This window comes from Sceloporus occidentalis, unplaced genomic scaffold, assembly GCF_023333645.1.
Source record: "Sceloporus occidentalis isolate IW3139 unplaced genomic scaffold, rSceOcc1.0.p SCAF_3, whole genome shotgun sequence".
NCBI lineage: Eukaryota > Metazoa > Chordata > Lepidosauria > Squamata > Phrynosomatidae > Sceloporus > Sceloporus occidentalis.
Genome location: NW_028316983.1, coordinates 30,654,363 through 30,726,451, shown reverse-complemented (window position 1 = coordinate 30,726,451; position 72,089 = coordinate 30,654,363). Strand labels below are relative to the sequence as shown.

At 41.7% G+C, this 72,089-nt stretch overlaps 1 protein-coding gene across 1 annotated transcript; it reads right to left on the bottom strand.

The window, feature by feature from the left end:
* Positions 1 to 12,714: 12,714 nt before the first annotated feature.
* RBPJL (recombination signal binding protein for immunoglobulin kappa J region like) lies at positions 12,715 to 44,058 on the bottom strand. Its single transcript, XM_089513333.1, has 11 exons — positions 44,030 to 44,058; positions 41,753 to 41,878; positions 38,028 to 38,098; positions 33,832 to 33,947; positions 23,275 to 23,449; positions 20,679 to 20,816; positions 18,748 to 18,860; positions 17,099 to 17,239; positions 15,811 to 15,966; positions 14,158 to 14,261; positions 12,715 to 12,988 (listed from the first exon to the last, which is right to left on the bottom strand). The coding sequence occupies exons 1-11, from the start codon at positions 44,056 to 44,058 to the stop codon at positions 12,715 to 12,717; spliced, it is 1,443 nt and encodes a 480-aa protein (XP_089369459.1).
* Positions 44,059 to 72,089: the final 28,031 nt, after the last annotated feature.

Below are 72,089 nucleotides of genomic sequence, written 5' to 3'. Positions count from 1 at the left end.
TTACCACAGAAACATCCCCAGGTGCAAGGAATGGAAGTAATATGGCTCTGGACAGTTGGTCATCCTTGCCCTCTTTTCAACTCTTGAATATGGGTCCAGATCCTGATTATCTGAAGGATTAAATTCTCCTTTACAAACATGCTCATGCTTTGAGTTTACTGGGAATACCCTTCTATCTATCCCATTACCTTTGCAGAAGCATCTGGTGGGAACATGGGAGAGGGTCTTCTCAATGGCTGTCCCCAAGCTCTGGAACTCCCTTCCCAGAGAGATTAGACTGCCACCTTCCTTATTCTCTTGCCACAGAATGGGGAAGAACTTTCATTTTTGACATGCCTTTGAAGACTCTCTTCCAACTAGTTTCTTCCAACTCCATGATTCTATAATTCTATGATTGCTTGTACAAAACCAGTCCCATCTAAACACTGTGCAGGATTTCCTCTTTCCCTCTATTATTGTTGTGCATTTCCAATGGTTTATTATTTTAATTGGTTTTAAGTCTTTGATAGTGTAATAACCTTTAAACTTTTGCATTTTGCGAATTTTTAACAATGGCAGGAATCTGGCTGGTTAGTCCCAGCTTGAGTACGCTCAGTCAATAACTGATTGGTTAGTCAACATGTACTGTAGGTAAGTCTATTTGAATCAATTGGTCTGTTCTAGTTGGGACTAACAATAGGATTTAGGTCTATGTATTTTTGAAAAATCAGTTGTAAAATGCTTTAAATTCTGAATTTGGGAATAGGCAGGATATCAGCAGCAGCATCATCAGCATCATCAGCATCATCAGCATCAGCATCAGCATTATCATCAGCTCCTCAGTGGATACTTCCCAAGGCCTAATTCCAGCTCACTTCAGCTCTATTGACTTGCTAAGAATGTACTCCTATACTAATGTACTCCCACTGATTCCCTGCCAAGTTTGTATAAGAATGCAGCCTTAATAATTCATATTTCAACCTCAGGACTCAACTACACATTACAATGGAAATGCTTGCCTAAAAAGAATGCCCCTAGTTTTTCATCCCTCCCCTCAAAAACAGCAGCTGGTCTGCCCATGTTTTACCAATGTGTCAGATAGCCACTGAGGGGGGAGAATTTTCACTGAGAAAATGGCATGAGGGAAAGGTTTGGCACCTCTATGCCATTGTTCCAATCTGCCTTAGACTTCTTTGTGGTGAGTGTTTTGGGGGAAAATAAAAGGGAGCTGATTTTATGCATCTGTTTTGTGTAACATTTAGTTTGGCTCTCAGTTTCCCAAAAGCTATTTTTATGCAGAGTGATGAAGCAGACTGCATGGGGTTGTTACCTACACCAAATCTTAAGAGATACAAGGGAATGTGAATTTAAATGAACTCTTTTGTTTCCTTTAAGTCACTGACAACCTATAGGACAACCTGTAGTAGTTTGCCCTGCAAGCCAAACATCAAAGTTTTCTTTGGATTACAAAACTTTTTTTTTACAACTTGAGCCCTTGGGATGTGTGCCACAGAACACCCAGTGCTCTTTTGCCCATTCCCCACTCCTCAAACAAAAAGATGCTTGCATGTTATGGATGGGAGAAATGTACTAATTGGTGGAGCCCTCTTTGCTTATGTTCCCTGAACATGGTTTGGCTGATTTGGCATTCAACTGAAAACACAGACTTGACAATGTACAACTTGTGAGCAAGGAAGATTTCTGGCTTGAGTGAAGATGTCGGCCAGGAAATTTCTGTGTTGTAAATTAATTGTGCAAATAAACACTTTTCACTTTTCTCCTGTCCCCTTTCTTGAAAGGCCAAGCACATAATCCAGAGAGTGGCAAAGCAAAGTCAATCCCTTTGCAAGCTGACAATCTATATTTACAACCTGTTTGTAGGGGCTGGCAGAAAAATCAAATCAAATAAAGAGGCCGGATTGTACAGAGGGTATTGGCATTTCCAACTAGTTTGAAGGAAGAACAAATTCAGTCTGCTAGGAAGAAGATGGAAGGACTGGGTTACCCATGAGGTTTTTTTCCAACCCCAATGGAAGTTCAGCATGTATTTCAAATCACTGCAGATGTTTAAGTCATTAAGCTGTAAGAATGCTATACCCATTGCCTTCCTGGTTATCCTTTCCAACAGTTGTGTATTAAATAAAAGACTTTATTTCAGTCAATCAGACTGAAATAAAGGGAAACTTTGGAAGGAGAAATGTTGCCTCCCCCACATGAACTACAAAGCATGCTTAAATACGGAGTGAGGCCTTCATTCATAAAATTAGCATTGCCAGCAGTCTGGCTGGGCATTCCTTAGCAGGGAGGAGAATGGAATTGTACATTATACCCATTCACCCATGATAGATTTGGAATCATATACTGAATTATTTCTTCATGCTTTCCATGCAGTCCTAGTACCTTCCAAAGGAGAGTAAAGGGAGATAAGCTTTTAGAAGCTTTACTGAAGCTATTTCTGAAACAGGGATATAAATCATGCAGCTCCCAGAATTCCTCACCATTGGTGATGCTCGATAGATCTGTTGGGATCTGAGTTCCAGCATCTGGAGGGAGACAGCATAGTGTAATGGTTTGACTGTTGGAATATGACTCTGGAGATTGGGGTCTGAATCCCTGCTTGGCCATGGAAACCCATTAGATGTTCTTGGACAAGTTACACCCTCTCAGCCGCAGAGGAAGTCAAACGCAACCCACCCATCCCTTTTGAACAAATCTTGCCAGGAAAACCCTGTGACAGGTTTAAATTGTTTGTTTATTTATTTTTTATTTTGCCTTAGGATCAGAATAATTTGGAAATGACTTGAAGGCATACAACAACAAATCTGAAGGGCCACATGATTCACACCCCTTCTCTTAAAGGTCTATGTAAAACAAGGGCAGGCAATGTGTGAATTATGGGTCAAATATGGACCTTCAGGCATCTAGACTTTCCTCAAGCCATATCTCCATGCTGTCAGTTGCAGCTGGTTCCCTGCGCCACAATCCTTTCATGGCCCTTACTTTGAATTATTGACATTGCTTACTCCAGACTTGGGATATCTTTGACTCCTCTGTGTTTAATCTACAATTCCATCAACAGCTGTCAACTATTGGCTATGCTTGCTTTGGCTTCTTGGAACAGAAATCCAAAACACCTGCAGGGCTCGCATTTCCTCTTCCCTAAACTTACTCTAACCTGAATCCTACTTCAACACTGACATTTGGACAGTGTTATCCATTATATCTAAGCTAGCAAGCTAGTTGATACTGGCTGTATGGCAGACCCACTGGTGTGGCCAGTCCTTGTGGACAAGTTATCTTCTGCATTTTTAATATATGCCTGGATCCATGGATGAGGATTTCATCATGAAGCAATGCAGTGGTACTTTCTGAACTTCCCACAGCAAATGTACGCAGGATCATATGTCGACTTTTGCTACGGAGCATGATGTACAGATGAAGCTTATTTGAAACAGGCTTCTATCAAAACAAGTCCAGGCATCAGAGAGAGAGAGAGAAGATCTGCTGGACTTTTCCCCTTTCCCACTGCCATTCCCTTCTTCTTTGGTGTCTTGTCTCTTTGGATTGTAAGCCTGAGGGCAGGGAAATGTCTAATTAACAATTTGTTATCTGCTCTGATTGCCTTTTGGCTGAAGAGCGGGGTATAAAATTATTATTATTATTATTATTATTATTATTATTATTATTATATTTCATCTCACTAGTATCAAGGATGACACAAATATTACCATCGATGCATAACTAAAGTGATGATAACCAAATGAGAAAGAAAAGGAAAAGAAATAGAGGTTTGCACACACAAAGACTTTGTTTTGCTGTTCTTGGCATCCTATATTGATTTGAATCTGTTCTTCCCAAGGGGCATGGTCTTGAAATGTTCTCTGAACATAATTTTCACATGGAGTCTATGTTCCCAATTGGCAAATATTGATTTAACTGGCCGCAGCACTGGAGCCAATCCTTTGAAAAAGCATTTATAGCTTTTAACTATAAATGCTAGCAAAGCAGCTTTTTAGGCCCTTGAAAATGTTATTCAGGTGGTACAAGAGACCCTTGAAGAGGATGTTGGGGTGGGGCAAGATGTTCTGAAAGCCCAGAAGATGAGAATGACACTATGGATGCTGTCTTTGTTTGTTTTCTTAAAAAACAGACTCTCCGTGGAGTGTAATCCTTGTACAGTCTGCCCTTCTTATACATGGATTTTTTTTATACACAGATTCAAGCATCCACGTTTTGAAAATGTTCAAAAAAAAGTATAAATTTCAAATATCAAACCTTGATTTTCCATTTTTTATAAGGGACACCATTTTGCTATGTCATCATATTTAATGGGACTTCAGCATCCGTGGATTTTGTTATCCACGGGGGATCTTGGAACCAAACCCCAGCATATAACAAGAGTCCACTGTACTAGATGTAACATTTAGAATTTCCTAGTCTGCAGTTTTATATATATGTACAGACAACAAGTGGTTTGAGTGTTGGACTATGACTCTGGAGACCAGGGTTTGATTTCCAGCTTAGCCATGAAACCCACTTGGTGACCTTGGACAAGTCACATGCTCTCAGCCTCAGGGGGTGGCAATGGCAAACCTCCTCTGAACAAATCCTAGAAAGAAAACCCCATGATAGGTTTGCCTTAGGGTTGCCATAAGCTGGAAGTGACTTGAAGGCATAGGACAACAATTTCCATCACCCTGAAGCTTGGCAATACAGGCAGAAGCTTTTGGGAGCTACAGTCCAAAACATTTTTTTTAAAATAACCTTTGTTTGTGATCCTCTTTGTGGTTTGTTATGAACAGAAATCTATGTATTAAATGAATGAATATTAAATCAACATAATACAGTATTGTAACAATAACAACAAAGTAGTTAGGCTGGACAGGTGGATTAGGGAAATGCAGATTTGGTCTGGTTTTTGTTTTTGTTTTATCTCAACTAGTCCAACCTTTTCCAAAGGCTTCTTTAAACAGCAAGGTCTTTGCTTTGAAAGAGAGATAATGGGCCCAAACAGACAGGCCAAAATAAAGCTGTTTTGGGTCACTTTGGAGGTATGCTGTTTAAATGATGCATGTATGCTAAGAGGCCAGAAGCAGCACCAAAACTTAAGATCAGAGAGTGGCTTTGGCATGGCTTCCGGCCTCTTAGGACACATGCATAATTTAAACAAAATACCTCCAAAGTGACCTGAAACAGCTTTATTTTGGCCTGTCTGTTTGGGCTGAATATCAGAATGATAGAGGCCTCCCTAAGAGTATGATACAGGAAACAGCACCAAACCTGAGAAGGGCTTTTGTCTCATGTCCCCGTACTAAAATTCAGCCAGGGAGAGGCCTTTTAGCAGGACCTGAAGTGGTGAAAAGCATTAGAAGTTTCCACAAGGATCAGCATCTACACATGCAGTGAACATGCATTCACTGGGAAGCCAAAGGATCTGCCCTTTACTGTATGCACACTGGTGGAAATGCTTGCAGTGTGCTTGTGTCCATACAAATGCCTGGACACAGAAAGCCTTCCACACAACTGGGAGCCCTACAGATCAGGATGTGCATAAACAGGATGTGCATAAAGGATGCAGAGATGCCACAAACATACATAGGCAGCAATGCCTATGACTTTGTGTCATGGATGTATACTGTATGGTATTTCCCTTTCATGTGTAGAGGGCCTGTGTGGGTGATACGTGTATCACATAGATTGTGTGTGCATCTGTCATGTGAACACCAAGTTCAACGTAAGTTTTAAACTGTAAAAAAAAAAAAACTGCAAACATATCTTGTTTCCAATATTGATCTGTTTTCACCTATTGAGATGCAGAAACAGGAAAATGGCAGCCACCTGGTAGACATGCAGTAGACATCTGAAAGCCTGGGGGAAAAATAGGGAAAAAAACTGCAGAAAATCTCCACTTTGGCTTTATTCCTTCCAACCAGGAAAAAAGTTATTTCCTCTGAAGTTTTTCAGTTTTCTGTACCTGCTCCTCGTAGATTCATGGTTGACTAAAGTTTTCTTGCTTAGAAAGGCCAGCTTGTTTTTGTCAAAACTCTATCATCCTCTTTTTTGATAGATAGATAGATAGATAGATAGATAGATAGATAGATAGATAGATAGACAGACCTGATTTTAAGTCCCTTTGCTTGTCTGCTTTCTCCAATCCTAAAGTTAGAAATAAAGCAACCAACTGATTTTTATTTGCTTCTGCTAACACACCAGGATTATATTGTACTATTCATGGTGAAGACCCAAGGGGACCACTGAACACATTTAACCATGCAATATATTTATCCATGAATCAACAGCAAGCTCATTTGGAATGAGGAGAGCTGGTGAGCAGAATGGTCTTTTTCTCTCATGCTTTGCATGCTAAAAATGGAACGCACCATCTAGTGAGGAAATGTGTCTCGAGGGACTGTGGTCACTGCTGAATTGCAGGAGGTACTCAGTTTTGATTCAGTGTTGGAGTATAAATGACAACCTCCTGCAATGGTAAGATTCCCTAAATGTATTGCAGCCTGATTTATAACCCTTCAATTCCCAAGTATTGAGGATGCATTTTAGTAATGATCAGTGAAAACAATGATGATTAAAACAAGGATGGAGTGTCTGCAATATCTAAAACTGAATTAATTCAGATATGCTGCCCATTGTTTAGTTTAACAACAGTTTGTCGGTCAAGCCAAGATCTACGTTACATATGTTCAAGCCAACAGATAATGGCTTCATCTCATGTTTGTTTGGTGCCTTCTTCACCTCTTCTGTGGCTACTGGTAGCTATAGTATAGTTTTATGGCACCAGTGGGCTAGCAAGATGCCACTGGGTCAAATTAGACCAAGAGTGGGTAACCTTAATGCGTCGTGGGCCAATTTTTTGCCCCATGGACTCCACCACACCCAAAAATACACAAGAAAATCAGGAAATAACTGGACATGGTTGGATGTCTACTTCTGGTTTCATTTTTGAGCATTTCAGGGTTTAGATGTTTGGGAGGATCTGTGCCCCCTTTCTGAGCAATCCCCACATTCCTGAAAACCTCTAAGAGCAGAAAAACAACTTTTTGTCCCCAGTAGTTTTTCATCTGGCAAAGGTGGACTACAGAAACATGGGGGAGAAATGTTTGCAGCCCATGGAATGTGCTTTGCTACCCTAGGAACCTCATAATATGTTCACTGAATTTTTTGAAGACATGCTTCAATAAGTTGTGAAACATGTCTGTCTGTCACAAGATACTTTCTTCACTTATACATGTTGTACTTAGTGTGCTTTGTTTTGTGATTGGTCCCTGAAAAGCAAGCTGACCTGTTCTAAGGAGTTTATCACATGGAGGCACAGAGAGGCAAATCCTGTGCAGAAATGGGATTTTTAAATCCAATAAGCACCTGCAAATGTGGGTTGTTTTTCAGATGTGTTGGTGGAAAGAGAAATAACGTGAAAATAACCTGAATGTAAAGCCGACAAAAATCACTCCTTTTTACTTTTGGAATTTCTCTGAAAGTAAAAAGGAGCGGGTATTGTTGGCTTTCCATTCGGGTTATTTTCATGTTATTTCTCTTTCCACCAACACATCTGAAAAACAACCCACATGTGTGAGGCGTTTTTACTTTCTGTTCAGGTTAACCCTGAACGTCATGTGAAAAACAACCCGCAAAAGTGGATTGTTTTCACTTTAAATCTAGTTTCCACACAGGATTTGTCCTGTGTGATAAACTCCTAAGTCTGATTGCTAAGGCATGTGTCAGTGACATAGATTCAAACTGATTGACTCAGATTCTAGTCAGACTCAAGTCACTTCAATGACTTGACTTGGACTTGACTCGGCAATAAATGATGCATGACTCAACTTGCGGCTTGTATATTTTTAGTGACAGGCTTGCTGGCATCATTGACTTCAAGCAGCAAGCAAGACTCTCCCCCAGGAGCATGGGGCACATTTTTTGAGGGGAACAACAAATGCATTAGGCAACGATCTTGAGGTGGAGGGAGCCTGCTAAAAAAAATTAAAAACAAGGAAGGCTCCTCTGACATGCTGAGCAGATCTCAATCCCATCCTTAAGACCATTGCTTAATGTTTGCTGGTCTTCTCCAAGAAACATGTCCCATCTTTCTTTCCTGTTAAAAGTTGGCTCACAAACATGAGACTTGACTTGAGACTTGATTTGAAAGTACCTTGCAAGGATTTGATACTTGACTTCAGACTTGAATGTAGAGATTTTAGACTTGACTTGAGACTTGGAGTAAAAGACACGAATACATCACCGGACATTATGGGCAAGAAAGTGGGTTTCCATATTCTCCTTAATGTCTGTTTTGTAACCAGTTCTCTTACGACAAGCTGGTTGCAGAAATGGGATGGGGAACAAAAATGCTTTTCTTCACAGAGATGCCATTATCAACATACTTTTGACTAAAAAAAGCAGTTCTAAATGTTTTCCCACATTTCTAGACTCTTTCCACAAATACTTCTTAGTCTTCTTTAGTCCCAGTAGTGACTGGGATGTCATCTCTTTTTTCAACACCCTGTGACTATTGCCCGTTACAGACAGGCCTTTTAGTACGGAGTCAGTCTGTATTAGGGTTAGGAAGGTGCGGTGCTTCCGCACCCCCCTAACCCTAGTACGGACTGAGTCTGTACAAAATGGCGGTGCCCCATCTACATGGGGGCCGCCATGACAACGTCACGACTGCGCCGCCTCTATACGGGGCGGCGCAGATGTGACGTTGTTGCTCCGTGCCAGGGCGCTTAGTGCGCCTTTTGCGTGGAGCAGGAAGGAGCTCCGTTTCGGAGCTCCTTCGTGGTTTGCGCTGCTGGGCGCAGCCTTCACACAGCTGCGCCCAGTGGCGCAAAGGAGAAAGGGGCCAAGCGGCCCCTTTCTCCTCCTCCCTGCCGCCACGGGTTGTCCTTGGGGCTTGAAGCCCCAAGGACACCCCTTTCCAGGCTGCGGGGAAGCGGCGGATTGGGGCCTCAGCGGCTGCCATTCTGGCCACTGAAGCCCCGATACCCTGGGGAAAGGGGCGGGTGCAGACCGCCCCAAACGGGCGGGTGCAGACCGCCCCAAACGGGCGGTCTGTAACCTGCCTTTGTCTCTTTTCCACATCACATCTACTGAGTGTTACCAATCCTCTTTCCTTCTTTATTCCCAACCAGACTTCCTGGTTAAAAGTTCTCCCCAGTGCAGACAGATTTCAACAACAGGGGACCTTAAGATATTAATGGAGGTGGTTGAATTGTTGGTAAACTAAAGTTTAGTGGGAAACAATGAGTGGTGATGGTAGAACCTTTGAGGCCAACAGAGCTATTACACATATGGATCTGTTGATGTAGCTTGCTAAGAGCAAAAGTTTGTAACTAGGGATGGGTGAAAATTATTTTACAGTTTGATAGTAATTTACTAATACTGTAAAAATTCTTTATACTTGGGATAGAAAGAACTTGAGAATTATTTATTTTTTAAAAATGTACTGTATATCCAAGAAGGTGAAACTCATTTGTCCATTCACTGAGTCCTTAAGTTTTACACACCTAGCTTTGAATCTCTTTGTACTCATCTATGCTTATGCTCCTGAATGAGAGTTGATGCATCTTTCCCACACTCTGAGAGGCTCGACATCTTTAATACTTTATATGGTTGGCAAGTATCTTGGTGATGGGAATAGCTATTTCCTAGTGAAGCCAGTCAATGCAAATGGAGAATAATTTTGCATTGTTTTTGAAGAAATTATTAAAATGTACAATCTATTTCATATTTGGGACAGAAAGAAGGGATTAACAAATGCAAGAGAAAGTAAAACTGAAATAATTCCCTAATTCTTCTTTGAGTCTAGACTACTCAGAAAATATGTCTAAAAGTCCCCATAGTCTTTTTTGTTATAATACATCACTGTAATTGGCTGAGATCCAGTGTGGTGTAATGGTTTGAACATTGAACTGTGACTCTGGAGACCAAGGTTCAAATCTGTGCTTGGCCATGGAAACCCACTGGGTGACCTTGGGCAAATCACACTCTCTTAACCTCAAAAATTGCCAATGGCAAACCCCCTCTGAAGAAACTTGCCAAGAAAACCCTGTGACAAGTTAATCTTAGGGTCACCATAAGTTGGAAATGACTTGAAGTCACACAACTCACACACACACACACACACACACACACTATATTGGCTAAAATGCTGAACTGTGCCACTGGAGATCCAGGTTTGAATCCCTCTTCAGCTCTAAAGTTCAGTGGTGACTCTGGGTCAAATCACCATCTTTGAGCTTTACAGTGTTGTTGACCGCTGTGGATTCCCTGAAGGCTAAAACAGTGCTAAATAAAATAGAACTGACACTCCCCCTTCTCCACAATATCTTTGGCTATGGGCCCTACCTGTATGGTCTAGGTGTGAAGTGCTACTTTGACACTGAACTGGGCTACTTACTTAGGAACAGTGTTTTCTGGAGCCAGATTGGAGTTTCTTTATTGCTTAAAGGGTGGGCCAGGTGTTAAAAAGGTCAGAACTTTATTTTCCCTAGAGCAAATGAGCTGACTCTTGACACTATAGAAATACCTACATTGACATAAAGGGGTATGGAAACCCATCTGTGAGACCAGAGGCATAAAATAACCTGTGTGCTGCAATCTGAAATGTGCCAGCCACAGAATTTCACATGCCCACAAAACATCCCAAGAACAAGAGACTTTTCCAGCACTAGAAGTATGATTAGAGAAGGCAGAGAAAGGACTGTTTGTTGGCACTGCTCGCCTGGCACTTTTAGGATGCTGACGTCCACTAGGCTGCGGTCGGTTTCTACCAGCCTCCTCTGTAGGCCTTCAGGAGTTCAATGTGGGCTAAAAGCCAATGTGGTTTTGGCAACATGCTCTTTTCTAAATCAGCCTCTAATGCTAAAACAACATGCATCAGAATATATGATTGACCCTTTGATGCTGCATTCATCTAAAGGTTCTAAATAAACCTTCAAAGCCCGTAACATGTGTACAGTGGGTATCTGCACATCCATAGAACATAGAAGATACCTAAGGCCCTTTGAAATTTGCTGCAGATAAATTAAAAGTGGTATGTGTTTTAATATACAAGTTTGATAGTAATTTGTGGGCCTCAACAAGAGACGCAGGTGATAGGTCGCATGTTGGTTGATATGACATTCCACCTGTCCACATCTTTTCTACTTCGCACCTCCCTATGGGACATCATGCACAACAGCTCCCACAATTTTGCTGTAATGTTTCAAGATTGTGCTGCTTTTTAAAGTGTAATTACAGAGGGACTATAAATCTTCCTCCATGCTATTATATTTCTGATTTCTATGTATGATTGTGAGAGATGGACAGAAGAAAACCTCATGACAAGAAAGACTCAGTCAAGGAAGTGGCAGTCCTGAGTTTCAAGGATTAGAGCACTGCTGTTCTAATAAATATCAGAAAGTTAATTCTTCATGAAAGAAATCCACTGTTTTATAAAGCTTTTATCCAGTGGTTAAGTGTGCATCTCTTTTTTTGCAATTTCTAAAGCAGTGAACAGGCCACTTATAAGATTAATTGCCCTTGACCTGCATTGCAGGAGTATTGGATCTCAGCCCAGCAGGGGTCTGAAAGGATCAGGACTGACACTATAATGGAAAAATTAAATGTTTTGATCATCTGAAGAGTTTTGTGTATAGAATGCATTATTTTTATTAAAAAAAGAATCAGTGTTAAAGCAACACACACACACACACTCTTCCAGAAACCTGTAAAATTATACACACTGAACAACTGGCATAATTGTGAAGTCGAAGGTTTTCATGGTTGGCATCCATAGATTTTAAGAGAAGATGTCAGCCAGCCACAGATGCTGGCAAAACATCAGGAATAAACTCTTCTAGAACATGGCCACATAGCGTGAAAAACCCACAAAAATCAACTGGCATAATTTCCCCATATTCTGCTTAATTTATGTTATTTCTCCATTTCTTCTGCCTTTGTATAATTTATTATGGCCTTGGAAGTTGATTACTAGGTCACTGAAGCTCCACACTTCTGTTTGGTTTCTATGATGTCACAAATCAGGCATATTTTCAAAGGCATGAAAACTGGCAAGATCAAGTTTTAAAATTAAAGAAAAAAGCTAAAATTTTCTATCACGGTCTACATTACATAACCTTAGGAGGGGTCTACCCCATTGAATGACCAGAAAACTCCAGAAGCAGCTCTGGATTTTCTGGGAAGACCTAGAGCAAAAGGTAGGTTTTTAAAATGTCGGTTAAGGGAGGGATGGTCCAGATTTGCTATGGAACTGGTCTTCCCTCACAAAAATAGTAGACAGTTTAATTGAGTCTTCGGCCATATGTCATTTAAACAGGATGACACGAGGGCAGGGGAACCAGGTCATTTGGCCTGTGCTGACATGCCTGCCATGGATACTTAGCTATGCAGCAGAAGTCCTACGGAACCTAACTAGTGAATTGTGAAGATGTGTAATGGGACACTGGCAAGTGTCCCAATGGACGCTGGGCTCTACCAATGTGCATCAGTCTCAATGTGCAACAGTCACTTTGCTGGCTCCTCCACATAGTAATGCCCTTACTGAATACAGACGTTATGGAACTGGTCAATTCTGTTTTCTGCAGACACAAGTCCACATACAAAGATATAAGTCCCCAAATGAGTTCTGGTCAAAATTCTTAAAAGCCGGGTATTTTCTTCACTGTAATATTCTCCATTTTTTTTCCTGTGCTTCTGTTGAGCATCGACCAAGCCATGGATCTAACTCTGCATGAATAGGTGAAAGTTGGCCCTGGTGAATTCCTGATGAATGGTATCAAGTAAAGTATCCGAATCATGTGTTATATCTGGCAAGATTGGTGGTTCAGTGAGGCAACTCTGCTCTGGCGTGTATGTGAAGCTGAATGTACTGGAATAAATCAGACCGTCATTCCTTACCAGCAAGAGAGGGACAGTGATAGGATATCTCAGCCACTTCCAGTCATGACTAAATGCAGAAACATCAGGAACAACACACATTAAGGACTTGGGGTTCCTAAATTGGGGGAGGGAGAGAGAAACACAACAAAAGAACACGTGTTGATTCTCTCCAGATCCTAAATTTCAGAATTGTGTAATACATTAGACTAATCAATATTAAATGAGAGCTGACATGATGTTTGACTAAGACACTGGGGGACCAGAGTTCAAATTCTCACTCATCCATAGAAACTCACTGAATGATCTTGGGCAAATCACATTCTCTCAGTCTCAGAGAAAGGCAATGACAAACATTCTTTCAATAAAGCTTGCCAAGAAAACCAATGATAGCATCACCTTAGGGCTGCCATAAATAATAACATAAACCAATATTATACTAGGGATGTAGGTATAGTACATCCAGGATCAGAGCTGGCATGAGTTAAATTCTATTATTAGTCTTGACTAGAATAAACCCATTCAATCAGTGGAATTTGTACGTTGTCTTGCCATTCAGCAGTTTGTTCAATGGATCTACTCTAGTTGGGGCTAACTAATAAGATTCTAGGCAGTGCAACTCCAAATTTAATTCTGGGGGAAAATGAGCAGAAGGGTATCTTTGGCCTGTTACAGACGGGCCAAAATAAAGCTGCTTCAAGTCTCTTTGGAGGTATGCTATTTAAATGATGCATGGGTCCTAAGAGTCCGGAGGTCGCGCCAAAGCCACACTCCATTCCTAAGCACTGGAGTGCAGCTTTGGTGCAGCTTCCGGATTCTTAGGATGCATGCATCGTTTAAACAGCATACCTCCAAAGAGACCCGAAGCAGCTTTATTTTGGCAGTCTGTAACAGGCCTTTATGTCCTCCTTATGGGCTTCCTAGAAAGACTGAGTGATTCAAAAAGAACACAAAGAGCAATAAAAGAGCGAAATGAGAGGTTGCTTCAATATGCCCAAGCAACAGTGGCTGGCCAAGAGGTTCACTTACCACGGCTGATCTACACTGCTGAATTAAAGCAGTTTGACACTACTTTAACTGTCATGCCTCCATCCTATGGAATCCTGGAATTTGTAGTTTGTTGTGATACCAGAGCTTTCTGCCAGAGACGGCTATCTCACAAAACTACAAATCCTAGAAATCCATAACACTGAGTCATGACAGTTAAAGCAAAGACAAACTGCATTAATTCTGCAGTGTACATGCAGCCTTTATTTCCACAACAGATTTTCTCTCTCTTTCTCTTACCTATACATAGTTTCAGCTTCCACATCTCCAAACCAAACCTTCAGGTTTGCATGGAAGTGCTCTCCCTGAACTTCTAGCATTGCCACATCCCCTCCTCCTGTTACCTGTGAGAAGCAGAGCCAAGTCACAAGGAAGAAAATTGAACTATATCTCATAATTAAGGTATAACACCACTCCACTCCCTCTTCCCCCGCCCAAAGCTTTATTTTCTCATCTTAAAGCAAACATAATAACATCATACTTGGGGAAATGCTCTAGCTTAGCCTCCAGGTAAATTTATAGTGAGTGAGCATATGAAGGGCTATAACTACAAATTAAAGAACATGGGTACTGTTCATAGGGTCCCAGTTGAGTCCTTGACATGTCTGGTTCAGACCATGGAAAATTACTATCTAAAATTACTGTCTTGCCACTGCCAGCATATCTGTGTTGCTGGCAGAGGCAGTGGCAGCAGCAGTGGCAAGATAAGAAGGCCACAAATGTAGGGGGAAATGACAATGGCAAGGGAAAGTGACAAAGTCTGCAGTGGTGGTGACCATGAGAGGAGGTGGCTTTTAGCTCTGAATTGCCTATTTCTGAATGGCTAGCTTCATGGATGTAGGCAATCTTTAGAGCCAAAGCACTGTGACCAGAATGATTTGGATAGGAAGACAATTTCAGTTTAGTAAGTGTGAATGCTCTGCAGCACACATTTCACAGGAATTTTTTTTTGGACTATGGCTCCCATAGTACTACCACCCTGCCAGCATAGCCAGTGAATTTGGGGAGTTATAGTCCAAAACCCTAATTTTTCAAAGCACTGAATGTTATATGATTCAGTGCTGGGAATAATCTTTCTCAGAAAGGGCTAAGGCATCTAAGAAATAATTTGATATATCTCCCCCATAGTTTTAAACATTCCCACAAAAACTATAATTTCCAGCTTTTCTGATGGAAGCCATGAGAATTAAACCAATTATGTTAGAATAAATCACTTTCTTCACCAGGGTATTGTAGCAATGAGAAAACAGAAATGAAAGCCACCCCATCAGAAGATGGACTTGTGCCCTTAGAATTTCACAAATGGAGGTAGAAAACAGGGAAATGCAGTGGACATCATAACATTAGAATGCATGGCTATCTGAATTATAAATCCTATAACACTTAACCACTGGTAATGCTGGAGCAGATGGGAATTGGAGTCTAATGTCATATGGAGGCTGCAGGCTCCCTAGCCTTGATATAAAAGAAACAGTTGTTGACCATGGAGAGAATGGCTGAATAGTGTGTGTTAAATTTTGACATTATCTGTAACTAATTTGAGGATTAGTTTGGCTCAGTGAAAGGTGTGTTTTTGACTACCCCAATTTTGGCAGTGAGGTTAAGGAGTATTTATTTTACTCCAATGAATTTTGAGTGTTCTTCCAGAAAATAGCAATGTCAAATGGACTTCCAGCTTCATGGGTTTAATTAAAATAGGTTAGTCAGGTACAAGCAGGGATAGTATTTCACCCTGAAATATGAGAGAGAGAGAGAGAGAGAGAGAGAGAGAGAGAGAGAGAGAGAGTGGTGCCCCTCACTGTTTGAACCATAAACTCTCTGTGGGGTTAACCAATGGCTGTGATGTGATATTCCCCTACAAAGATGTCAGACAGAGGGGAAAATTCTACACACCTCCAGATTTGTTATGAGAGGGACTGGGCTCACAGGATCCAAAATGTCAGTAAGGCCATCACTGAATGTGTACTCCACAGTTTCTGTCCCAATGATAGTCCAGCAGGAGCTGTCATTCAGCAACTCTTGATTTGTTTCCTTTGGGCATGGAGCTGCCTGTATAATAATCAACAGCAGTGCTGGTTATTTAAAGACAAAGATTTGAACTATGTCAAAGGTGAGCCAAACGCAGCTTGTATACCACACATGGCTCTAAGACAAACAAACAAAAAAACAAGCTTCATTTATATACCACTTCATACCGCCTAAACAGTGTTTAAGCGGTTTACAACTGTAAGCTAATTTGCCCCCAACAGTCTGGGTACTCATTTTAGCAACCTCAGAAGGATGCAAGCCTGAGTTGAGCTTGAGCCCTTTTGCTGGTCTTGAACTCGCAGCCTTGTGGTTTTGAGTGAGTGGCTGCAGTACAGACATTTAACCACTGTGCCACCAAGGCTCCTCATGAAATCCCTAGGCCTCCCCCAAACCATGCCACAAAGAACTTTTTCTTTTTTTCTTTTTTTCAATTTACTGCCAAATGTTTAATGTGGTGATAAAGTGGTGGTGACAGGTGGCTTATGGCAAGTTCATGGGAAAGTGGGCAAGGAGGAGAGAAACTCCAGCTTGTTTGAAACTAAGGCTTATTGCTATTAATGGTTAAATCACAGATGAGGAAAGGCAACTCATAAACTACATGTGGCACCATCTCCTAATCCGTGCCCCCACAAGCTTTCCACTCATGGAGGGTGATGAGGACAGTGGTGGAGGAGTCTTGCAAGCAGGTGTTAGAGGTGATATCCAGGAGGCTGTAATTTTTTAAGTACTAAGTTAAGTTACTTGGCTTTTGGATATCCCCATTTACAAGGCAGGAAGAAAACTACGTTTACCATATTTTATAACCCCTATTGATCATATGGACACCAGAGGCCTAGCATAAGTTGATGCAGTTGGCTTTTTGATATTGTGTAAGCAACTGGATGTGTTGAAAATGCATTTTATTCAAATGCATTTGGATACAATGAATGGTGATTTCAGAAGATATTCTGGTGCTATGATGTAGTCTATGGACACTGAAATTATTCACTTGCCACTTGTTGCTTTTTTTTTTTTTTGTACTTCTTGTTTGTGCACTACTTATATTGTTTTGAAAAAGTGCAATTTATCCAAAACAGTCAGAGGGCAAACAGACTCTCAATACCATCCACTACTAGGGTCATGCAAGGGATTTGTCTCTTCTGTATCTTATTACCTTGAACTGGATCACTTTTTCTGTTGAGAGGCAGAGGTACATCCCATCACTGCCATGTAACTGGAAAGCACATTTATGCAACTGGGAGATAGGCTCATCCACATCCAACATCACTGATTGCTTAGCAACTTTTCGAATGATCTGGGGAGATAAAACTCTGGACTAACAACAGATCACACACACACCTTTGCCTTCAGAAGGGGATGCAGTAATTTAAACCCCTGTCCCTGGTTTCTACACTTGAGTGCAGAGAAATGCTCTTTTCCTCATGTATCATCTTTAAAATACAGCTGGACTGAGCTATTAGGCAGTACCTTGACATGTTATCAACGATTATCAAAAAGTTGTGATGCTCTCAGCTATTTTTAACAACTGCATGGATGTTTTTTGTAGGCACAAAGAGCAATAAAAACCTGGTGCAGGTAGGCACAGACTGCATGAATCTTTACTCAAAAGATGATACCCCATAGGTAAGTGGAGGAGGGAGGGATTATTCACAAGAAAGAGACAGTTCCTATTTAGGGGCTTTTCCAGAAGGTGAGTTTATACTTCCAGAAGGTCTACAGTAGGAATGGGCAAGATGTGGCTTTCCAGATATTGGTGAACTGCAACTTCCAGCATTCCTCAGTTATGTCTGGCTAGGGCTGGTGGGTACTGTAGTTCAGAAACATCTGGAAGGCTGCAGTTTGCCCAGTACAGTCTACAAAGCTTTGCTATGCCATCATCATGCTGCAGACCTGACCTTGGACTTTCAAAGGCGATGACTGCACAGCACTAGCTCAAGCAGGTTTTACCAAGCTGGTAAGGCTTCATGTATGGCCTCACTATACATGCATGTAGCTAGCACCACTGTGTGCAAAAAGGGCCATCACTAGAAAGCTGGCTGCCAGGCCACAACAGCTACAAACACAGTGGTGGCGTGAAATAGTTATGGGTCTTTATTGGTGGAGAGACTACCTGTGTTGACAAAATCATGGATCTGCAGGGATACTCAGGGTATAGCTAATTCCTTAATGATTAGATAAATAGTCTCACAAGAAAGGTATTGCAAGGTGGGATGGATGAGATGGTGAGCTTCCAATATGGTAAAAAGATCTTTTAAAAATATGATTTCTTAAAAGTCATAGAATGGTAATGCCTCAGGGTGAGCGAGGATTTGTGTCTTTTGTCACTAATGATGTCACAAGCACTATACAATAGGGTCCCATGAGGTTTTGTTGCCAAAAGGTATAATGGCACCTGACTGAAAGTTGTAAGGTGTTTAGCTGACATTGTTTTCCAGAAAAATACTGCACTAGTGTTTAATTGGTGTGCTGCTGTACTGTACATGAACTGGCCTCTACTTGCCTATGTGACCTTAAGACCTCTACCAAAAGATATTCATCTATAGAGTCCAGGCATATGGTAAGTTGGATGTTCTCCTCTCCTTGTAGTTAGACTACAGATACCACCATATCTAACAGGGTGCTAGCTATTTGTGTTTTATAAAATGACAATACAGAATTTCTGAGCATGGAAACAGGAGATGATGCAATTTTCAAAGAATGCAGTCAAAACTTGGGATTTACACTACAAGGTGTATGTTCCCAATAATCCTAAAAAGATACCCTCCTTCATGGTTTTTCTTCCAATTTATTGTGAAGCCTTACCAGAGGTGGCAATGTAATGCCAGTGGCTGTGCATATAAGCCGAACAATGGACCCATAGCGAATGTAACCTTCCCGCAGTGGAAATTCACTCCGGGACTGGGAACAAAACTCATCTGCTTGACAAGTGAAAAGAGAAAGAAAAAAATAACACTAGGGGGAAAAGCCAAAAGGCAAAGAGTGTGTGGGTTTTTTAAAACAAAGAAATATTAGTCCTTACTTGATAAAAAAATTTTTTTTGAAAACAAACAAGCAGACAAATCAACTTCCATAGTACTGAAACTGGGTTTAAGTTATGTTAGGTTAGTTTTGGTTTATTGCTCACTTTTGCATGGATAAATTTCCTCTAGAGAACAATGGAATAGACAGAGGAGCAGAGAGAGTGCATGAGAGAGCAAGTGCTGGCTCTATCTTGTTGTTGGTTGGCTCCATCTGTGGATCTAACTGAAGTTACATGCTTGCTGGTGGCAGATGACTGCTTCCATGTCAGTGGGGTGGCAATCTGCTCCATGTTTTACTCTAACCTTTATAGAAATTATCAGAACTGCTGAATCCCAGCCATAGGTTCAGCATGTTAGATGGTTTATTTGAACTTGAGACTGAAATTCAAAATAGATTCACCTCTCCCTAGCATAGAAACCACTAGTGCACACTGTTACTTCCTGAACATTAGGAGTATGAATACAGTCTGCTTCTATGTGTGCTCTGTTTGCATATTTGTTGCCTCTGCTTCTGTTCTATTTGAGCATAAAGCAAACATCACAAAAATACTGTAATTTCTATTGCTCCACGCTGCTGTTTCTCTTTCCCTCTCTACATTTTTCTTTTTCTTTCCTGTCTCTCTTCCCTTTGGCTGAGGCATTTGCCACCAGCTTCTCCAGTCCCACGCTGTTTCTAGTCTCATAGGGCTGGCCAAAGACATTTTGAACGTTCAGATGGTCTCCTCCTTCCATTTACAGAAGCTGACAGGACAAGGAACTAAATATTGACACTGATGATGGGATAGCACCCTCCACTTCATGTGAGGGCAGGACTTTGTATTAGGGAATGCAAAACAGGCTGCCTGGAACATACAACTCTATCTCCCAACAGAGAACAGTCAAGGGAGTTGCCATTGCTGTCCCTCCCCACCTGCAACCTTAACTAGGGCTGCTGCAGCACCTCAGAATTAAGGTAGGCTGACACCGCTTTAACTGCCATACTCGATGCTATGGAATCCTGGGATTTGTAGTTTGATGTGGCATCAGAGCTTTCTCACAGAGAGAGTTAAATATGTCACCAAACTACAAATCTCAGAATTCCATAGCATTGAGCCATAGCAGTTAAAGCAGTGTCAAACTGCAGTGTAGATACAGCCCATGTCTAATGATAAGACTGGCCCTACACTATAGCCCTTCCAGAGTGATCTCTGTATAAAGAAAATATCTTACTTTCATTACCTCCCATTAACACACATCAATTGGCAATCCTGGCCAGTTAAGAAGTTTTATTTTATCAGATGTGTAACTGTGATCTGGCATGGGAATAATGTTACAGTGATAGTCTCATGTAGAATAACCAGACAATAATCTCACAACATGGGCCCCCATCTAACCATAATATATCCGAAAAGCAGACACTAACCTCACAATGATCCCCTTCTTCACAATGTTATATCCTTCCCTTGCATAAAACTGCCATCTGCATAACATTTTAATGATATACACCACTCATTTATAAAGCTCATTTATAACTTAAATGGTGACTTTATAAATGATGCATTTTGGTTGTCTGACTAATGGCCAAACTTTAATCAACTATTCTTATTTTTGGTAGGTTGCCACCCACTTGTGGGCACAGTTCCACTGAGTACATTGACACCACAGCTAGCAGGACAGAATCGCCAGTCTCCAACATGAATGGCTGAAAACGAACATGTCATTAGCAAGCCTCACCCAGATAAAGTGTAAATGCTGCCCACTGCCTGGCACTTGCAGTGAAGGTACCACCCTCAACAGAAAGGTAACGGGTGCTGACAGTTTGGGAGCGCAGGCGGTTGAAGAGAGAGACCTTTGATCCAGATGAAATACACACTGTTGAAAATGAAAGTCAGGAAACTATGTAAAAGAAATGTTGGTGACAAGGCTGAGAACAACATAGGAGTAGTTTTCCCTTGTAAAGTGAAATAAGTTTCTCTGTAGCCTGTCCCAGCTTAATGGTCTTCTTCAACTGCAACCATTCTATGGTCCCATCTAGCTAGAGGTTTGAGCCCTTGCTATTTTTTCCCTGCTCCCCCAGCTAGTCTTCCCAGGTTTTTTGAATACAGGAGAGCCAGATCTGTTGCTAGGCCAGCCCAAACCTGGACAGTACACATGACATAGGCCTATATAAAGCTGCGGTTGTCCAAATCAAAACTGGAGATGACTCATTTCCCTTTAATGGCTACATAGAAGAGGAGATTTCAGCAGGTCTTGATTGTCTCTCTTCTTCCTGGCTATCACAGGCCATTAGCTGTCTCCAGAGAGGCAGCTCAAGGCCCAGGAGGGTGTGGGGGGAAGAGGAGGAACAGGCATAGGCCTATTCCTCCTCTCCTCCTCTAGCCTTCCAGAGAGGTGGCTGAAGGCCCAGGAGGGTGCTGGAGGAGGAACAGACATGTAGCTGTTCCTCTTCTTTCTCCCTCACCTCCAGGTTTTTACCTGGAGGGCAGAAGTTCCGTCCCCGCAGGAAGTACCGGTTCTGGCATCTGGTAACACCCAGTGCCAGAATGCCTTAAGTTTGGGCATTTGGTCCCTAAAATGTTCACCATCACTGCTCTAGGTCCTTCAGTGTGACTTTTAGTTAAAGCTGACCATAGAGTTGCACTGGAGGACGTAGATATTCCTAGAAAGAACATATTAATAAAATCCATGAATAATCAAATCCACAAAAGTCAAAGCTGCATATGTGGAGGGAATAGTGTACTATGTGTCATATATTCAATTTCATAGGGAACAGAGAAGTGAAGGGGGTGGATGGGGTGGCAGATAACATTACCTTCCCTGCTAATGAGAGAAACCTGGCATGTCAACCCTAGAAACCCTGGCTCCCATAGTTTTAATGACTATGTGTTCAATACAGATGGACAGCCCACAGCATTTGGTATGTAAATGGAGGCCATTTTGCTGCATACCAAAATACAGGGGGGACATTCTGTTGTGAGTGCACCTAGTGCCTACTCTTCCTGTACTCACCAGATCAGATAATAGCAATAGCAAGTACATTTCAATACCGTTTATCAGTGCACTTAAGCACTCCCTAAGAGCTTTACAGTGTGTAAACTACTTGTCCCCAACTTGCAACCTTATGGTTTGTGAGTGAGTGGCTGCAGTACAATCATTTAACCACTGTGCCACAAGGGCTCCTATAATACATATGGGATTTGGGGCTGCTCTGGCCCAAAGACAAAAATATATAAAACATTGTTTGGCCTCAGTTCCCCTTCTAGGCTGCCAGGCCCTGGTAATTTGTACTAGTCCCCCTGACCCTTGTTAGCCTTGGCTTCTGGCAAGATGGCTGCCTACATCTCAAATATCCCTACTCCATCTCAATAAGATTAATGAGGTAGGGCAGAAAAGAGGCACTTCTCATGACAGTTCACATTAGGATTGCCAGAGTGAAAACTGGAGACAGCTCCAGTACATTTAATGACAGTGTGAGAGATGCAGCTAGGTAACACCATAAAGGCACTCAGATCCTGTCTGATCTTGGAAGTTAAGCAAGGTCAGCTCTGGTTAGTATTTGGATGTGAGACTGCCAATGAATACCAGATGCTGTTGGCTATATTTCAGAGGAAGGAACTGGCAAAAACATATCTGAGTATTTCTTGCCTAAGGAAACCCTATGAAATTCATGGGGTTGCCATAGGTCGAAGTGTCTTGGAGGCACATACCCACACAGTTAACTAGCAACATATGCTGAAATCTCTTCTTCTCTGCAGCCATTAAAGATCAAGGAGCTTCTCCAATTCTTATTTGGGCAACCCTAGTCTTCATAGCCATGACCCCAAGCAGAGTTCAAACATGCAGGACAATGTGCTTTGTTTTAAATCAGCCAACCAATTCAAGCAGTTCTAATCTCTATCAGGAGCAGCCTTTTGTACAGCGAATGAGTCTTAATTGCCTGTTCAAGTCCAATCCACTCCAAAAAGCTTTAGGCTAAAACAAGAGCAGCTCATTATTGTCCTCACTTGCTTGGAAAACCTATTCTCCCTTCCAACTATGTGGCTTATATTCACTCTCATAGGGAAGAGAAAAGGGAAGGGAGTGGGTGGGTGGGAGATGATATCAGCTTTCCTACTAATGAGAAAAACCTGGTGTGTCAACCCTAGAAGCCCTGGCTCCACTATGCCGCTATTTGTGGAAGAGTTTCACATAAAGGTACTGTCATGAAGCAGCCATCCTACCATTGCACAATTATGAATGGTTTCGACATGCTTTCATGTCCATTTTTTTATTTAAAAAGTGTTGCTCCAGACACTAATTTGTGTGCATCACCCATCCCAGGTGGACTTACAGTCTGTATTCTTCAGAGACTGCTTCTTCTGTGAGGGCTTAGATATCACTTTGATTAGCTTGCTGTGGAAAGTGCCAATTTCCTGCCCGTTGCCGAAGAAGAGCCTCAAGACCAGCCGGAAGTGTCTCCTCTTGTCGGAGTCTGAGATATACAAGGCTTTGGCACAGCTGAATTCCTGCATTGAAGAGAGTAAGTGTCATGAGGTGGAACTGGGCCTGATGCCTTGGGTTTAGGCATGACTGCATGAGGACAGGGAGAGCTTACGGTTAGATAACACTGTTTCGGGTTATGTCCTTGGCAAGGGCAAAGCATGATCTGAAGCAAACAAAATGCAACCATCAGTGGCCTTACCATGAGGCAAAGTAAGGCTGTTAGCTTTAGTCCCAGGTATTAAGGGACACATATAGAGCTGTATCTGCCCTATAACCCCCTCTGCACTCTCTCAGCTACCTTTCTGCTGTCCCATGTAATGGAGGATTCTGTTCTGTCACCAGTACTGAAATAAGATTTAACGGTCAGTTTGGCCCAGTATACACCGTCAGCAAAACACTGCCCCTCTTTGCTGTGCAGCATTGCTGCAGCAACCAAGCAGCATGGCAAAGCTGCGCAGCAAAAAAGGAGCCACCTAGAGTGGCGCCTTTTTGCGGCATCCTAAGGACTGCTTCCATTAAGAGATGTGTGGGCACTCAGATGCCCACATGTCATCTCCATGCTCCCCATGTGGGTGGTGCTGCTCAATAATGGCGCCACCTGCACGTCATAGAGCTGAGGAGCGTGCGGTTGGTGATCGCTCTCAAGCCCTACTGTCGCCACCAGGACGCCACTTCCTGCCGGTGTGTACCGGCTTTTATACATGGAATTGGGGGGACAGAGCATTTTGTTCTTTGCTTCAAGTAGATCAAAATGTTTTCATTTGGCATTGGCCACAGTCTTTCTAGGAAAGGCTGGAGCTAGTCACTGCTTGCACAAGAAGCCACTTTGATACTTTATATTTATTCATGAGTAGAGCTCAGAGCAGATACTTTTTTGGACTTCTACTCCCAAAATTCCACAGCAAACACTGGAAGTTCTGGGAACTAAAAGTAAATAGTAACTTTTTCATGCTCTGCATCTTGAGTAATGATGGGGTGCTTGGTTCAAATGAATTTACTTTATTCTCTACCAGATGAATGAAATACAAAAATACTTCATTCATCTAGATGACCAGTACTATCTGCTCTGACTAGCAGCAAATCTCTAGTAGCTGAAGGCTTTCACATCACCTACTACTTGAACCTTTAAACTAGAGATGCAAGGGATGGAAACTGCAATCCTCTCTTTGCCAAAGATATGTTGCACTAATCCCTGAAGCATGGCTCATCCCTTTACTCTGTCCATCAAACCCATCATTATCTGCCTGAACTAGCAATAGCTCTCCATGATCTTAGCTGGAGGTCTATCCTAGTCCTGGTGTTTGGTTTCCTTTAACTAGAAACCTGAACCTGGCACCATTTGCTTGAAAATCATTCAAATAAATTTCATTATTCTAGCCAAAGGGCAAATAATACTGTAATGGATCAATACCGTTATATAAAAGTTTAAAATTTCAGTTCCTAAGTCGTAGCAGGAAGGAATACAGGGACAAAATGTTATTCAGATTAAATCTTTGTTTCTCTGTTGCAGTTTTTAACAATATTATCTAGTTCTCACTTTCTAATTTTTCTAACTTGCTGAGACAAAGAGAGCCGCTTTGTGTGATATGTAGTGATTAGTGTCACTGGTTTCTGCAAAAGCCCAATACTCCACGAGCCAGCAACACTTTCAAAAATCTCTCTAGGTTCAGTGCACAAAGGACAGATTAAAAGAGAAAATCCTAAACCCTCTGCTTGCTCTGGATCATAATACAAAGAATCTTTCTCCATTGGTACGTTCATATAACATCTGTCCAAGACTGCAGTTGGCATGGATTGAAAAGATAATTCAGTAAAAGGGAGATGTCCTCTGTCCTGGATTGGTCCTCTCATTAAGCAGAGTGAGGGAGACATTTCTGGTTACAGCAGTCATCCTCACAATTCCCCCAGAATTCCCCCAAATCAGCCTGCTCTGTGTCCTGCTAATATACCCTACTGTTCTCAGCAACAGTAGAAGCTATTCAGTTACCAGTGTGGAAACAAAATTTGACTACCATTTAGCCATATTCTTATGTGAAATGGAATGTATCTTCTTGCTTTGCCTTAGGTGGTAAAATGTCTTGGATCAGCCTTGCCTTTACCACTGAGATATGAGTCCATGGCCATCTTGCCCCACATTTCCCCTCCACAGCAGCTGCATGTGCTACATCTTCTCCACAAATGTACATAGGAATAAATATTCTAGTTAGTGGCTATGGTGACCAGGGGTTTCTAGGAAATGTAGCCCAAACAACAACAACCACAAAAATCAAATCTTCCAAGATCTGCCCCTTAGTGGCACAAACACTGCACTGGATACTGGCAGAAGTGGAATTCAGAAATTCCTTCCCAGTCTGAAAAGTATCAGTCAATACCCATTTCAAACAATGTATGCTTCACATGGGGCATATCTACACAGGCCAAATGAACTGGTTTCCCTTCGCCCTCATGGTGCCCTGTCTTCTGGATGTACACAATTAATCCAGGCCATCCCTCCCTTAAACTGAATTTTAAAAATTTGCTTTTTGCTTCAGATTTTCCAGGAAAGTCCAGAGGGTCCATAGCAATGTTAGGTGGCTGCCTTCATGCATGGTCCACTTTGTTACCTGGTACCAGCACCGGCGTGAGTTGCTTCCTCTGAAGTCACAAGAAGACAGCCAGCCATGTGTTTGACACTGGGTGCCTAGTTTTCAACTTCAGAGGGTGTGATTAGTGCCACAGGCAGCAGCGCTGGACAGTACATTAGGATGCATGAGTAGACAGCTGCCCAGTATCACTGCCGAGTTGCTGGTGTAGATATGCCCTAGTCTGTGATTTTAAAAAGTTCAGTAGCCCTTCCCCATTCACTGGGGTTAGGGATGAAGGATTCTCATGAATGTGGAAAAGCCGCAAATAAAAAAAAAAACATTATTGTTACTACTTAAGAATACCTCTTTAGGTCATCCAATGCAATTCTATGGTCAACATCTGCCAGAAGCTGATCATAGAATCATGCCAGAGGACCATACAGGAAAAGAGATTCCATCTAAACATTAGGAAGAACTTCCTGGAAGTAAGAGCTGTTTGACAGTGGAACACACTCTCTTAGAGAGTAGTGGAGTCTCCTTCTTTGGAGATCTTTAAACAGAGGCAGGATAGCCATCGGTCAGAGGTGCTTTGAATGTGAGTTCCTGCATGGCAGGGGGTTGGACTGGAAGGCCCTTTTGGTCTCTTCCAACTCTATGATTCTATGACCTAAAAATGTCTACAGAAGTGTTTTCTCGAGGAATGTCTAGGCTCTACAATACAACCCTATGGTCAGCTTCTGACAGAATTGTGCTGGAGGATCTAGAGATTTATAGAGAGAACATATTAATCAAATTCACAAATAGTCAAATCCATAAAAGTAAAAGCCACAAGTGTGGAGGGCCAACTGTATTTGGTTTATTTTACACAGACAAAGAGAAAAAATATTGCTGGCCATGACATATACATTCCTCTCACTGACATCACCAGTAAAAATGTTTTCAGGTTTTCAAAAACCTGAAAAAAACCACATTTGATCAAAGACAATGGTACGATTTTTAAAAAGAAAGTGTATATTGTGGATGACATTATCCATAGTCTTCTTAAAAATTATTTTTGCCTTCAGCCCAAAGAGAGCACATTAGTGTCTATGTCTTAATTGTTGCCTATGTCTCAGAGCATATATTCATGAGGACTCAATATCTTAACTCCTACAGATAATACCAAGACTGAACAAAATGATACCCTTGATTGAATCAATGTGAAGTTTGAGATTTTGAGTTACATAGAACACTTCTTCACAGACAGAATCAAACATTTTGAAGAAACAAATGAAGTAGTGTAGATGTGTTTCAGCTGTTAATAACATCAAAGGGGTGTCTTCAAATTACAAAGCAGGAAGGATTTAACATGACCTGAGTTAACTGGATTACAAACAAACAGGGACCCTTGCATATTACACAGTTATAGCACTATGTTCTATAGGCTACATCCTATGGAATCCTGAGATTTGTAGTTTGGTGAAGTACTAGAGCTCTTTGGCTGAGAATTCTACATACCCATCCCTAAACTGCAAATCCCAGGATTGAATAGCATGATGCCATGACAGTTAAAGTGAAATATAGTGCTATAATTGTGTAGTGTATAGTTTGAGAAGGCCCTAACCTTGATGGAGTGATCTGTCCACAAACAGCAAGCAATATTCACTGAATGGGATGTGTGTGTGTGTTGTGGGGTTTTTTAAAAATAAAAAATCAATAAAAGAAATACTGTTTAAAGAAACAACTTTGAAAGGGACCATTTCATAGGATTCCTTCATGTACAGTCATATCAACATGAGCTACCATTAGCTCAGCTTGTCACCAGCAAGACTGAAATGCGGGAAAGTAAAGCTTCTATTAGAACTCATAATGGTCCCCATTCAGAGTCCTTTGAGGTTCATTTAAAGGGGAATGTGATTAGAGATGTTATTACAGGTGGAATGAAAAACTTGAGGATGGGGAAGACTTTATTTATGTTGGGGTTAGGGAAATCCAAATGGAAATGAACATTCCTGTGCAATTTACTCTGCATAATGCAAGGAATCTCCTAGGTTTACAATTCCCAGTCATCTTGGCGCGCCTTCTGTTCTGATAGCCTTTGCGTTCACAATGAGTTAAGCACTGCAAACACAAAGGTTCTTTCTGTCGCCTCTCTGGCCCTCTCTTCGTTCTTGCATTCTTCCAAGGCTTGAGATAATGTCACAGGCATTTTAGTTCTGTATAAAGGTGCCAAGCTGTCACTCTCACTCTTGAACTTTGGGGACTGTTTAGGATTGAGTGGTTTTTTTCATACTTATCTGCCAATGAAAGAAGGTACTTTCATTTGGCAGCAACCAGTATCAATGTTCATCAGCAGATTCCTACTGCTTTGCAAATTCTGTAATCCCTGGCAGACCACTGATCACACAGAGCCAGCTGTAGAAAGACAAAGGCAACAATGAAGACAGATGGTTTTCTTTGAAGCCACTGGGAATCTGACTTTTATTTGGCTTCAATATGATAGATGATGGCGGCGTGAAGGAATAAACAGTTGACTTAAAAGGCAGGAGAACCTATGAATGCTGTAGCTGAAAGCAGAAGAGAACTGCTCTCTAGAAACTGTGTAACACTGTGTGGATAGTGGCATCATATAGTTTGGTCACTAGGTAGCACTAGACTTGATTATATTTGAATGAACTCAGAGCAATTCTGTTCTGCTCTTGCTGGAGAGAGACAACAGCTCTCTTGTCTAGCTTCCTGACTGGCTTGTTCTGTAAGTATTCCATGATAGCTTCAAAGACTCCTCAGAAAGTGAAAACCCACTTGGTTTCAGACTCAGTGCTGGGAGGCTCAAAATTGGCAGGTAGGTTGTTATTAACTTTGCCTATCTGGAGATACTTGAAGAAAGAGAGCAAGTGATTTTCCTTATCCATTATCACTGAAAAACCTTTAAATACTGTATAAACAGTCTTAAAAGCACACTGTGTACTTAAAGGTCCCCTCTGTTTGTTCAGTGTAGCTTACTCCTAAGTAAATGTGCTAGGATAGATGATATGCAGCCTTTGTTATTCCTGAGAGGGCTCAATTACTTTCCTTATCTTGATATTTCCTAGTGCTTGGTCACTTTTAACTGATAATAACTGAAGAGGCGCCACTACATATGAGTGTTGGCAGTATATTTTTGCCAAAACATTTCCGGGGTGGGGTGGGGGCTCAATCCCTTTTGTCTAGTCTTAAGAAAATCAAGCCTCCCCTCCTTTCCCTCCATTCTGGGTTCCATATACTGAGGGTATATCTGATAACAATTGAAGAGGCTCCACTACATACAAGTCTTTGTGGTATATTTTTGCCAAACCATTTCTGGGGTGGGGTAGGGGGGGGTCAATCCCCCTTCTCTAGTTTTAGAGCAGCTCAAGCCTCCTCTCCCTTCCCTCCATTCTGGGCTCCATATATTGAGGGCATATCTGCTCAATAAAGACCTGCAGATAATCATGGTTCTCCAATGAAGGTCAACTTATGTCATCTGTGAACTCACAGCATCTTATGTGGGTGCTCAAAATGTATGAATTGACTAAGCTATGGCTAAACTGCAAAATCTGAGCTTCTTTATCTCTTGGCTTACATGATGGTTTGGCCTCATCTCATAATGCTGTGTATATCCACGCTGGCAGCTCAATTCATGCCCAGCCCACCTTCCATGTATGTCCTGGGTGGGCAAAGTCTAGGTATCACTTAAGTGCAATTCTGATCAACCCCAACTATCATAGCTAATGGTACAGATTACTGAATGTTGCAGTTCAGCACTACTGTAGAGTTACTTTTGCCCAGCCCTGATGTAGCTCAAACCTTCTACTTCATTCATAAAAGAAGATGAATGGCAACCAATTAACCTAGGAAATAAACTTAATTACAGAAGAAGCATGATCAGAAGGCTGAAGAAGACTGTGATAAATGAAACTGTATGGCTGAGATGACAAGACACTACAAAAGCCAGATGTTCTAGGCAGCAAAGTAAGACTGGTGCAGAAATCTAGACCAAAGGAGGTTATCATCTTGCAAAAGGAAACCAGTTTTACAGACTAAGAATTCTTCCCTGAAGATCAAAGCATGACAACAGTGCATTGCTGACAGTTCTGCAGATTTTTTTTTTAAAAATACGTCTAGCTGCAAACCTCTAGGGCAATGTAACAAATAACACAATGTCCCGTTGAAGCAGGACACAGATTGACCCAATGAACTAAGCTGTTGATAGTGCCACAGTCTTGCGGGGGCAGTGAATTTTCATCTTTTCCTGCTGTTGGAAGACTCCTGTAATGGTTTTTGCACACAAGTGTCTCCATTTCTTCCACCATATATTACTGTGACCTTTGCCAACTTGTCGCCTAAAATTAGACGAAACTTCATTCAAAGGACAGAATGCCTGTCTATGGACAAATTCCCTGTAAATTTCCACTGCCTGAATGTAAAAGGCATGCAAATAACCAAAGGCTAAAATCAAAGCCTTTTCAGTTTCTTGAGCAATATGGACTTGAGCCATGAAGGATCTTCCCCCCCACAAGTTACTAGAAGTTTACAATCTAACAGGGGTGTTGCCTTTTCCTGTTGAGGCACTGCTTGGTCTCTTTAGGGACTTGTAACTCCTGATACTGGGCCCATTGCTTTGGCAGTCCCTTGGGTAAGCACACATTAAGATGTCAGATTTGTTGTTTGCCTAAAATCATATTAATGGCAAATCATTTGGTGTTCCAGTGACATAATCTGTTTATTTATAGAAGCTAGTCCCGCATCCTTTTAATCTGATGGTAATATTCTGGTGGCTTGTTCCAAAGAGGCTCTGTGCATAAGAAATTCCAAAGGGAAAAGAGAGTAAAGAGTACAAGCCCTGTCATGTCAACTTTGCACCACATTCAGATATTATATCTGATAATGGGGTTTCTTTGGAAAGTTATTTTTATTGGAGAGCTCATCCCTTACTTGTGAAGGTCCAGGAAAAATGTTCTAGCTTGGTAGTATAAAGTGTTTCAGCCACATTGCCCCCTATTTAGTGATATATAAACTCAACTAACCCAATTGGCATTGCAGAAATAATGCAGTTTGACACCACTTTAACTGCCATGGCTTAATGCTATGGAATTCTGGGATTTGTAGTTTTGTGAGATATATAGCCTTCTCAGTCTAGCTCTGGTGCCACAACAAACTACAAACCCCAGGATTCCATAACATTGAGCCATGGCGGTTAAAGCGGTCTCAAACTGCTTTATTTCTGCAGTGCAGATACAGCCGTGATGAATGTGATTTCTAACAAGAGGGTTATAAGTGTATACAGTCAGCTCTCCACATACATGGATTTTTAAATCCACGGATTCAAGCATGCACGGCTTGAAAAATAATCAAAAACATATAAATTCCAAAAAGCAAACCTTGATTTGCCATTTTATGTAAGGGTCACCGATACTATCCATTATATTTAATGACAATTGAGCCTCCTTGAATTTTGGTATCCACGGGAGGTTTTGGAACCAAACCCCAGCAGATAACAAGGACCCACTATACTTTTCCCCCCCGAGAAGCTTAAATGTCTGCAAGAGTCTGTTTGCTTGTATCAGACTTCCCATGCTTTGGAATCATGGGGGGGGGGGGGGGCTCTTTACTCATGTTACATTATGGGATCAGAAAGGAGCGAGACTCCTCTGTAGTGATGCCCCAACTGTGGAACAACCTCCCCATGGAGGTGTGACTAGAACTGACATTGTATTCTATTCAGCATCAAATCAAAACCTCTTTGAACACCCAGAAGTTTTGAATGGGTTAACATAAGTTATCTAGGATATGTATTTGCTGCATGTGTCATTTTAATGCTTTCTTCCACCCAAATGCTATTTGCACTGGGAATTCCTCACAGTGCAATCAGTAAATTAATAAGAAATTAGAATTAGATGACAACAGGGGAACTGTTGATGGGCAAAGAGCAGCTCTCAGACTACATAGGCACCCCAAGACTATTTCTGTAGCACTCCTTGCTCCTGACTGCTTTGGCCACCCCTTTTCTAGCTGAATTGCCTCCAGGTGTGGTAATTCATCCTTTTGGAAGTCTGCAGGCTCCACCTCATGCACCACTTGACATTAAAATGCCTGTTTTCAAAACTAGAGTTGGCTTTCTCACCACTTTTGGTATTGTTTTTAAAATTTTTGCTGGAATTCTTGGCCATTACTGCAGCCCTCCAAGGCAGAAAATTTGTCCTTAGAGCCACAGTAGTTGCCCACCATTCTGCTAAGATCAAAATTCTATACTGTATGCAGAATGAATGAGGATCACACTGGCTTGGCTGCAGGTAGCATGCGCTATCTATTCCCTGCTAAAATTCATGTACATTGGATCAGAGCCGAGAAAAGATGATTTGGAGATTGCAGCTCCCAGAATTCCCCAGCCAACAGAGGAAGTGGTCCTGCTGGGAGGGGAATTCTTGGAGGTGCAATTTCACAAACTATTTTTTTCCATACAGTGATTGCTTTGGCTGGTTTAGGCTGCTGCCACACTTCAGCATTAATACAGTTTGAAACCACTATAACTGTCATGGCTTCATCCTATAGAATCCTGGGATCTGTAGTTTGTTGTGGCAGCAGGGCTCTCTGATAGAGAAGACTAAACATCTCCCAAAACTACAAAAACCCGAATTCCATAGCATCGAGCTATTGCAGTTAAAGTGATATTGAACTGCATTAATTCTGCATCGATGCAGCCTTAGATACAGCACCACCTAATGTATGTGGGAGGTAAATGTTTGGATCTCTGTTTTCTTCCCCATGTGCTGTGAAATCTTGTTTAGATTTGTACACATAACACCTCCACCTGCTGGATGAGGATGACTGCTCTTCAGTATTTGGCACAAATCCCTTTGTGCTTTTTCTTTTTGTGAAATGTTACTACAGTATAAGATTTTGTGGCTATGATTTATTTCAGTTTTCACCACTAAGCTACTGTTCAAGGAAACCGAAATTTCAACCAAAGCATCTCGAGCGACAGGGACTTGAACCATGAAATGCCCTGCGTCTTCTTTTCTCAATTGTTGGCACAGATATATCTGCATGTTTCAGTGCCCACTATTGGGAATACATTAATTTCCACTGTGTATGGCATGTGTCAGAGGTAAAAGATTATACTGTAAAGTATTTAATGTAAAACACTTCAAAAATGGTATGTATGGGGCAGGGCACACTCAAGCCAATGAAAGTTAAGCCCTTTAATATCATGCTGAGTTAAAATGTGAAGCATATGTATTGGATTAGACATGTGTTTCACTCTCTATTTGAAATTAATGTATTTTCTCTGGATTGTATCCCAAATCACTGGAAATTTCAGAAGACAGTAAAAAGCAGTAGTTTTAAGAAGAATGAACATAAAAATCCTAAACTGTAGTCCTGCTATATGTCCAGCTATACAGAGAATTCTATTTGAAGGGATTGAAGATGACCGTTTGAAACCACCTTCTAATTGACATCCTGTCCAATCCAAACCATTTAACAATAAAGAAATATTAAGAAGGGAGTGCAAGAGTTTTGGAATTGTTCACCAGCACTCAGCAGGCACAGAGGGCCCCTGGTCACAGTCTTTCCCACTATGCTGAGGTGCGCTGCATATCTATTTGACTTCCAGCCATTATTTCTAAGTTTGCTTCATAAGTACAAATTAGCACAAGCACATCTTATTCAAATCTGTGTCCTCTTTCTGATGATGTATTTCCTTTTTTTTTTTTTTGGCTGAGTTTCCATCTAAAAAGGCAGGTCAGGCTATCCTCTAGCACTGAGATCCAGCATTAGAAAATGTTATATAATCAGTATTTCATACAAATCTGCCTCCAACAGAAAAACATTAGAAGGCTTACCCTGGAGTCTGACAATTCCTCAAAGTTTAGCTTCTGGGTCTCCACATGGCCGCTGCCCATGCTGTCAAGTCCTATATACCCACAAATCTTGGAACTGGACTCTGTTAGATCTTTGGCTGGTGAAAGAAAGAAGACAGATATTGCAACAGCTCCAGAAAAAGTGAAAAATAAGTCATTCACCCTTGTTTACTTGTTTGCACTGTAGTTGTGGAAGGAGAAAATTGTAGGGAGATGTGGCAACCTTTTCATTTATTTTATTACATTTACATTGTTCTGTTCTTCCATCAGAGAACTCAAGGTAGGTGTAAACCCAGATACTGAGTTACCTCTTTTTTGCTACTTTGTGTAATTAAACTGAAGCAACTGTTCTGTAGTATGAAAGTGTAATAGAGTATTAGTTGATCAGACCTGAGGCCCATCTTGTCCATCATCTTGTTTCCCACTTGGGCCATTCCTATGTCTCTGTTAAGTCCCAGTGAGTGGTATTTAATGGTAAACTGTCCTGTACCTGCATGTTTTATATTTTTATACATTCTCAACCATATTGTCCTTGTCCTAATGATGGTTGATAATTTTTCAGTTTCACTGAATAGCTTCACTGGCCAGCTTCACTGCCTACTGGTTCATTTCTGGGCACAATTATTAGTGCTGGTTATGATCTATATAGCCCTGTATGGCTTAGGTCCAGACTATCTGAAAGATCATAACTCTCTGTATAAACCTGAAAAAATGCTAAGGTCTTTAGGGGAAAGGTTTCTCTTGGGCCCACCACCATCATAGACTCACCTGACGAGGACATGAAAGACAGCCTTTTTGGTGGCTGCTCCAACCCCCTGGAAATCCCTTCTGCAGGAAGCTAGACTGGCCCCCTCCTTCTCTCATTCCGCGGGCAGGCCAAGACAGTATTGTTTAAGCAGGCTTTTAATGGTTACAAAGGAAAGGGGTTTATTTAGATGTATGCTTTATTTGTTGTAACTTTTGGACTGCTTTTGAAATGTTTTTATAGTGTTTAATGTGGGAATTTTTAATTGTTTTAAATTTTTTATTGAAAAAGTTTTTAATTTGTTATTTCTGGAAGCTGCCTTGGGTCCCACTCTGGAGGAAAGGTGGCACAAATGAAGTAAGTAAGTAAGTAAATAAATAAATACTAAAGAGTTTGTATCAAAAAATTTTGTGGTTGGAACATCCTAACTTTTCTCCCCATTTCAAAAGAATGTGTGGAGTCCCCTATAAAAGAGTGTGGTGAACTCAGATTTCCCCTTTTAAAATTAGTGCTAATATTTGTATCACAATCAGTTACTCCTGGACCCTTGATGTGTCAGCAAGTCTTGAGACGGTAAAACTTTTTCTGTGGTCTGGACATATTTTCAGAAGCTAGCACCACAACTTGCAGACCAACAGCTCCTGGCTGTTTTGTGGTGTTTTTTCAGGCTGCCATTTGGATGTGGATTGCTCTGTGTTCACTACAGTCAATAATGTCAAGTCAACTAGGAAAGAGAGGCCAAAATAAATCTTGATTTAAGTAGACACATCTTCTCTTGATTCTTGGATTCTCCTTGGTGACATATTGCCAAAGCTGATCAGAGAAGCATGGGCAGACTTAGGCTAAGTGAACAATAACTGCATGGCTTAGAACAGGAACAGGAAACTTATGGCCCTCCAGATGTTGCTAGAATCCTGTTCCCATGCCATTAGCTTTGCTAGATAGGACTGATAGGTACAAAAGTCCAACAGAAAGCCACAGGTTCCCCAGCCCCTGGAAAAAAAGGGAATTCAATGATGTGAGAGCATGGCAATACACAACTTGGCCAGGGTAGTAGTAAGGAGAAGGATACAAATCTTAATCTTTGTATAGTACTTTCAAGAATTCAAAAGACTTTACAAGCATTATTAAGTTGCAGTCTTCACAAGAATCCCTAATTTAAACTATTATTAATAATCCCCCCTTCTGTTGCAGAATGAAGGCTCTGAGAGAGAAACTTGCCCAAAGCCACTAGTGTATTAACTGAGCTGAGATTCTAATATGTAGTTCAGGTGCATTCCCACTATGATTTAAAGCGAATTGCTGATTGGATTATAGGACCATTGTTCCCATTAGAAACTGGTTCTGATCCTACTTTGATTGGTTTCTGTCACAATAAAATAAGGCAAACGCAAAAAAAAAACCCTGTTTTTTTCAGACACTCTCTGCGCTTACATCACTGGTGACGCACAGATGGTTGACATGCATTTTGAAGTGGCACAAATTAGTGGGGACAACAATCATGCCCAAAAAGAAGTGATTACAAGGGGATAATGAAGAGATCCGCTTTCATAGTAGGAATGACAGACCTTTTGGAATCAATTTACCAACACAGAGCGATGGCGAATCACAAACCAGTTTAAATGTAAGTGGGAATGAGTGTTAACCATTCTTTCAGAACACCATGAGGTAGATGCATAGCATTGAGAAACAGCAACTGAACTGCTTGAAGTTTAGAATTAGAGAGGGGCTTGGTCCCTATCATATTCCTTGAGACAAGGGAAGGCCTGTACTGTGAGTATAGGGTAAGTAGCAGATGGCTAAATCAATACTACTTTTACTACTACTACTACTACTAATAATAATAATAATGAATAGGGACATACTTCCAAGACCATGAAAACTAGACACCTGGAACTTGACATGCATATAAAGAAGACCTGTAGAGTTTGCACCTCAAGGTTATATGATTTTAGAGAACTTCCCCCCTGCTTTTTCATTACTGTGTCTATATGGCCATGGAACAACACTATAATGCATATATTGGTTAAAGTACAGCAATAATCTCCCTTCTAGCTAATGTGTGTATATGTGCCTTCAAGTCATCTGGAAACCCCATGAATTTAATAGGATTTCCTTAGACAAGGAATATTCAGAAGTGGTTTTGCCAGTTCCTTCCTCTGAAATATAGCCTACCGCACCTGATATTCATTGGTGGTCTCCCATTCAAGTACTAATCAGAGCTGACTTTGCTTAGCTTCCAAGTTCAGATGAAATCTGATGCCTTTAGGAAATTTAGGCCCTTTCTAGCTAATATATGTTTATAAGGAGACATTAACAATTGATTAAAGCAAGAGTTACTATGCTTCTCCCAAAATGTCTTCAGCCTATTGCTGTTAAATGTTCTCCACTGAGATTCTTAGAATGGAATAGAGATGTAGGACCTTGACACACATACACAAGTAGCTGTGTGAGAGCTGCTAAGCAACAGGGCAATCACTTATGCATTAAAAGAAAAAAGAACACAGATGTGCATAAATCTTGCATATGCTGATTCATACAAATAGATGCACATTCAAAACTACTTACTGTAGTTCAGATCATGGGTGATATAATAATGGCTTGTGAGCCACATGCAGCCCCAAGACCTTTTGGTACCTCCCAGGAACCACCAACTAGTATCCAAGTATCACTTACAAGGAGAGTTTTCTGGGGGTAATATCAGAAGAGCTACAAGACATAATTACATGATAAAAATACAGCTCATATGGATAGGATCCTGTCCATGTTTTTTCCCCAACTGAACTGAAACCAGACTGGCAGAGAGGATGGGTATTAATCAGCTGAGAAACATTCATGTAGCTGGTTGTGATATTGTGTACTACATTTGTATACTACAGCCATGTTTGATGTATGGGATATTGGAAATCTAATCATAATTTGGTTTCCTAGAAGGAGAAATAAAGAAAAAGCCATCAAACCTTCAATTTAATTCTGTTCCTTCAGAATTAATGGAGATTGAGGTTAAGGTGATGGCAGCCATTTTGCATGGCATTGGTCAGCACTATCATTAAAATGTTTTTTCTCTGCCCTTATTCTGAAAACATAGGCTCTTGGTGTATCTACATTACAGACTTATCATAACTGGATACAACTTTAAACTTCATGGTTCCATCCTATGGAATATTATGAATTATAGTCCCATGTTCTTGAACTACAGTACTAGAGATTTTTCTCAGAACATTCTAAGTAATTCCCCAAACTACAAATCTCAGGATCCCAAAGACTGAGCCATGACAGTTTGCATGGTACTGAACCTGGTGTAGTGTAGTCTCCCTCTTACTCTGTCACTGGTAGCTGAAGTGTGCTACTCCTACCCCCTATGGAATGGACACAGCCAAGAACATTTAATCTTCCTTCAGTTCCATTCATATGGCTTCTACCTGGGTTATACCTTTAATCTTTTCCTTCTTTTCTTTCCAGCCTGGTCCAGTGAGATAAACACAAGGTGGTGGGCAGAAAAACCTGTCAGGTAAAAGAAATATTTGGTCAGTGGAGCAATATCTGAGTTTTATTTCTTTGGAGAATACTGGCCCAATAAATCACCCATATTTTGTAAAAGATACAAAAAAAAAAATGAAATGTATAGCTTTAGTCTATGTCTAGCCCTTATTTCATTTACATGCACAAGAACCCTTTAATTAGAAAAAAAATCATTTTACAGATACAAAACTGATCCTGAAGGAGCTCTTTGTCCAGTGTCAATAAATTAATTCATCCAAACTTTAAATGTAGATTGAAGGCCAACATACCCTATTGAATCTACCTTTCATCTGGTTTCTAACCATATGTAATGCTTGATTATGAAATATAAATTGGTTTATCTTTTTGAAAATCATAAGGACATCTCTAAAACCAGAGAACATAAATTGGGCCAGAAAAGCTATTCTAGTATAAACTGTGACATTGCCAAAAAGATTAAAACCAGTGGATTTTGCTGAGGGAGCTCCTTCATTGACTCTTCCTCCAACTACTACAAAGGCTGGAATCAGCTAGAATAGATCCATTTAATCAAATGTTGAATGTGAAGTCGAAGGCTTTTATGGCCAGCATCCATAGTTTTTTGTGGGTTTTTCGGGCTATGTGGCCATGTTCTAGAAGATTTTCTTCCTGATGTTTTGCCAGCATCTGTGGCTGGCATCTTCAGATGCTGGCGTAATGTCAGGAAGAAAATCTTCTAGATACATAGCCCGAAAAACCCACCCAAAAAAAGTTGAATGGTGAGGCAATACATAGCTTATTCCAAGTGAGCTTTACTCTCATCTGAACAAACAATAGGATTTGAAGGCCTATGCTTTTCTATAATGCTGCTAGACAGGCTCACTTGTCTCTTGGTATGATCACAGATCAGAGATGAGAGAATTAACTTTTTGAAACACAGCTCCCCAAACCCCACAGTCTGTCATCATGCTGCCTGGGAGATTTCTTAAGTTGTAGTCTCAACAACCAACTTTTCCAAGTTCTCTTGCAGCTTCAGACATTGCCTGGAAAAAAAATCACGTCTAATTAATTAATTAATTAATTAAAACACCCCACCTTTCTCCAGGCACAAACCTCAAGGCAGCTTACAACAATACAACAAATATTGGAGGCTCTTTAACAAAAGTTGATAACCCATGGCCTGCTAGACATTATTCAACCACATCTCTCAACTCCCAACACAGCCAGCAGTCCAACAGTATCAGCAGAGTTGTGCTTACCCCATTCCTGATCTACAAGGTAAAAACACCCATACTACCCCCATTTAAAATAGTGGAGATTATATGTTGTGTGGAGGCATCCATTTCTTAATTGCTGCTTGAGCAGAGAGAGAACTTGTCCTTGTGACTTTCTCAGCCTGGAATGTGGAAGTCTCAACAGGTTGAGAACAGAGTTTACATTCACAGCCAGATCCTTAGACCAACACAAATAAACTGAGGTCCAAAGGTTTAGAAACACGTTTTCTGGTATTTTATATGGGTTTTCACTGTCTTTAAACTCACATGAATGGCTTGGATTCATGCCACATTGGTACCGCATAAAACACTGGTAATAAAACTACAAGAATGGGTGGTTTTATACTGCTGAGCCATAGTAGTGTTTTTGAGGATGTTATTTACACATCAGGTCCTGTACAGACTCATTTAAACTTTAAATCTACATATTTTGGGTCAGTTCTTAACTGATTTCCTCCACTACTTGCCAAAGCCACAAAGCTCTAACTGTTGAGAAGACTTTGTGTCACAACATGGGTAGCCAGAGAGGTTTCCAATCATACAAATTCTGCAGAAGAGTAGAGGTGACTGACTGATCCTACCATATATATTCATCTATAAGTCGACCTCGTGTGTAATTTGAGGTCAACTTTTGGGGCAAAAATATGGGTTTTTATATAACCCATGGATACGTCGAGGGTCAGACTTAAGGGTACAGCCCAGCTGGGGAGAGGCTGCTGGCAATCACTCACCCTTGGAAGCCTGTCCCCAGCTAGGCTTTCCCCTGCGGAGGCAGTCCAGCGAGGGAGAGACTCCAGGACGAACGCGCACCCTTGGAAGCCTTTCCATGCCTGGGCTTTCTCCTCATCGGAAGTCCAGCCAGGGAGAGGCTGCAGGGCAATCGCTCGCCCTTCCCAGGCTCTCTCCAACTGGGCTGCCCCTTGTGGAGGCAGCCCAGCTGGGGACCTATTGACCCGTACATAAGTCTACCAAAGATTCTATAGGCTATTTTGGGGCAAAAATTTCTCGACTTATAGTCGAGTATATATGGTATTTGTTGTTGTGTGCTCTCCCAAGATCACTCAGTGGGTTTCCATGGTTGAGTAGAACCCTGGTCAAACTCTGGTCTCCAGTTGTAGTCTAGTGTTGAAACTACTACAACACATTGATATACTACCATTCATGTTCTGTCTTGTTCTAAATACGTTTCTACCGGTGCTTCTGTAGCAGTGTCAGCCGGTTGTTCCCATGTCAGTTGAATAGTGAATCCACATCAGCTTTTAGTTTGAACTTTAACAGAACTATCCACAGTGGTTAACCAAGTTTAGGGAGCATCTTGAATAGCTGTTTTCATGTCTGGAATAAAACCCAGAGCAGATTTACTGCTCCACTTACATGGGAGTCATCAGCTGCTACTCTGCTGCAGAAAAGGGAATTGCTGGATTAGCAGGATTTCAGACGTCTAGTCTTGTTCTCTTCCATAGCTCCACATTCATACTGTGGTGGCATTTGGGTGAGAAAAGACTCAACTGATTAACAGTGATCAACTTCTTCAGGATGGTGAAAAGAAATTAGACTGCCATCTAGATATTTTTGGACCATAACTCTCATTTCCCAGCATAGCCAATAGTGACAGTCACTGGGGGCCACAGTCCAAAGCATCTAGAGGGCTGAAGTTTGTCCATTGCTTATCTACAAGTTGTTTTGACCATACCCAAGAGCTTTTCCAGGGACTGTCTGACCACTGGTCTCAACTGGAAAACTGTCAGATTTGCAAATAGCAAATAGTTGCTGGGAAATTAGACAGGGCCCTCTGCAACATTCGGGTTAAAATTAGGAAATCACCAGAGGGCCATGTCTGATTTACCAATGGGAGAATAACAAAAGGTATCTCTATGTCTCTGGTGGTTTGACAGATCCAGAAATACATCTGCTTTCCATCCTCTCTGTGTTGGGTCTAGGCAACATGTGACACTCCAGATACTGCTAGATTGCAACACCCGTTAACCCTCATACTGACTTTGTTAATTAGAGCTGGTGATCCAATATCTCAAGAAGTGCAACTGCCCTCTGTGCTCCAGAACTGTAAAGTTACCCTTTTGGAATCCCCATTAAGTATGGCCAGTGATGTTTTGGGTGGGTGTTTTGAGAGATTTAGTCCAGAAACAACTTTTCCAAGTTCTTATATGCTTCCCAGATAAAATGGTGGTAGAGAGGTTAGATGTTGAGTCAAAGCAGGAAAGGAGATCAGCACTATGAAAAGCGGCGCTAGGAATGAATGTACAGCACAAGAAAAATCAAGATTCACAATACATTTCATGTACAATGCTCACACATAACCACATATACCACCTGTTCATTTTCTCTTTTGCAGAGTCTCCTGTGGCAATCTGGTGTTAACAAGAAGGTCAAGATGGTTTCCTACCTTTTTTCATTTCCATATGATTTCTGAGCAACTTTTGCATGGAGTATCAACACAGTCCGGTCAGATGGGAACTGAAGATACCTTCGTACGCCATCCCGGAGAGGATCAGTTGGTTCTTGATTGGACCTAAATGAGGGTCAGCAAAGTAGAACTCCAGATGTGAGTTAGTAGGGAAGGTAGGCATGTGCTACAGGACTGAAATCCTGGGCATACTGAATACATACTTTTGAGTAAAAATGTATAGATCAGTGTTACATGTCAGCCACCAGCCACTGGATATTGTGCAAGTACACTGAAACTTACAGAACTTTTTTTTGGTTATTTACAAATTAACAGCCAATTCAGCTGTTGAAATGGCAGCTTTGCTCCTGCCCTCCATCTATCTATCTATCTATCTATCTATCTATCTATCTATCTATATCAAACAAGGAAGGCAATAGGCATAGGATATGAACAAGTTCTGGCCATATACATTAATATAGGCTGACCGTAATTCAAAAAATATAAAGACTTTTATATAATAGATGCTCATGTGTAGCTAAATCAGTTAGATCAGCATTTGAGCCTTGTATCATCATCATCATCATCATCTGATTTGAAGGCAAATGACAAAATATATCCCACGTTTCTCCCAATAATGGAACTCAAGGCAGCTTACAACATATTTTAAAACAATACAGACCAAAAGCTGTACACAAACTTGAATATACAAGTTATATATATAAATATAAATACAAAAGTTATTTAAAAGGCAATTAACAATTTATAAAGTTAAAAACATTAAAATTCATTAAAAGACTATACAAACTACAAACAGCACAGTGCCTCAGTAAAAATCCATCCCATTCAGTTTTTAAAGACATGGTGGCACAAAAATGTCTTAATTTGCCACAGAAGGAGAGCAAGGACAGAGCCATCTCAGCCTCCCTAGGGAGAGAATTCCAAAGTCTGGGGGCAGCCACCAACAAGGCCTTCTTCCTTGAAGAAAATCAGCATGTGCTTTATAGAGTGCATCAAAACATTTGACTGTATTGATCATGAAAGGCTAAGGAACATTTTCAAAGACGTTTGAAAGTTGTGATGAGAAATTTGTACACATGACAAGAGGCAACTGTTAGAACAGAATATGGAGAGACAGAATGGATCGCAATTGGCAAGGGGGTCAGGCAAGGCTGGACACAGAAAACATCATAAATTGAGCAGGCTTACTTAAAAGAAATAGGAGTGAAGATAGGAGGAAGGAACATCAACAAATCTAAGATATGTGGATGACAACATATGACTAGTGGAAAATATAATAAACTTGGAACAATAACTGAGGCAAGTCAAGGAAGAAAGTGCAAAGGCTGTCTTGCTGCTGAACATACAAAAAACAAAAATAATGACCATAGAGGAACTACATGAATTCAACCTAAATGAGGAAATTGAATTAGTTAAAGATTTCTTGTACCTTGGATCAAACATTGATCAGAATGGATACTGCAGTCAAGAGATAAGAAGAAGACGAGGAATGGGAAGGAAACCAATGAAAAAACTAGACAAGATCTTAAAGCGTAAGGATATACAACTGAGCACAAAAGCTAGAATCATCCAAGCCATGATATTCCCCATCGCTATGTATGGAGCTGAGAGCTGGACAGTGAAGAGAGCAGATAAAAAGAAAATCAACTCATTTGAGAAGTGGTGCTGGAGAAGAGTGCTGAGAATACCATGGATAGTCAAAACAAACAAACAAATGGGTCCTTGAACAAATCAAGCCAGAAATACTCCTACAAGTCAAGATGATTACATTGAGGCTGTCATACTTTGGCTATATCATGAGAAGGCATGACATATTCAAAAAGATGATGATGATGATGATGATGATGATGATGATGATGATGATGATAGGAAAAGTTGAGGTAATAGAAACATTCCAGATGGCTAAATCAGGGAGGTCATGGGCATGAATGTACAAGACATAAGCAGAGCAGTGGAAGACAGGATCTTGGAGATATCTCATTCACAGGGTCGCCATGAGTCAAGATCGATTCGTGGGCAATTAACAACAACAAAGCAAGGACACCTACAAAGGTAGCCTATTGGTACACACTGCCCAATCATTCTTGCTTGCAACTAGAGTGCCTAAGAAACCATGTACCAGGGTCTATGGTTCATTTAGCATGGTATGCAAACCTTGCAGGAGACAGAGAAGCAAAAGAAATAAACTGAGGAGTCAGAGAAACAAATCCTACAATAAATTGTGGATTGTTTTAATGACTTGTTGGGTAAAATTACCTGGAGCACCAGTTGCTCATTTTTGCCATTCTTACTGCAAATAATAGGAAGTGGTACAAGAAGCCAGCATGCTAATTTAGCTTTAATTAAAAAATGGTTTCCAGGGGACCCTGGTTTATGATGACATCTGAATCCACTGAGTGACTGACTCTCAACATAACAAATTAGCAAGTCCAATTGGATTTTTCATTAGCATCCTTTTTTATTAGATACTGAAAGTGTGTGTGTTTGGAAACATTTCTCAGATAGACTCAGAGGGAATAGGACAGTCAGTTTGTGTGTATATGTGTGAGAGATGATATCATCATCAAACAGAACTTTAACCTTTGGGAGCTCAACTATACCCCTGCATTCACCTCAACAGAAATGTTTCTGGGTCAGTTGAATTAGAACAGTAGTGGAAGGAAAGGGTTGCACTCTCCCAGGCCACCATCCAACATACCTCTTCCCACACATACACACCTTTAGGAAAGCAAGAACATCTGCGCAGAGGCAAACTGTGAAAATCATGGTGTGTTTAATTTGGACCCTGGCAGGCTGTTTTATAGAAGCATTATTGCCTGTTGCTTTGCACACACATCCCACTATTGACTTTGGGGTTGAACAGACTGCCCCTTTCAGCACCAGATTGGGGCCACAGCAACTACATGCCGCGGCCCCGATCTGGCCTTTCCACAGCACAAAAGGGAGCTGCAAAAAGCTCATTTGGCGCTGCTTCATCTGGATGCAGCGCCAGAGGAGCACTATGACACCACATGCCATGTGGTGGGCGCATGGCATCACGCCGGTGCATGGCGTTATGCCAGCATGGGCGCGGAGTTGGGTCATGCATTGTGCAGACACCACATCCCCACTCCGCCCCGATGACGGACTTTGATGCTGGTCTGTCAAGGCTCACAGTTCCCATATTGTGCAGGTTTTTGTGATGCTTCAAAAGCCTGCAGAAACTGTTCTCCCACAAGGAGCAGAAAAAAAGAAAATGTATTATGTGCTCTACAAGAAACAAGGCTCCTAGGATATCTCCTTTATCTTATTTAAAAACTCTTAAGTCTCCAGCCTATGGCTTATTTTGTGATACAAGATTTGATACATACAATATTAAAAATTCCAAAACCGGTATATTTACAGGGTTTTTAAGTACTGCAATTATGGCAAGAGTGAGGTGGGACTGAGGTTTGTGAGATAATCTCCTTAGTGTTTTTAGTCAGGATCCAGTTATCTGTAGCAGATGAAGCTTTTAATGGCTGATGTTGCATTTCTATTTTATTATGTTTTAAACCTGCTTTTAAAATTGCTTTAACTTGTTTTTAACTGGTGTGTTTTAAAAACTGGTGTGATTCTCTCTTAACTTTTGTATTAATAGTTTTGTAGTTGTACTTTGTTTTATATGTCTGTGAGCTGTTTTGAATTCTGTGTCAGGAGAAAGGCCGGATGGAAAACAAACAAATAAATAAATATCTCAGCACAGCAGATGTGTGCTTGTCAAACGAAAATAGCATTCTCATAGGTTGTCACTTCTCAGACTTCTGAGTTAGCTTTTGTTCTCTCAACCTTTCCTACCATCCACCTGCTTTGTACCTTCATGGTTAAATAATGTTTTGAAACACATACCAACAGTGGAATAAAGAAGAAAATTAAACCCCTCCCTGTCCATTGAGAAGTGTGGATAAAATGCTGAGATGGTGTGAATAATTGTTCAATTATGTAAAGTTAGCTTTTGATGGACACATTTCATGATCGATATTTCCACCTGAGCACAGCTTTCTTTGCCACCCTCTTCTGCACAAGCATGAACATGAAGAGCTCAAGAGAAATTAAATGAAGGCATGATTCTGAACTGCCAAGGAAATTCTATGCAAGTAAACCCATCACTGTAAAAAATAATGAAATGCTATTCAAGTCCAGTTTATGAGCTGGCCAATCAAGTGCTCTCAGGACAGGATGAGTATGATTTGTGCCAAGATGACTGTTTACTTTCGTAGGAATCACATGGACTGCAGCAGGTTCTGGGTCTGATTCCTTTCACACTTATACACATGATTGTTTCTATTTAACCCAGGTGAAGTGACAGGTCTAAAAGCCAGGACTAGGGTTGCCAAGTCTCAGGGAATTGCTATGTTTCTGTGAGTTTCCAAGTTGTGAGAAAACATCTTAGGGGGTGAGTGGCTCCGAAGAAGGGGTTGTTTTTTTTTGGGGGGGGGGGTTGTATGTATAAAAGCCTGAGCACTCATTTCCATTCATTCCCAGCAGACACCAGTGCTCTCTGGCTTACTGTGAAAGTGTTGTGTGTATGGGAGTTGTGCTTGGGCACCCAAAAGCCAGGTGTAAGGGGAAGGAACCCAAGAGAAAGACAGGAGGTGAATCCACTTGGACCTGTTGTGCCATTTGGAGCAAAGCAAAGAGTGCCATGATTTGTGAGACTTCTTGTATGGCCCAGGTCCACATTATTTGGCAGACCGTTGCTCCTGGTATGAACTGGCCCGGACTCTGAGATCTCTGGAGAAGCCCTTCTCTCTGTCCCAACATCATCACAAACACGGTTGGTGGGGATGCAAGAGAGGGCCTTCTCAGTGGCTGCCCCTAGACTCTGGAACTCCCTGCCCAAGGAGGTCAGAACAGCTCCCTCTTTGATGGCCTTCCGCTGGCAGGTGAAGACCTATCTGTCCACACAGGCGTTTAAGGAATTGCTATAAGGACAGGTTGGGATATTGTTTTATTCTTTTAATCACTATTTGTTTTAATACTGTAATAATTTAATTCCTTTTTAATGTACTTTTTTTTTAAAAAAAAATGTTTTTACTGTACTGTTTTTTAATGCTGTGAAGCTGCTCTGAGTCCCAGTCCTGGGAAAAGAGCAGGATAAAAATAAATTTGGGCAGGTTATAAACCGCCGCTTTGAGGCGGTCTGCCGCCACCGCTGTTTGCTCCGTGCGGGAGCCGCAGCAGCCACACCGCGCGGCTCCCGCACGGACCGAAAAAGAAGCTCCAAAATTGAGCTTCTTCTTGCGGCGCCTCTGTGACATCGCGAGGCGCCAGGGGCACATTCGCGACGTCAAAGACGCCGCGACACGTTCGGACGCACAGCGTCCGATACGTAAAGATGGCGCCAGCCGTGTGGAACGGCCGGCGCCATATTGTACGGACAGAGTCCGTACTAGACGCAGGGGCGTCTAGAAGAGACGCCCCTTTTTTAAAATGGGATGTCCTGCGGACGTCCCAAGTGGCGGTTTGTAACCCACCATAATAAAAACAAATAAATAAATTAATTAATATTGTATGAACTACTGGGTGCATGGATTTTTACATTATATTTTAAATCATCCCAACTGTGAGTACAATAGGGTGAGTAAGAGTTATTAACAGAGGCATGGGTACATCAATGGTTATTATAGCAGGCCCCTAGCATCCACTGGGGTTTAATTACAGGATACCAAAATCTGTAGATGCTCAAGTCACATTATATACAGTGACTTGGTAAAATAGTGTCCCTTATAGAAAATGGCAAAATCAAGGTTTTTGGATATAGATAGATAGATAGATAGATAGATAGATAGAGATATAGCAAGGTGTGGATGGTTGAATCCATGGATACAGAATCTGTGGGTATGGAGGGCTGATTGTAGTTAGGATGCCTATACATCACCTCCAGTAGCAGAGGCAATATATGTGCTTACATACTTCTTGAAGGTGAAGTTCAGGGGAGTGCTGTCTCTCATATTGGTGTTACCTGGTGTGCAGGAGGGGGGGGTGTTGTTACCTTTCCCTCCCCACAGCCCAACCAGACTGCAGCTCCCCCCCCCCCCCCAGGCCTCCAGAGTCCTGCAGGGCTCTGAAGGCCGCTTCTCTCCTTCTTGGCCTCCAGAGTTCCATGTGGTTCTTGTCACATGGGGCTTCAATGACTACTCCTCCCCCCTTGGCCTCTTGCCATGTGGTATACCAAAAGTTCCTCCATCCCAACAGCCACCGCTACTGAAGGGGCAGTGGTCCAGATGTAACACCCCACCCTCTGGGTGTCACTTGGTGCAGTCTGCATCCCTCACACTCTGCTAGTTCATGGGTGCACCAGAGGGAGGGGGGCAATATGAAATCATTGCCTGCCAAATAAGAATGGTGTTTCCCCAGTGAAATTTCCAGCTAGTTTCTTCAGCTGCCAAATTTCTCACAGATTTCCCTGTGAATGATTTGTTACTGAAGCATTCCTGGTTCTTCCCAGGATAAGTCCTCTCTAATCGCGACGTTGTGGGAAAATCTTTGCCACAATTATGTGACTGTCCCGGGAAAATGCCTTTTTAAACCCCTGATTTCTTCCGTGCAATAAAGTCCATAGGAGTGAGAATTTAGAAATTTAGAGTTCAGGCATCCAAAGGAAAGAGGCTGGCAAAATTACCAAGGAAATGTGAAGTCAGCAAATATATGAGTTCTAGGTGTGAATGATTTCCACTGATTCACTGTTTAATATAGCAAATTTAGAGATTGGGAGAAATTTTCATTTGGGGAGGCAAAATTATAATTTGGTGGGGCAATGTTTTATTGAATCATTTCCTATATTGCTATGTATTTTATATGTATTATCCTACTAGAAAGGCCCCTTCCCCACCACCACTCCCTTTGTGTCGTGTCTTTTTAGATTGTAAGCCTGAGGGCAGGGAACCGTCCAATTAAAAAGATTGTATGTACAGTGCTGTGTAAATTTACAGCGCTTTATAAATAAAGGTTAATAATAATAATAATAATAATAATAATAATAATAATAATAACAACAATGCTCTCATTTTACCTATCCCCCCTGTAGGCAGACCCATAGTGAAGTTGCATTCCTGACCTGATGGTGGGCTTCCCATTGAATGCCTACTTTATAAAGATGAGAGTGTATACATAGGCTTTTGGTCTGAAGGCTCTTCTTATGTTCACTGAGGTAATCAATCTGTGTTAAGCAAAATTCAGTTCTGTAACAGAGATTACTTACCTCTTAATGCCCTTTAATCATCCTCAGTCAGGATGAATTAAAAAGCTGTAAATTACAGAGTTTGAAAATGTATGTGTCTATTAACTCCCATGAATTTCAGTATAGATTGAAATTATTTAAGACACCCATGTTTATGTTAGGGTTTATGACTGTAATCATTTTATTCATATTCTGCCTTTCTCCCAACATGAAACCCACTGGCACTCTCTCTAAAATCAGCCTACTCTGACAAGCTGGTTCTTCCAAGTTCCTTACAAGGAAAACTTTTTACAGATGGCTGGAAATATCAAGTGATGTGTTGAGGTTTACATTAAATGCCCCTCCAGCTGTGCATGCTTTGACATAAAGTGGGGCTTTTGTGTGATTGATTGCACAGTAGCCACCATGAGTCAAAAAGCCAATGTGATTCTACGTTGCATCAATACAAGTATAGTGTCTAGATCAAGGGAAGTAATAGTGCCACTCTATCCTGCTTTGCTCAGGCCCTACCTGGAATGCTGTCTCCAGTTCTGAGCACTACAGTTCAAAAAGGATATTGACAAACTGGAGTGTGTCCAGAGGAGGGTGACCAAAATAGTCAAGGGTCTGAAAACCATGCTCTATGAAAAACTTAGGACTTTATCACACTGAGACAAATTGCTTAAATCTCGTGCAGAAATGGGATTTTAAAACTGGAAAACACCCAAAAATGTTGGATGTTTTTCAGACAATGTTAGCCTAAAGAGAAATAACACAAAAATAACCAGAATGGAAAGTCAACAAAACCGACTCCTTTTTACTTTTGGAATTTCCTGAAAGTAAAAAGTGGTTTTTGTCAACTTTCCATTCAGTCTGAAAAATATCCCGCATTTGCGGGGTTTTTCTACTTTTAAATCTAGTTTTTGCCTGGGATTCATCCAGTGTGATAAAATCCTTAGGGAGCTGGATATGTTTAGCCTGGAGAAGAGAAGGTCAAGAAGCTTACTTGCTAATTAGCTTACTTGCTGTTCACCGCTATGATCTTTGGAATAGCGGTATATAAATAAATAAATAAATAAAACAAGTGACATGGTAGCCACATTGAAACGCTTGAAAGGATGTCATACTCAAGATGGAAAAAGTTTGTTTTCTGAATGTCCTGAGAATTGTTTGACTGTGGAACACACTCCCTTGGAGAATGACGGAGTCTCCTTCCTTGGAGGTCTTTAAACAGAGGCTGGATGGCCATCTGTTGGGGGGGGGGTTGCTTTGATTGTGAGTTCCTGCATGCAGAATGGGGTTGGGCTAGATGGCCCTTGGGGTCTCTTCCAGCTTTGGATTTTATCATACAGGGAAAATTGAGGCCTTAAGCAGTGATTATCCTGTGAAAATCAAGCAATCACGATTAAGATTTTCACACACATTGTGATTAAAGAACCATTATCCTGGGAATAAACAGGCAATAAACAGCAACAAATCATTCATAGGATTTCCCCGAGATTGATTTGTTGCTGTTTACTGCCTGTTTATTAATGGCTCTTGACGTCATGTGAAAATCTTAATTGCAATTGTATGATTTTCATGGGATAATCACTAGTTAAAGCCCTGATTTTCCCTGTGTGATAATAGTCCTACGATTCTGGCCAGAGTAATGGATTGAGCAATGGACTATGACTCTGGAGACGAAGCTCCAAAACACATTGCAGAAACAATCCAGTTTGTGACCGCATCAACTGCCCTGGCTAACAGTGCTAGGGAATTCTGGGAACTGCAGTTTCCTGAGACGTTTCGCCTTCTCTGTCGGAGGGAGCTCTTGCGCCACAACAAACTACAATTCCTAAGATTCCCTAGCAGCGAGCCAGGGCAGTTGTCCCTGCAGTGTGTTCCAAATACTGGCTCAGGCAAGTCACACTCTCTCAGCCTCAGAGGGAGGCCGAAGCAAACCTCTCTTGCACAAATCCTGCCTCCTGGACCTACTACTTATTAGGGCTGCATCCACACTGGAGAATTAATCCGGGTTGACACCGCTTGAAGGGCCATGGCTCAAGGCTAGGGCATTCTGGGCATGGGGCTTTGTTGAGGCAAGGTGCCATGGCCCTTCAAGCGGTGTCAACCCGGATTAATTCTCCAGTGTGGATGGACCCCCACTTAAAGAAGCTCTTTTGTGGGGCAGAGAAGGCTGTGAGGAGTGGGCGCCAACCCCTCGGAATGGGTGGGACTGGGGAGGAGGCCAGTGTGCTCTGGGGCAGCCCCAAAGAGGGAGGAGGGCTTGGCCTCTCCCCGCCAGCCTTAAATGCCGCGCTCTCCGCCGGGGCTCCTCTCAGTCCCGAGCAGGCTCCCTCCCTCCCTCCTCCCTCCCTCCCGCCTTTACCTGCTCTGCCAGCCCCACGGGGGCTCCAGCCTCTCGGCGCTTCTGCTGCAGAGGTGAGTGAGGGGCTCCGGGGAGGGTCCGGCACCTGGAAAAAAGGGGGGGCGAGAGAAGAGGCACAAGTGAGAGCCAGAAGGGCAGGGGGAGGGTGGGGGGAAGAGGGGTGCTCCTCCAGCCCCCCACTCCTCCTTGTGGGTGCTGCTGAGGGAGAAAGGCTGCCCACAGAGACTGGCACCACACACACACACACACACACACCCGGGGGTTGGGATTAAGTTGAGGGACCGACTCGAACAAATGACTGCCCTTGCCCAGAGGAAACCCCCAGCCTTGCCCTCCGAGAATCCTTGGAGAATGCTTGCCCCAAAGGAAACATGGCAGAATACTTGCCTAGAGGGAAATGCTGGGATTGACTTGCCCCAGGGAAAAAGGTAGGGGAATACACGCCCATAGAGATACATTGGGGAATACCTGCTCGTAGGAAAACATAAGGGCAATATTTGCCCTTAGTGATACATTGGAGAACATTTGCCCATAGAGGTACATTGGGGAATACTTTCCCATAGGGAAACATTTACCCACAGGGAAATATAGGGGAATACACGCCCATAGGGAAACATAGGAGACTACTTGCCCGTAGGGAAACATTGCAAATTACTTGCCCTTGGTGATACATTGGAGAATGCTTGTCCATAGGGAAATTGGGGACTACTTGCCCATAGGAGAACATTACTTGCCCAATGTTCTCCTATGGACAAGTATTCTCCTATGTTTCTCTGTGGACAAGTAATCTCAAATGCTTCTCTATGGGCAAGTATGGTTTCCCTATGGACACATACTATCATTTGTTTGAGTACCTTCCACTACTGGAGGGAATGGCTCAAGGCTGAGGAGGGGGATGATAACTAAGGACCCACAACTTGGGGAAGTTTATTTCCATTCCCGGCTAAAGAAAGTACCCTGTGCTTGACAAATCTCTCCATTTTGCGCAGCAAGTGCAGAAAACGAAGGACTGGTGAGGCAGAGTGTGTGAGAGAGGCTGCATCCACACTGCAGAAATAATCTGCTGTAACTGCCCAGACTCACTGCTATAGAATTCTGGGATTTGTACTTTGTGGTGGCACCAGAGCTTCTGGTGGCATAATGAACTACAAACCCAGAATTCCATAGCATTGAGCCCTGGCAGTAAAAGCAGGGTCAAATTTGGATTACTTCTGCAGTGCGGATACAGCCAGAGAGAGAGTCTGAGACTGTGGTACCTCCTGAATTTACATGAGATTTACTACAGGGGGCACTCTGCAGGGAGATTCTTCTCTCTCAGACACCGGTGTCCTAATAATCTCATTAGTTTAGATCCAAACTCCCTGATGGGCAGAGCTCAGGAAAGTTATTTTTTAAAGGATACTCTTTCCATAATCCTTCAGTGGTCATACTGTTGTTTGTTGTTGTGTGCCTTCAAGACATTTCGGACTGACGACAACCCTAATGTACCTTGCCATAGGGTTTCTTTTGCAAGATTTGTTCAGAGGGGGTTTGTCATTGCTTTCCCCTGAGGCTGAGAGAGTGTGACTTGCACAAGGCCACCCAGTTGGTTTTCAATGGCTATATGGGGATTTGAAACCCTGGTGTCCAGAGTCACAGTCCAGTAATCAAATCACCATACCATGTCATGCTGGCTGGGGGATTATTGGAGTTGTAATCTAAAAAAGGTAATGTTTCCAAGATCTGCTGATGAACAGATACAAATCTAATCTCTTTTTAAACTTCCCACCTAAGAGGTTGCTCTGATCTCCTAAATAGCTTGCTCCATATTCCTCAACTATCTAGTCCAGCGGGACTCTTTCTCTTTGCCTCTCAGGTTTCCATCTGAGCCCTGCTAAATGATAGTAGCTCATTAGATATTTAAACACTCTGATCCTGTTTCATATCTTTTATTTTCTGTCTAGGTTGTAGGTGGGCAGATTGTGGCTTTGCTGGTTTAGACTGGTGGGAGTTGCACTCCAGCCTCAATTGAGAAGACTGTAAATTGCCAGAATTTGATCATTGCTATACATGCTTGAAAGAGTCAGCATGTGTTGTGGTTCAGCTTCAGAGGATGGCAATGGCAAACTCCCTCTGAAGAAACGTGCCAAGAAAACCTCATGATGGGGTTGCCTTAGTGTCACTATACTGTAAGTCGGAAATGACTTGAAGGCACACAGCAACAGCAACCATGCTTGATTTTCTCACTGTTTCCTATCATGTTGCACACTGACAGTCACTTGACATCTCAGCACTGCCTTTTGAATTTATTTACCTAAGACATTTCTACAGCACAGTATACAGAAGATCAGTGTTGCGAAGTTGCAGTTAGCATCTTCCTTTAGTAACTGGAAACCTGTAACTCTATTTTGAGATTTAGTGTATAGGATACTCTGTACCAAGAGGTGATTGGTGGAATGACAGACAGATTATCCTGTCCTCTCCTTATTCCTACCAACTGGCTCAAAGGTCATAGTTTATGGGGCAGGCATATTGCCCACTGCCGTGAATAGTAATGAGACAGGATACTGAATCAGCCATCGCTCCATCATCTTACCTGGTCTTCTGCCCTTCATCTCCAGAAGCTGTATAGGGTTTCTGAGAATTGTTGTTGCTGTGTGCCTTCAAGTTGTTTCTGATTTATGATGACCTTAGGGCAAACCTCTTGTGGGGTTTTCTTGAAAAGTTTCTTCAGAGGAGTATTGCCTTCACCATCCTCTGAGGTTGAGAGATTGTAACTTGCCCAAGTCACCCAGTGGGTCTTCCCCCCCATGCCTGAGTGGGGATTTGAAACCAGGACTCCAAAGTCATAGTCCAATGCACAAACCACTACACCACACTGAGAGTAGTCTTTTCCTGTTTTGCCTAAAAATGCTTGAACTGAAGCTGGTATATTTTGTATACACAGCATGGATTTAATGGAGTTAAAGGGTGGGTGACTCCTCAGACCAAAGGGAGTTTGGGAGTCAGCTTGTGAAACTACCTAAAAACCTGAGATGTCAGAAGAAACTTAACTGTGAACCCAACAGAAGGAATCACAGTTCTTAAGGACCACAATTTGGTGTAGTATGCACAACAAGGATAGGGGAGAGAGGAAGAGGCAAACGTTCAACACTTCTAAGCTTCCTATGTCAGCTCAGCTTTTGAAATGGCATCTTAAGCTGACCCTCCAGTTCCATTTAGGGAGGTGAGGCGTCAGTCCAGCCACTCCTAAAGTACCAAGAAATATTGATGCAGATATTTAGCCTGGGATACTTTATACAGAGACAGAGCTGTGTAGTGGTTTGAGCATTGACTATGATTCTGGAGAGCAGGATTTGAACACCCACTTGGCCATGAAAAAATAAAAAACCCACTGGTCTTCATGCTCTACATTTCTTTCCAGCCATTCAATAGGGTGCACTTAGTTTCTCAACATTTTTATCCTGAAAGTCTTGTGAGTGGTCCAAAGCTACCCAGTCAGTTCTTTAGCTGACTGGGAATTTGAATCTTGGTCATGTAGACCTACTTCCAACACTCTGCTCCCAGGTGCCTTTTCATTGACTACAATTATAGCACAATGCACATGTTTCCATCCTACGAATACTGGGGTTTGTAGTTTGGAACTAAAACTCTCTGCTTGAGGAATTTTAAATACCTCTTCTTAAATAGCAAACCCCAAGATTCCATAAGATGTTGACATGGCAGTTGAAGCAGAATCATACTCCTATCATGGTGTCATATGAAAGAGCCCAAGACTGGTATTAGGCAAACCCAACTAACCGCTTTGCCATGACTGAATGCCATTCTCCCCCACTCCCTGCCCCATTAACTTGATACCTCAAAATTAGTGGAGGATGTTATTCCATTACCAGGTTTGAAGTCACATTCAAATGCCAGTGCAGTTAGCTTCTGTATGCAGATTGGAAAGAAAAATCTTATCCCTTCCATCAGGCAGCAAAATGCCTGGGAAGCAGCCTGTTGTGCCCACTGCTCTTCATACTGTCTCAGAGATGTGAAAAGCAACCAATTGCCAGAGAAGAAGGAAAGAGTGAGATCAAAACATGATGCATAAAAACTTTATGCCTTTGTGCAAGAGGATATTAAGGATGGAGAGAAAGTATGGAGAAATTAAGGACGTTTTCCATGTGAGACTCTGACATCATTTCTGCCTAACTTCTTTCCTGAAGATTTTAGAGCCATCTTCATTTGCTCTAGCCTCTATTCCACCACCACCCCATCTCATATGCTCTGGCTTGGCATAGAAAAATCCCATAAAATTGCTTTCTCACTTTGGAAAATAGTGCTACTGTTGTTGATGTCATGTGCTTTCAAGTAATTTCCAATTTAAGGTGACCCTAAAGCAAATGTATCATGGGGTTTTCTTGGCAAGTTTCTTTAGAGGGGGTTTGACATTGCCATCCTCTGAAGCTGAGCGAGTGTGACTTGCCCAAGATCACCCAGTGGGTTTACATGGCTGAGCTGGGTCTCCAGACTCATAGTCCAACTCTCAGACCACTACTCCACACTGGCTTCCATGAGCGCTACTGTAATCCTAAAATCAACTTGCTTTGATTTATAAGAATGAATACTTTTTAAAAACAAAAGTCTTGATATCTTTAATTCCTTCAAGATATTTCCAACAGTGTACTATCTAGAGGTGTTATAAGCATCTTCTGTTAGTACTGAGTAAAGGTCACTGGACTAGTACAGCTATTGCTTGTTGGAGAGCTGAATGCTTTCTTCAGTTGTTTCTATGAGACGCAGTGTGTATCCTTCTTTCCTTTGTTCCTTTGCATGAAAAGTTGCATTTTTCAGTCCCATGCTCAGAGCAGAACAAATTCTGTTTGAGGTGATCAAACCTTGTGGCTGACTGTTTAGTTTTTACATCTGCACTTACTAAAATTGTGCCTGCAAAATAGGTAACTACCGGTGCACGTGGCAGGCATGTTTGCACAAGCAGCTGCTTGCTTTTGGCATGCTGTCTGGGTAGGTGCACAGGCAAAATCAATTAAGCAGCTGTGTGAATAGGAGATGGTTTGCTGTACCAGGACTGCAGTGTCTTGTTCTTACATGTTGCAATGTGACCAGAGCAGAATTAATAAAGTGCTGGTAGGACATGATGTTACCTATACTATTTATCCTCTATAGCAGACACAACAGCATAATTAGTTCAAACAAGCCTTCAAAAGAATGTGCTGAGGGACCATGGCTCTTAAACCAATTAGAGAAAATGTAGTTAACTGCATGGATGACCCATTTATTATTATAGTTGCCCAAATCCAGAGAAAGCTAGCAGAGTTTAAGTCCAATAGGAATTGGCAGGATATAAACTGGGCCACTGTCATGTATGGATGCAAGCACTGGACAGTAAAGGAAGCAGACAGAAAGAAAATCAAGGTTGTCATACTTTGGCCACATAATTAGAAGGCATAGATCACTAGAGAAAACAATAATGCTAGGAAAGAAGAAAGAGGGGAAGACCGCATGCCAGATAGATGGACTCAATCGGGGGGCCACAGGCATGGGTTTGTAGGATCTGAGGAGAACAATGGAGGATAGGGAGTCTTGGAGGTGTCTCATCCACAGGATTGCTAACAACAACAAAATTTGGCTGAGATTCTATACCCATATACATTGAAGTAAGCCCCACCACATTCTGTATCTACTTCCAAGTAAACATGTGCAGCAAGTTCCCCCAATTAGTTGGTCATGCTAACTGGAGTAATGGAAGTTATACCTGAAAACATCTGGAGGACATCAGATTGGGGGAGCCTGAGGTATAGGATCGCTCTATTCATCACCAGTTTGCCCTATTGATTTCAATGGGGCCTAAATACTCCTAATATTATTTAGGCAATAAATCTGCCTATTTTGGCATGTGAATACATGATTAGGAGGAAAAAGAGTATACCTCCTTTCTTTTTAGATCATTATAGCAGGAGAAGTCTTAAGACACATGCAATGCAGTGGTTTGAGAGAAAAGGAGAGTACTTGTGGCAAGATGATCTAACACATTAAAAAACAACCCTAATGATTTTGATCAGGTTAAGAAAGATGTCTTAATTCCACCTACATAAATAGCCACATATTTTTCAGAGGAGAATGTGTATACTGGATATGAATAGCAGAACAGGTTGAGCGGAGTCTGCATGGGGGCTAAATTATAAAAGATCTTCTATAATTGGGGGAACTGTTACTGGAAGAAAACCATTGTACGTCTAATGGCAGGGCAGAAAGAGCTCCTATGTAGTGGCGGAAGCATATTCTACACAGCCTCAATTATCAGAAAAAGCCTAGTGGTTTAATATTGAGAAGGCAGACAGGAAGAGCCTGGCTCCATACTCCCGGAGTCAATGGGACTTTTGTCCCATAAACCCAGTGGTAAAAACCAGCACAATAAATTATCGTTCAGAACTGTGTCCACATTTCATGCAGACCTCTAAGAATAAAACTGTTGTAAACTCTGTGGGGGTAATAAGCAGCTTTGAGGCTGCTTCTGAGGACCTGTGAGAAAACAGAGTCTTTACCTTCTGGCTTGCTTGCAGAGCTGGGCTTTGGTATTTGCCCCTCTCAGAGGGTGGCTCAGTACAGTAAGTGGATTTACTTCAGAGATGGAATTGGCCCCATGTGAAATATGAATTCCTGTCTGGAATGTGGGCAGGAGAGTTTGGTATTTCTGAGTAAAATAACACTATCTACCTAAATGAATAGGCTTTTGCTTTAGACATCTGGAAGAATTGTTGCTGAAAACTTGCATAAGATTTATGAAAAAAGAAGGAAAAAAGGGATTCCTTTCCTCCTTTTCAAAAATATTTCATCAGATGATATTTAAAAAGAGGTGCAGGTTGGGGGAAAAGGAGTTCTTTTTTCTCACTCTCTTTCTTTTTACAAATCTTTCTTTCTTTCTTTCTTTCTTTCTTTCTTTTAAAATCCCTTGCAACTTTGTCCTTTGGATGTTCAAAATACATCTCCTGAGATTTCCTGAAAGATTTCTCAGAGAAAGTTTAAAACATTTACAGTCTCCAGTAGGGACTGTTCTGTTAAATTTCCTAGCAATATATCTAGCTGCATTGGTGGTGGGGGAATCCATTCTACTCTTAAAATGTGTGGCTTACTCATCTGAAGAAATAAGAAATCAGCTAGCATGTTTGTATTATGGTGGCAGCTTTAGGCCATTTTTGGCAAAAGGGCCAAAAATTGTGGTGGTGATGGTGGTGTGTTAGTGTTTGTGAGTGTTTGGGGGGCTTAAAATGTTCCCCCTCTAGGCCATGTGCAGTTCACAAGCTCCATTTGTCACAACCCTGCATTATAGTATCAGAAAGACAAGTTCATAAGCATACAGTTCTATAGACATATGCTCACCACTCACTCAGAGATCAGAACACAGAAAACTTCCCAATGCCTAAATACATGTGGGTTCTACTTTCTGATATTTTGCTGAATTCATGGACACTGGGATGGGATATGTAGTAAAATCTTGCTCCCCCCACAATGCATACTGCATATATATGCAAAGAGTGATGAGTGAACTGCCAAAATATTTTAGTTTACTCCATCAAAATGGATGTATTGAATACCCCAAATTAATCCAACAACATTTGCATAATTGTATATTTTTTCCTAATGTGTCCTCTTAACAATGAATTTTCAGAATTTGCATTTTCTTCCCCCCACCTAAAAAAAAAAAATCCAGGTGAGTAGCAAATTTGGGTTCTTGCCATTGAATATGAATGATTGGCTTTGATCAGAGAACTTTGGTTAACTGATGTGTACATGGTGGTCAGAGAGCATTCGTCAAATCCCTGATTATAAATAAGCATAATTGAAATCCTGTGGAAAGGAAAAGGACTACCCCAGGCAGTTCCAAGATATAGAATTTTAGTCAAATACCATGTAGTTTGGGGAAATAGCAGATTTTTACCAACAACCATAAAACACCATCAATGCATTCCACTGTAACTGTCAAAGACCAAAGTTTGACTTGATAAAAATAATCATGCACAGGCAAGGTTTTCAAATTTGCAACCACAAGTGTACCCACTTCATATAGACTTGTCTGTAGGAATCTATTGAGGGAACCATACACCAGGCCTAAAACCACAAGGGACATGTGGGTGTGATCCCCTTAATCACAGGGTTGTCCAAATGTTGTGGGACTGCAGGTCCAAGCTAGGGTTGTGAGATTTCAAGGTTTGGACATTCTTCTACCAGTTGGTAGGCAAAAGGAAGGAATCCTATTTCTGTTTTCTGGTGAAAACACTGGATGAGTGACAAACACAGGACTCATGTGTTACAAAGGATTCTGGAGTCATATTCTAGGGAGCATGCTGTGCTTATCTAACAGTTAGCTGTGATCTTTGAATTAAAAATTTTGAGAGCCATTGGAATGAACTGATTCCCTTTGGTGTGAAAGAATCTTATAATACCTGACTTGCTGCCCAGGGATCCTTTCAACACTAAAGATCTATGATGGCTCCACAGGACCCTATGATGGAATGTTAGCTCCAGGTATTTAAAGCTTTCAGCTTGCTCCAAGGGGCAGTCTCCTATACTGCACCTGCAAAGATGGTAATTATGTTCAAAGACTAAGATTTTAAACTTGGCGGCATTTATTTTGAGGTCATTTTTGGAACATTAGATAGAATATTTACCAAGGAGGCGTTTGAACCCTAGTCTTGTTCTAGAGAGGATCACTACATAGAGCAGAACAGGGACTCTCCTATCACCTAATCTGGGCGGATGGGCATTGTTATCCATCAGGTTGATTTCAAGATCATTTAGGTTAAACAGGGCTGGTGCAAAGATATGTACAACCCTGTTTCATCCCTCTGGACATGGGAATAGCTTCAGAGAGATGCCCCTAGGGCATACTGTGCTTATATAGAGTTAACTTGAAACTTCTTGGCCTACACTAAAAAGGGTGCTGCCATATTGCTTTGTTTTACCCCTCTTTTGCCTGAGGGGAGACAATGCAAAATGAAGGCATTGCCTCTCAATAAGAGTTCTGCCTTCCCAAATGATATTTGCATTCAGTCCCTAAGTTTCTAGCATTGCAATAACTAAAATTTCAGTTGAGCATTTAGAAATACAATGTAGACACCAAGGAATAGAATCTCAATGGCACTGTAAGGCAACTTGGTTCAACTTTGGGCCATGGCCTACCAGTGCCTTCATTCTTCCTTTTATGTGAGCCAAATTAAAAGAAAACTTCTTCTCATTAACTATAGATGCCATTATTGAGCAAACTGAGAAATGGTACTTACCAGCTTTATAACAATAGAGACCCTCAATATATTACAGGCTTTAGATCATGCTGTCTGTAAAATTCTAGAAGTTGCTTTTAAAAAGTAATGTTTCCAAGTTCTGCCAGCTTCAGGGCATGTCTTAGTACTCTGGCTTGCTTTCACACTGGTAATCATAGGTAGAGATCCCATGTGATTCCTGCTGCAAATTTCTGCCAGTGTTCTTCCTCTACGCTTCTCTTTTTGCCTCTGTGTGCATCCTAAGCTGATGATAACAGCTTGCACCTTTTGAGAGGGGCAGAAAATTGACAGTTTCATATTTGGGAAAAGGGAAGAGCCATTGCTATACCCTCCAACTATTCTGATTTGGCAGGGACAAGCTCAATTAATCCTCTGTCATCCCTTTCAAAATGTCCCAGCAGTTTCTCTCTCCTCCCCCACTTCTTCCATTTCAGCTTTCTTCAGTTGCTCCAAATTAAGCTCAAAATGCAAAAGTAGTTTGTGCTCAATTAACTGAGGGGTGGTGTAGAAGAGAGGAGGGGTGGCATTTTGTCTTTCAGGCAAAAGCAAACTGCTGCAGCTTGTGTGTTATTTCTCATTAATAACTTTTTGCCATCTTGACCATAGTCTGAGGTTGCTTGGCCACATGTGCCCCAGTTTTCATCTGGGAAATGCTAGAGGGGATTCCTTGCCTCTCAGACTTCCAGTGAATACACTGGAAATCAAAAGTGCAATGGCTCTTCCTTTTCCGCCAGCTGCAAAACTGCAGACCAATGGCATTCCCCAGCCTAACTAGGCATTGACTAGCTGTGGGGGTGCAATCACTGCCCAGCCAAAGGGGTCTTTCATATGTTTGTCTAAAGATATGTTTGTCTAAAAAGAGTCACTGTCACTTTTTAGGTATACAGTCCTGAAATATACCCTCAAACATGTGGAGCACTCTTCTTCACTCTGTACATAACGAGGGGGAAACAACAGTGAGGGATTTCAGGAAGGTTTATCTGTTCTCATTCTTTTTATTGAGGAGCAATTATGGATTTCAGGAAAGTTTATCTGTTCTCACTCTTTTCACTGACGAGCCTCTGGTGAGGTTCTGAAAAATGTAAGGTTCCCAGTATGGCTTAAAAACTGCGGCAAAATAATTACAGTATGTTTTCTGGCAATCTTTCTCACCCTCTTTTTATTTTTTTAAAGAATAACTGCTTTGAATATATAGTTTCTTAATCCACTCAGAAAGTGTGTCACCCAGATTTTGATCAGGGATCTCATAAAAGTTTCATTCAGAGCTGCCCCCTATGACTCACCTTTCACACTTCTGTGTTACTTGCTTGTGTGGTGAAAGAATTAGCCTTCTGTGGATTTTTGCAGCACAGCCATTGCTTTAAGTATCATGTAACTTTTTTTGGTTTTTTTAGTGGTTGGAAATAGAGTTCGTACCTTGGCAAAACAGTTTTTCCCCCCACAGGGGTGGAATAGAGATGGATGTAAGAGGTGTTAACATGTACCAATAGCTCCCTGTCTCCTCTTCTTTCAGCAAAAGAAGTACAGCATTGCACTTACTTTACAGTCACAGCCAGAGGTTGGAAAAGGTTATTTTATGAAATACAGTTCCTACAATCCTTCGGTGGCTATGCTGGAGGAATTTTGGGAGCAGTAGTAAAAAAAAAAAAGCCTAAATACCCTAAAGGCACCAGATCCTGTCTGAGCTTGGAAGCTAAGCAGGGTCAGCCCTGGTTAATATTTGGATGGCAGACAACCAGTGAATACCAGGTGTTGTAGCCTATATTTCAGAGAAAGAAACTGGCAAAACCACCTCTGAGTATTCATTGCCTAAGGAACCCCTATGAAATTAATGGGGTCACCAGAAGTCAGTAGACAACCTGAAGGCACATGCACACACACACACACACAATCACAAAGACACATAAGAGTAAAAAAAATCCTACCATTTCCAAGCCCCGGACAGGTTCTTTCCCCCCAACGTTTGCTGAGATAACGTGAATGGAGAAGGCATTTGTAGGAGAGAACTAGGAAAATAAAATAACCCCAGACGCAGCCAAACTAGGTCTCCTAGAGGAGCCCATGGTGGGCATGCTGAATGGGCCTTCTAGAGCCCTAGCAGTTTATGCTGATATTATGGATGGCTTCTGGTGTGGGATTCATGAGATGTCCCAAAGCTTGGTGCAAGAACATGCCTTAAGCCCTCCTGAAATAAAATTGTCCTCATGGTAATTTTGATGTCACATTCTGTAACCTTTGCAGAGCTAAATCCTTCTTTGTGCAAAGAAAAGCTTAGAATTTAGCTGTTAGCTGTAGCAGAGTCACACAGAGTTAAATAACAAATATATCACAGCTTAATGGGGTATCTGATATGAACATCATTTTATCTCACACAAAATCCAGAAAAGCTCAAAGTCCTCTGATGAAGGGAAAACTCATCAGGATTTCACTGCTGAGATTTGTTCCCTTTTCAGATGTGTTGAAAACGTTACCCCTTTGCTTAAAAGTGACAGGGCACTGAGTACAGTAAATTCACTTACAAAACTGGCCAGAGACTGTGATTTAGATACTCCTCTCAGTCTGCAAAGGAACTTGGACAAGAAGCCTGCATTCCTACCAGCTTACTGCACTGGGTGTCTGTGTCATGCTTTTGATCCCAATAGCCAGCAGAGATGTGTACACAAATGAAAAGTTAGAATGGCCCTGGGAAGATCAAAGAGACCCATCCTAGTGACACTCCAGCACAGAAAATAAATGAGGACAGTGTTCATCAAACTGTATTAATATAGATGGGTTTTCAGAAGTCATCAAACCAAATGATATTGCACGAATATTTCTCCCTGATAAAAAGCAGCAGGTTCACCCCCCACTACGAATGATTTTTCTGTTTCTCTAGAACGCATTCACTGTATTGGCTAGAGTGGTAGATTTAGGCTTGCCATATCCCGCCTGGGGGCGGGACTTTCCCGGTTTGGGGCGGGTCCACACGGTCCCGCCCCGGTTTGCCCCCGCCCCCGGGCAGGATGTGGCAAGCTGAGGGAGGCTTTCCTGCACCGCTTGGGCCTCCACTCCCCGCCGCGATTGCGGCGAGGCCGGGGGCCCAGGTGGCGACTGAAAGCCACCTTAAGGTGGAGGCTTTCCCGCGCCGCTTGGGCCTCCGCTCCCCACCGCGATCGCGGCGAGGCCGGGGGCCCAGGCGGCGACTGAAAGCCTCCTTAAGGCGGAGGCTTTCCCGCGCCGCTTGGGCCTCCACTCCCCACCACGATCGCGGCGAGGCCGGGGGCCCAGGCCCTGAGGGAATCCTTCACTCAGGGAGGCTTTGCCTCCCCGCCTGGGCCCTGGGCCTCGCTGCGATCGCGGCGGGGGCGGAGCCCAAGCGGTGAGGGAAAATGTAGGACAAAAATTTCAAATGTAGGACACATGTTTGTGTGTCCTACATTTGAAATTTTTGTCCTACATTTTTCCCGGTTTCGAGGTCCGGAGGTATGGCAACCCTAGGTAGATTATGTCTTGGGAGACCTAGATTCAAATCGTATAAAAGGGGATAAAATGTCTAGGAAGAAAAGAGGGGCAGTGTGTGTTATCCCACTCTCCCTGGATAAAGGGGAAGGGTAAAAAAAAGTATTAAAATAATAATAGTGTGATCTCGTGATGGCATTTCACATATGTGTGTGCACAAGCCTTCAAGTCACCTGGTGACTTATGGTGACTCCAAGAATTTCATAGAGTTTTCTTAGGCAAGGAATACCTATCTGTGGGCTTGCCATCTGCGGATTTAAGTATCTGTGGATGGCAAGCCCCTTTCAGAGGAGTCTAGATAGTTCGTAACCCAAATAAGATGGACAGGGAAGGAATTGGGGGAGAGATCAATGTTGTCTGTATTTATTTTTTTAAAATATGTATAATATAGCTAAGTTTTCAAATTGTGTGCGTGAGGCAAGTTTTTTTAATTAAAAAAAAAACAACTGATAAATAAAATTGCATAAATCAATTAGACCAATTCAGTACTGAGTGGTAAGGATGAAAATAAATATTTTAGCAACCTCACAAAAAGAAAATTAAAGCCCTGTCATCTGCTGGCAGTTGATACTAAATACCACCCAGCTGGTATGGCAAATAAAGGGCACTTCTCCAAACCACTAATAAGGAATGCATTACTCTTATGGGAATAGGAATGTCCAGAGCTCAGTACACTGTTAAAGCTAAATCAGTATTACACAGTTGTGGTTTTAATAAATGCTAAATTTATAATTCTGAGTAGAAGAGAAGATTGGGTAGGAATTTCCAATGGTGTGTCATGGAAGATGAAATCTCTAGAGATATTAACAACTCATATATCATCTTGTATCTTGAAGTTCAATCATTGACTGTAAACTCTGGAAAGTATAGAACAGTCTGGTTTCTCATAAAATGATTAGAGAGAACAGACCACCAGTATATTCTTAGTATCGAGTTCTTGTTCATTATTATTTTTATTGAATTTATATCCTACCTTTTTCCTGGGATGAGATTCAAGGCAGTTAACAATAATTTTAAAAAGATTAAGCTTAAATATTAGTTTACAAAAGTTTTTTTTTCCTTAAAAAAATAGAAAGGTTTTATTTTCAGTGAAAGCCAGGAAACTGATTATAGGTCATGAGGTGATGCCCATACATGCTGTCATTCTGACTTTTCGCCTGTTCTGGATCAAGTGGATGATATTAAACATTATGCTTACATTGTCCTTTTGGTTGTTGTTGTGCACCTACAAGTCATTTCCAACTTATAGTAAACCCCAAGGTGAACTTAACACAGTGTTTTCTTGGTAAGTTTTATTTAGAGGGTATTTGGTGTTTGCCTTCCTCTGAGGCTGAGAGAGTGTAACTTGCCCAAGGTCAACCAGTGGGTTTCCATGGCTTAGCAGGGATTCGAATCTTGGTCTCTAATCATAGTCCAGTACTCAGACGATGACACCATGCTGCCACCATGCATGAGGGAGATTTCTGAGCCAGATTAAGACAGATCTCTTCCGGCAGGCCTTTCCAGAATAAAATATTCGGCCATGAAAAAGACTTCCCCATTTGACGAACTCTGCCCATGGTTATTTTTGGATTTTAAAATGTTAGTTTTAGTCTTATACTATTTAATCTTGTTTTAAGGGGGGGGGTACTATGTATATATGGATATATTTTAGCCTGTTGTACGCCACTTTGATTGCCTGGGAAAAAGCGGGATAAAAATTTTAAAAATAATTTTTTAAAATTCAGATTATCTAAAGATTCTTGGGGTCTGAAGTGGAATATATCCACTATTTACTGGCAGATGCACTCCTTTAAGTTACTTATCAAGTGACTATTTTTAATTTTTTTTTGCCTAAAACTAGAAAGAGATTTTATATGAGGGTTTAAAAACTGTGTTGGAACCACTGCTTTGGTTTATTTTTTTAGTCTATTGTTTTTAAATTTGCTATTTTAACCACTATTTTTTATATTATACCTTATAGTTACAACACTGAACTTACTTATCTGCTTACTCATTCAGAATTAGCTTTGTTAGTCTTGAGGGCCTTTATGTGGTGTAACCACTTAGCCAAGTTGATTTCTTTTTTAAAAAAATATATACCAATTATTATAGCTTTTGGTCAAAAATTGGCTCTCAGGTCTTTGATAGTCTGTGTGCAGACATCACTGTTTCCAGGCTATAGAAAGTACCGTAGGTTTGAAACACACATACAATTAAAAAAAAGCACTGAGTCCTGCCATGGTTGAACAGTGGAAAAAAGTACAGTTGAACAGATGTGAAAAAAGATAAGTCACAAATGATCATGGGGGAATTTTTCAAAGTCCACTGAAGTCTCCCTTTTGCCTCAAAAATAGTAGTCTCTAGAATCAGAAACTTGGAAAGGTTACTTTTGGACTACACTTCCCATGGCCTTGCTGACTGGAGGACAATGGAAACTGTAATACCAAAACGAACATTTCCTGGACTCATCTAAAATGTGGCATAACATCAGTTCACATGCTTTAATGATACACTCCACTCTTTTAAATCGTTCACTATGAGAATGCAGATTTGGATTAAGTTAAAACAAAAGTGGGAGAAGTTTGCTCCTGCTCTCTACAAAACATAAAAGGTAAAATGATATTTTGCTCTTGCTCTATAATAAAGAGCATTTTGTTCAGTGCTGTTGCTCCTCACTGATTCTGACTGTGAGGGAGCTGAGTTGGAAGTCTTAACCCAGGCTTTCCACGTGGGGAAACAATTTGTCACTTGTGTCAGGGGCAAAGTCAGGTTCATGTTTCAGCCATTTGCAGTGGTTTTGCCTGGCTGGGAGTGGGGTTTTGAGCAAAAGGATATGGAAAAATAATCACCCTGCCTGGTGGGAAGCAGTTTGTGCAGAGCCTTGGCTAAGCTATTCATTGTTCCCCTGCTGTGGAGATCTCAGAGGCCAAGAGGCCAAACAGTCACGAGCCCTCTTCATGCCGCCTCAATTGGGTTGTTCCCCTCTTCTTTTTTTTTTACAGAACATCTCAAGCAGTGCACCCGGTGCTGCTCCTCAGTTTCTAAAAAAACCTAACCATCTCTTCTTTTTGCTGAGCAGAATAAAGCTTCAAGCTGCTGTGCTACCACGCCATATGTCAGGCACAAGAGAGACTGTCAGTGCTGCTATCATGAGTCCAGAAGAGGGACTATTTATTTTTATTGTATTTACTGAATTAAATCCTACCTTTTTCCCCTTATGGGACTCCAGGCAGCTCAAGATGTGTGTAAGCCGATGTACCTGGTGAATGTGGAAACAGAGTTTGGAAAGGTTACTTTTGGGGATTACTACTTCAGCATGAATGCTGGGTTTTTTGTTTTGTTTTGTTTTGGAATTTTAGTCCAGAAAAAGTAAGAGTAGCAAGTTATGTCCCGAACATTTCAGAATAGTACTGGGCTGATGCCTTATGACCCGGGTTGAATGGCCTGCTTTAGTGCTCATTAACTCTGCTGTAAGAGTAAGGCTAGTTTTAATACACAACAGAGTAAGGCATTTCCTACACAGGTGGCAGTGGTTGGGGATGGTGGTGGTAAAGTTGTGGAGGAGATCACAGAGGTGTGGATGCTGTACTAGTCTGTCATGTGTCCCATAAATCTAGCCTGTTGCCCTCAACTCCAGTGAAGGATGTGATTCTGTTGCCAGAGTGAAAGTAAGATTTAAATACACTCCAATAAGTGGAATAAGTGGAAGGGGTGTTTACCATCATGTCTCTTGCTTCAAGAAGCAAAATATCTTGTGCCACTCCTGTTCAAGAATAATGGATTGTACACTGATTTAGCATGAATGGCTAGCCACATCCTTGCATTATGTGTCCCACTATCCCTGACCACCCCAGTGTTCACAGTTGATAGGTACAAAATTTAGGCCTTTATATATAGGGCTGTACATGCAAATGTTTTCATGCAGCGGGGATTCCTGATTGCGAAGCAGCCTTTGTGTATGTAGCTGTGGATGCAGAGGCTTCCTCTTGCAGAATTTCACACTAGCATGTGGTCATTGGGAGATGGAGCACAGCACCAGGAGCCGGTGCTTTTCTGCTTTCTGCACACATATTTAATCAGCATGAGACGTTTCACTTTTGAACAGATCCTGGCTAGCTGGGGGGGTTCAGGGGGTCATGGTCTTAAAAAGTAATATTTCCAAGCTCTGCACTGATTATCTATACAGAGAATGACTTCACTGAAACAGGCCACAAATTTTGTATCCCCATTTGCAGGTTATAAAAATGTTGAGGGCATTTTATTGTATGGATTTGGGATGGGGTGGCAATGGGTGTGATAGCTTACACACATAGTAAGCAAAGGGATCTTGTAACATTTTTGATACCTTTGGATCTACTTCATCAGATGCCAGACCTAGTCTAAGAAAGCTTGTGCTATGGATTTATTTCTCTCAATCTCAAACGTGCTACAAGATTCCTTTGCATACCCGACTAACACAGCTATGTCTTTCAGTTCTACCACCCTTAGCAATTTTTTACTTTTAGCAGTGACAGCTCCTTAATATTTTAAAATCTTACAGTACTTGTGCTTCTTGTCCAGTGATCTGCCAGCCATTTTAATCCCTCCCCTAAGGCTTCAGATGCAGGGTTGTTCAACAGCATTATGTATTTATATGTGTGGGAGGAGGGAAGAAAAAATGGCAACCACAGAAAGATCATCAATCAGTATGAGGAGCAGGGTCAGTACTTTTTATATCCTCTAAGAAAGCTGTAATGTGTGATCTTTGCATGCCCATTTTGAATTATTATGTAAGAGTGAGTTTGGCCATTTTTCCATGTAGAATTTCTATGTAATTTCTTTGTAAGGTGTGGTGGTGCCAACTGTGAGATCCAACCATAGTGTGTGCATAGTTTATAAGGTAAAGTATGAGAGCCAGCGTGGCATAGTGGTTTGAGCATTGGGCTACAACTCTGGATACCGGGCTTTGATTTCTACTCAGCCATTAAACCCACTGGGTGACCTTGGGACAGTCCCATGCTCTCAGAAGATTATTGCACCAGGGTTAAAACGTTCCCTGGTGCGTTCTAATGGGGGCGAGCACGGAGCATGACGGGAACCCGATGGCGCCCAGAACGCTAGTTTACTGCACAGCAGAATGTCGCCGCCGCCTCCAAGCATTCACATTGGGTTCCCATCGGATTCCAGGGGACTTCATTTCGGGGGACGGTTTCAAAGCATCCCCAGAAATGGCGCCCCCTGGAGCCCGATGGGAATGCTCAGCGGCAGCGGTGGCGTTCCGCTGTGCAGTAAACTAGCATTCTGGGCCCCATTGGGTTCCCGTCACGCTCCGTGCTCGCCCCCATTAGAACGCACTGGGGAACGTTTTAACCCCGGTGCGATAATCTTCTCAGTGGAAGGCATTGCCAAATCTCTGAACAAATCTTGCCACGAAAACTCCATTATAGGTTCACCTTATGTCATCATAAGCTGGAAATAAAGGCACATAGCACACACACATGTGCCTATTGATGTATGGGAATCCCATAAACATCATAGGGTTTTCTTGAGAAAGAAATACCAATAGGTGGTTTGCCATTGTCTTCCTCTGAATATAGCCCACAATATCTTTGTCCCCTGGCAGTCTTCTGTCCAAGTATTACCCAGACCATACCCCACTTAGCTTGGCATATAGTCCAATTTCAAAACGATCATTTTCTTTCTGAGCAGGCTACCTAGGGACTCTCCATTTGAGGCAGTTTAATTTTGGGTCTTGGTCTTGAATCAGGAAGACCTCGTTTCAAAAGCATACCCCTGTGGAGCTCAGTGGTTAACCCTGTTAGCCTAACCTGCCCCAAAGCACTGTGGAGAGGATGAAAGGCAGAAGGGTATGGACCATATTTGTCACTGTAAGCACCCTAGCTGGCTGGGGCATTCAGGGAGTTGTATGACCCCAGTGGGCAGGGAAGGTAACAAATAATTATGTGATAGCCCTGTTTAAGTACTTAAAGGGATGTCATATTAAGGAGGGAGCTAACTTGTTTTCTGCTGCTCCAGAGACTAGGACCCGGAGCAATGGATGCAAGCTACAGGAAAAGAGATTCCACTTCAACATTAGGAGGAACTTCCTGACAGGGCTGTTTGACAGTGGAACAAACTCCCTCGGAGTGTAATGGAGCCTCCTTCCTTAGAGGTCTTTAAACAGAGGCTGGATGGCCATCTGTTGGGGATGCTTTGATTTAGATTTCCTGCATGGCAGGGTGTTGGACTGGATGGCCCTTGCATTCTTTTCCACCTCTATGATTCTATGACTAATGGCAAGCTTAATTTTGCTTTTATTTGTTTCTCCAGCTAGCTTTTCCCCCTGTCTCTCATGATATTGAGACACCCAAATAACAAGTTTGGTTTGTGCATCCCTCATACACCATAACCATGGCTGCAGTGTGCCCTGCGTCTGCTTCCCATTGGGTGATATAAACTTGTTCAGCAGTCTTATTTTGAGTTCAGGTCTCTGGCTTGCTCATGTGTGTCTCAGATGGAATATTTAAAGTATTTCTTTTAACCACTAGCCAGGAAAACAAAGAAAAAAAGAATTACCCAATAGGCCACACTGAAACCCAAAGCGTCTGCTTTTTCTAAAACTCAGTGCTTGGCCAATAGTCCAGACAGCATGAAAACAGAACAGTGTAAAACATTAAAGGGCAGATCAGTGAGTATGCAAGCCAGAACTTCAGTCAGATGTCATGCTGGCTTACCTGGCTCCATTATGTGATCAGTGTCTCGTTCTTCCCACGTACAGTCCTTCTGGTGACTGAAATATATCACCTGTAGACTCTGTTCATTCTCTGTTTCCCCCCCCTTGGTTCTTTTTATACTTTTCCAGGAATCTGCTGCTCTAGATAAGCATTTTGGCTGGTGAGAGTCTGCAGTTCTTTCCCCTCCTCCTGCTTGTGCCTTTGCGTGAGAAATTGTAAGCCATCTTTCCAGTGAGAGGCTTATCTCATGACTGTTTTCACCTGAACATAAATATTCTTATCCTCTATATAGGCTGTGAAGGTCTTTGGTTTGAACAGGTCATCAGGATTCTTGTGGTTTGGGTGCATTTTGTTGGGACCTTTTTGTTTCTTTCTTTTTAATCTTCAAGGTCTCCTGGTTGGACACTAAATTTTCAATGCTCTTCAATATTTGCACATTTCCACCCCAGATGTTTTCCTGTTGCTAGTTTCCCATACTCTTATTGCTGCCATCAAGCAAACAGCTGCCTTGCTGAATAGAGATGGAGAAAGGCACAAAATAATGCTCTTTCCAAGTTATTTTGATGGGTGTGAATCATAGAGTTGGAAGGGATTGCAAGTATCAACTAGTTCAACTCCTGCCACACAGGAATAAGCACTAAACACACTCCTGTGAGATGGCCATCCAACCACTGTTTAAAGACTTCCAAAGAAGGAGACTCCACCACCCTCCAAGGCAGTTTATTCTACTATTCTGCTTCCTGACAGCTCTTAATGTCAGAATGTTCTTAATATTTTGGTGGAATCTCTTTCCTTGTAATTCAGATTCATTGGTTTGTGTCCTAGGGTGCATCTACACTGTACAAATAATGCACTATAACTTTAACTGGCATGGCTCCATCCTATAGATGGTTTAGATCTTATTTGTCAGATAGATCTTTTGCAGTGGTCATGGGTGGTCAGACTTCGCCCTCTGTTCTGTTATCTGTTGGAGTTCCCCAGGGCTCTGTTTTGGGTCCCCTGTTATTTTCTCTCTTCACATTGTTCCTAGGAAAACTCATCACTAGTTCTTTTGGCTTTTCCCATCATTTGTACACCAGTGACACTCAGCTGTATCTTTCCACCCCTGACCTTTCTCCAGGTCTTGAACAGCAAGTTTAATCTTGTCTTACAACTATCTCTCAGTGGATGCAGCATCGGAGCTTGAAGCTCAATATGTCTAAACTGAGTTGAAGACCATCCTGTTCAGGGAAGCATTCCCAGGCATTGCGTGACTATTATTTGTTATTTGACGTTTTAAATTGTTGCCTGCCTTATTTTATTGAACCCC

Bases quoted from the DNA above. Each gene is read 5' to 3' on its own strand.
- RBPJL (XM_089513333.1), bottom strand. From the start codon at position 44,058: ATGGCAAAAATGAGCAACTGGTGCTCCAG. The intron at 38,099-41,752 runs GTAGGAAACCAT...TTTACCTGACAG, and splicing joins TCATATGGAAATGAAAAAAG to GTTTTTCTGCCCACCACCTT. The intron at 20,817-23,274 runs GTAAGTCCACCT...CATTTTCAACAG, and splicing joins GTCTCTGAAGAATACAGACT to TGTGTATTTCATCTGGATCA.